Below are 71,922 nucleotides of genomic sequence, written 5' to 3' on the forward strand. Positions count from 1 at the left end.
GAAAAGTAGATGATACGTAAGAAAGATTTAAGGAATGGAAATGCATTTTATTAAAGGTAAAAGGTAAACTTGTCCTAAATAAGATGGTTGTTTGGAAGGAAATGACTTGGGACAAAACCTGAATGCAAAGGAAAGTTGTAGGTTTGTGAAGGGAAATCTTCAGAAAAGGAATTTTAGCTATGGTCAGGACAGACTAAGATTGAAATGAATGTGTTTTATTAAAGGTACATTGGTGTAAGACTGAAATTATCTCTGTTCAAAAGGATAAAGTTTTCTTAGATTAATTGATCTGCTGTTAAGAAAATGTAAATGGTTTTCTCTTTGCCTGCCCAGAAAACCCAGTTTCTATGTTTTGTCTTATCAGGTGTTTAACATCCCTAATTATATTTAGGCATGTGCTTTAAAACTTTATAAGATTTTAGCAAATGTTGACAAGATTTAAGTTGTAAATCTCTTTAACTCAGGCTTTTCCTTAGTATGCTAAGTTACTCATGAAGTACTGCTAAACCAATGATAAACCTTGGGTCACATTGGGAAAGTGCTATAACTATCCTAGAGATTCTATGCATTTCCTAAAGTTTTAATGTTTTGAGAGATCATCACTTGATATTGTAATTATGGAAATGTTATGTGTCACAGAAATAACCTGATTTCCTTGCCAGCTAAAGTGTAAACTCTCGTCTCATCAGCTCTAACCATATCCATTCTGAGTTTTTGTCATTTATAATTGTTTTATTTCTCTTGTAAAATGAGTTTTATCTTAAAGGAGTTTCATATAAAGGACTTTCAGGACAAATACAGATATTTGATATATTTGAAAATCCTAAAACTAAAATGGGTAAGGTTTTCCAAAACTAACTAAAGCTGCATTCACCAGATTTAGTAACATGGGACTAAATGAACTAAAAGATTATAGTGTTGTGTCTCTTAATGTTTTGTCTTGTTTTAGACATTGCTGGTTCTCTAATGTTTGCTCTTCCAGACTAAAGATTAAACTTTTTTTCTTAAGTTATCTGTAACTTACAGAGCTGTAAAAGTACTCATCTGTAAAGGAATCAAAGCATTCAGCTTTTCTCTCTATCTGAACCCTCTGAAACCAAAAAGTCTCAGTAAGTATTCTTTCTTCCACGGCAATCAGTCATTTGCATAAGTTCAATAAGAATCTGTTCTCCTTGTAACAGGACAGCATTGGAAACTGGTTATTTTACCAAGGCTTTGACTGGAATGTCATATTTGAAAAGACTCAGATATGACCAGACAGTTTAAAGGAACTAAGGTTGACTTTGTGAAACCTGGAGCCATAAAGCCCCTTGGAACTGTTGGCCTGATACCTTGCTTACAGAGTTCCCAGCAGCCTCACCAGGTGAGTAAAGAATGTCACTCCCTGGTAGGATACTTTGGGGAGCTCAGAAGAGGCATTTGCCCAAATCAACAGGTATTGCAGGCATGTCTGATGGCAAGTACGTGGCTTGGCTTCTGGCCCAGAGAAGCTACTCAAAGTTCAACCTAGAGATTCCTTATAAGAAGTTCCAGCAAAGCAGATTCTAAAAGATCTATATGATCACACTCACTGTTCTTGCTGAGCTTATGTAAATAATAGGCCAAGTTTGTTAAAACTGGACTTGTTTTTCAAATGACTGTCCTGATTTGGCTATCCCTGGAGATGAGGGTTATTTTAGAGAGAAAAATTATGTTTTAATAACACACCTTTATGGATGTCAAATTCTAGATGTAATTGTCCTTAAATGTTTGTTTACCTAAGTTAGACAATTAAAGGTAAACTTCAGAGAAGTTGCACAATAGCTCATTTAGACTATCTTCTTGTTTTTTTTATTCTGTGGGGATAATAACAAGACCCCATGGCACGTGATTAAACAACTAGAAAATGGGATTGATTCCCTAACAATTGTATAACTTAACTATCACCCTGTGTGTGGCTGGAATAATGAAATTGCCTAAAAGCCATCATACTGCACTCCATAGGATTAACTATGGACTTGTGGAGATAATGGATGAACCCACTTTCTTTATGATTAAATTGGAAGTTTTCTCCCACTTGCCAGTGACCCTTTGTAATTAGGATATTGTTAAGGCTGGACCACTCAAAGGGCTTCTTAATGGTTTCATCCCTTAGTCATATTTATCCTAGAAGCCACCTCTGTTGAGGTACAATTGCAAGCAAATGTTTTAGCCAAGCATAGAACAACCCTCCTCATAAAAGAGCCTCAAAGCTCACTATGGGACAGTCCCTGACTGTAATGACTTCACATCAGGTCCAGATTTGTCTTAGAAACCAAAGGCCACCAATGGATGATGGAGGACGACTTATTAAATACTGGGCTATACTTACAGATATGCCAAAAATAAAACGTGTCAAACTTTAAACCTAGTTACCTGTATGCCTGAACCTGACCATTGTACTTCTCTATAGAGCCCAGATTTAAGATGCTCCTGTTAAAAATACAAATGACAACAGTTGGTTTACTGATGACAATACTTTTCATAGAAAGAATAAGAAAAGCTAGGTATGTCATGGTGCTCACTAGCACTTTGCAATTGCCAAAGCCTAAAAATAAACAACACTGACTCCAAATATGCCTTCCTGGTACTACATACCCATGGAGCTATTTGGAAGGAAAGGGGATTGCTGTCAAGCCATAACTCCCCAATCAAATATGGGCCCAAGTTACAAAACCCTCCTTTTTGCTATACTAAGGATGGTATATATCAAATCTGGGATATGTATTTATGACTCACACCCACTATTGGACAGCTCAGTCAAAAGGCAGTTTAATGCTGGGAACAAAGAAATCATACATGATACTTGGGCAAATAACACAAGGCATCTAGGATGGCTATCATTAGAAATGTGTTCCCAAATAATAGTACTCCAGGCTACTGACTGGTTTGCTACTGATTGGGCAAGGCAACCTGGCATTAGATGGTCAGCTCCAAACGGAACCCACTGGACATGTGGAACTAACCTGTGGCCCTGGCTTCCTCCAGGGTGGATAGGTCGCTGTACTTTAGGATTTGCCTGGATTCATGGGCGCATTACTAAAACCATCACCACTCTAGCTAATCTCCTCAATTTAAAGCAAAGATCCACACGATCTGTTTTTAAATGGTATGATCACTTAGCATCCATTTTTGTTCCATCTGTGGAACTAGAGGATGTCATGTACCATGTAGACGCCCTTAATAAATATACTACAAAGGCACTCAACGATTCACTACATAGCATCTCCCTACTTAATACTGAAGTCTCACAGATACGCAAGGCAGTCCTACAAAATAGGATGGCCTTAGATGTCCTGACAGCAGCACAGGGTGGCACTTGTGCAATTATCAAAACAGAATGTTGCGTATACATCCCAGACTACCACAAAAATGTCTCAGGACTAATAAAAGATATGAATGCCCAGATTAAGGCTCTACAAGATCCCTCTCTCTCTCTTGGTGATTGGTTAGCTTCCTGGTTTGAGGGAGGGCTATGGCCAACATTTAAAAATCTCCTTTTTGGGCTTCTCATTCTTATCGCCTTATTAATCTTAATGTGTTGCTTTGTTCAGTGTTTCTCTACTTGGTGCCGAGACTCCATTACTGCAATAACTTCACCACGACAGATGATCCTTACCACGCATAAAGACACCTCTTCACTGTCAGCGCTGGATTCAGCTGCCTCCACCTTTTGTAACTCCCTTATACGTTCCTCCACAGATCAATGTTGACCCGAGTAGGTAGGGACAGCTCTACGCCCCTATTCAGCAGGAAGAAGTTACAGAAGATGAGACCTTCCACCTTCAACCACCTTAAAGATTTAAGGGTCAAAATTGTTCAGGGGGGAATGATGAGGGAGCAGGAGGCTGGCTGAGGACAAAGCAAAAGCTGGCACCTTGCACCCCCTCTCCACCCGCTCCCCTCTCCTCGGTACTATAGGTGACATTCCTCAGGCACCCCTGACTGCCATAAATGAGAAACAAATCGTTAACTTGCAGAGATCACAATCCTGCAAGGCAGGAGTCTCCCTTGGTTTACAAATGTCCTTGAGATTTACAACAAAGAAGTTACCTCATCAATAGCACAATTTCCAGAAGCAAATAACTCAGTTCCTCAAGCCCTAAATAAAGTTAAATTTCTTCTAAACCCAAATCTCACTAACAAGGACACTTGATAGGAGAAATGTGAAACCTTATCTCTAGATCTCAAGATAGTGTCGAATCATTCCCAAGCATATGGCCCACTGATATACATCTAAAGGGTCTCACAAGAAGATTTTTACTACTAGTAATAAATAACCTTTCTCCCAACAATAGCTAGCCCCTCAAGGTCCTGGAGACCTTGCTTCCAAAATTCCTTAGAGACTAACATCATCCCCTTTGTCCTCACCTACCTAACTCCTGTGTATATAACCAGCCACTCCTCACATCCCCGGGGCAGCAGCAGCAGCAGCATCTCTGCCTGCCCACGGGTCCTGTCCCCGTGCTTTAATAAACCACCATTTTGCACCAAAGATGTCTCAAGAATTCTTTCTTGGTCATCGGCTCCGGACCGCAGCCCACCGAACCTCACCCAGGTTCTAGAACTTCATCAGCTGGAGTTTCCGTTCTTCCCTTTGAGTGAACCATGGGGCCAGTTTGAGTATTGAAATTTGAGCAGCGTAGAGAACAGTGAAATTAGATTGCATGGTCGTGTGAAAACACATAACCAGAGCAGACACGAGGCATGGTCCGCTCCGCAGCCCGGTGGCCCTCCAGAGTCGGCCCTTGGGCTCACCTCTTCCTCCTTAAGCACCCACCTCTCTCTTCTCTGCTGAGGCGCCTCTCCTTGGGCAGATGTGCTCAGACGTACAGGGGGGCTGGTCACTGCCTCCCAGGACAACCCTTAGAGGGCCAGGGAGGAGAGTCTGTATAAAGGCCCAGCCTCCCAGCCTCTGGGGGAAAGATCCTGATGTTTCTAACTGTTTCTCAGAGGGTCCCCTGAGGGCCTCATCTCCAGGTGCTAACAGTAGGAGCCCACTCAGGCAATACCTTGTACTGGCCTTTCTCCCTTCATTCTCCCAGTTCTCCACTGTACTTCCTGTCACGTATAAATAAACCAGGAACCCAAGTTTTATTCTTTGAAGAACCGGAAGTGAGAGGGTAACTGGTGACTGTTAGTCTGTGTGTTTGTGTGCCCCCCCCAGATTCACATGCTGAAACCCTAACTCCCAAGGTGATGGTGGTAGGAGGGGAGGCCTTTTGGGATGCAGATCCTGTCCTGAGGGCTTAGCCCTCTTGATTGGGATAATCTCCCTTATAAAGGAGACTTCCGAAAGCCCCTGTGAGGATGACCACCAGTGCTGAAACATGCTCTCTCCAGACACCAAAGCTACGGGTACCTTGATCCTAGCCTCCAGAGCTATAAGAAATCAATTTCTGTTGTTTACAAGCCACGCAGTCTATAGTATCGTTAGAGCGGCCCCAACAGACTAAGTCAGTAACTGACATGTAAGTGTTGGCTGTGTGCCCGGTGCTGTGCCAAGCACTGTACAAGCACCACTTTGTGCAAAATAAATCCTCATCAAAATGTTAGGAGATGGGTATTATTATTATGCTCCTTATACAGATGAGAAAACCGAGGCTCAAAGAGGTAAGTGATTTCCCCAGGTTCACACAGTGGCTTAGGAATTTTCCAAGACACAGTACCTGGGCCAGAAGCCAAGTCAGCACTGGTTGATTTATAGGGGTGGAAAAATTTCCCCCTCTTCCCTTCTAGGTTCTTTAGCTGATCTAATAATTAAATTGACATAGACAGATTAACAGGAGAAAAACAAATTTAATTTGTACATACGGGAGCCCGCCTCATAGAAATAGGAGACCCAAAGGCAATCAGGCAACTGAGGCTTAGAGGCCACTTTTTTTTGTTGTTGTTGGTTTTTATGTTTTGTTTTGTTTTGTAACCAGGCATGACCAATTTACTCACAGCAGAGGGAGGACAAAGAGGTCGATAGAAGTGGGAACAGTGGTACCAAGGGCAGAAGAGAGGGCATTCCTGCAGCTCGGGTGTCCCTGCCCACCTTGGGGTGTTTCTGCTGCGGGTGTTTATCCTGGGCGGGCCACGGGCCCAAGGACAAACAGCAATGGGGCCCTTCAAAGCAGGCGCTGACGGGCTCCAGTCCATGCAGGCGGTAGTGGGGGTCGAGCTCGCTGCTCTGGGCACAGGTGTAGGAGCAGAGCTCGCAGGTGTAAGGCCGCTGGCCGGCCATCTGGTCGCTGCTGCTGGTGAAGTGCTTCCTACAGAACTCACAGATGCCCCCAGGCCCACGGCTCTTGCCCACAGGCTCTGGCATCTTCTTGGTAGACATCTGGCTCTTTGCAGGTTCATTTCTCTGTTGCTGGAGCCCTGCACTCTCTGTGGCAGCAGCTCCAGCACCCGCCCACGGCTGCATGGGAGGGAGGCTGCTGATGGGGGCAGCAACCTGGGCGGCTGGTTCCAGAGAGTCAGAGTCGGTGGCAGGGCCTTTGCTGGCTTTGGCCCTGCAGGGGCTCCAAGGGTGCAGCTGCTGGTGGGTCTTCCTGTGGCCCTCCTTGCTGCTCCGGGTCCAGGTTTAAGGACGCTGGTCGCTGGCAGAGGGCTGCCGTCCTGGATGCTGGCCCATGTGCACTTGGAGATTACTGAAGGAACCGAGGGTTTTCTACGGACTGGGCATGGGTGCTCTGCTTCCGGCCGATGCTCACCCAGGGGCCCTTGGCCTCAGCTTCCAACCCCACCACTGCTGACAGCAGCAGCCACCTCTGCCAGTGGGTCCGCCGGGGCCTCAGGTTCTGTCTGGGAGATGGGCAGTTCACGGTCCCACTGGGCACTGGCACATCGGTTTCCAGGCCCCTGCAGACCGTCTCCATCCAGGGAGGCAGCTCAAGGCCTTGGGGTTTTTGCATTCTGCTCCCAGGCAGGAGCTGGGACTTCTGGAAAGCTGGCAGTCCAACTTCTGGTGGTCCACGAAAGCAGTGGTGGCCTCCAATGGAAAGGCCAGCAGGCAGCAGCCATGGGTCCACAGATCTGGGTATTTGTCTGTCCAGGGCGGGCAGTCTTGAGGGTCAAGGGTCAGTGGCATCCACAGTACACGCTGGTTCTTCGGGCAGAGGGCATGGAGGGATGGAGGGGGACCCCAATGGGCACGGGGCAGGGAGTGGCTGGGATCTCACTCCGACGGCCCCCGTGCAGGCACTTCCTTCCGGAAGAAGGGTCCTAGCTCTGGGTGGGGCCTTAGAATCCACATCTTTGGCTGGGGCTTCACTTCCACAGCAAGGTCTGGCATCTACAGCTCCATATCCGTGTCGGCTGTGGGTGCGGGGTCTCGTGGCGGGACATAGGTCGAGGGCTGGGTGGGCTGGCAAGTGGAGGTGGCGCGGGCCGAGGGCACTCAGGTGAGTTAGGGGACTGGGGCTTCAGAGGGGAGAAGAGCAATTCACAGGCAGGTGAGAAGAGCGGGTGTGTGGGGTCAGATGTTCGCCCTCCACGCAGAGAAGTCTTTCAGCTAAATGTTCCTCTGGCACCTGCTTTCTTTTTGGTGTAGGATCCCTGTCTATATTCTTGCAGGCATTTAAGGGAGAAGTGAAGGTTTCTCCGAGTCTGCTGGGTCTTGATTGTCTTCAGCTCAAAAGTCATCCACATGTCCAAGTGGCACCTTGGAGGGATGGCACAGTCTGCTCCCTTTTAATCCTGTTCTGATACGTCTATTTCATTCATTTGATGTGGGAAATCTCTGGGGGATTTTGGAGACTGACTCCTTGGGCGTGGTAGTGGGTTGGCGGCTATCTAGATCAGAGAGATGGATGGGAAAGGAGTTACAGAGGAAATTAGGGTTCTGACACATAGAAGAGTCAGGAGGGGCCTCGGGGGGAGGGGGCCAATGTGCTGTGATGCTATTCCTGGAGACATAAAGGCTCCGTCTCTAACAGAGCCATTCTCATGGCAACAGGGGCCCTCCCCCAGGAGAGAGGGGCAGGTCACCCTGTGTCTCTGTGGTGAGGCAGGTACGATGGGGAAATGGTCATTCATGGGTCAGGGACACATTTCTAGGGCGAGGGGTCCCAAGCCCTCCTCTTCCTCACTGCTATAGCATCCACCAAACTCAGGTCTTTGGCCTCTGAGGACCTACTGAGCTTGGGGAAGTGGAGCCCTTCCCATGCTCCCCGTGCTCCCTGGGCCCGGAGTGCTTACTTTCTGATCAGACCCAAGTCTCCGCCGTGGCACTTCTGAGGCAAGGGGCCTGGGGAGAAGCTTTTAATTTTAGCTCTTGCTAACAAACGTGTGACTAGATTACCAGGAAACTTCATTCCAAAATTAGACAAATTCCAAGAAGAAAAGTGTAGGGTTTTTTTGTTTGTTTGTTTGTTTGTTTGTTTGTTTTTTTTAATATGGAAGGAATGAAAGTCTGGAAAACCTCCCGGTGAGAGGCCAGAGAAGGGAGCATGAAGATTCACTGCCTCATGAACCTGCCCTCCAGAGAGCCAGACCCAAAGTCCGAGTCCCAGTCGGGCTCCGCCTCTTGCTGGTGGATAGCGAGCATCCAAGCCAGCCATAGCTCTCTGCTCCTGCCTTGTGAATTGCAATGCACACAGATCACTTAGCACAGTGTCTGAGGCATGGGAAATGCTCCAATAATTGTAGCAGAGCCAAGGGCCCCTGGGGTATAGCACCCATGAAAAATGGAGAAAGGGGAGGAGTCAGGAAAGCCTCACCCTCTGGTATGGACCTGACATGTGGCCAGAGCAGTGGGGAGTTGTAGAGCCAAGATCGTTTTTAGAAGATTCCCGCTGGACAGAAACGGCCCGAGTGCCCTGCCATGTGCCGTGCCTGGCAGGGACTTCCCAGGAAGAGTGCGGCCTCAGATGGAGCTGGGTCCCTAGGGATGTTGCGGCAAGACACCAGCGGCAGGACGCACTCCTTGTGACTGAAAGGCAAGTTTTTGGAGGGAACGCCGGGAGCACACATGTCTGTAGCTGCCACTGGCGATCTCCTCCCAAGCACCCCCCGGGCCCTCACGGCGCTCTGGTCTGCAGCTTCTTGAGGGTGGTGGTTGGTCATTCTCCTGGTCTCTCTCCAGCTTCTGGAGCAGGCGTGGGTATCATCCAGATCCGCTCTGTTTGACATCCCCCAGCTATGTGAATTCTCTAACCTCACGGGTCCAGCAGCCAGGTGAGGATCTAGTTCTGTCCTGCTCCTGTCAAGGGACAGGTACTAAGCCTTCTCACAGCTGACCCTGGTCTTGGCCAGGTGACTTGCTTTGGCCAGTGGGACACCAAGCAGACACGGTGTAAAGAGAGGCTTCATGAGTGCTTGTGCCCTGGGGCTTTTCTCTCCGGGAACACCATTTGGAGGCCGTGCAAGGAAGCCAGTCTAGCCTGCTGGAAGATGAGAGGCCATACATAAGGTGTCCCGGTCAACGGCCAGCATGAACTACCAGGCAGGGACAGAGGCCATCTCACTCGGACCTTCCGGCAACCAACGCGGCTACGTGAGTGAGGCCAGGTGAACACGCAGAAAAATCACCTGCCGAGCCACAGAATCAGGCAAAGTCATGAATCCTCATTGTTTAAAGACACTGCTCAGAGTGGTTTACTATGCAGCAATAAAGAGCTGATACCCACGGACCCGTACAAACACCTCCCAAGGAGAAAAGCGAATTCTCTGGAACCTTAACATTCCTCCCAAGGAGAACCAGATAGGGTTGAGCTGCTGCGTAGTTTGTAAGTCTGCCCCTCACACCAGCGGTTCCATCAGGGGTCCCACCAGGGATCGGAGCAGTCAGAATTTCAGCCACAGCGCAGAGCGGAGTTGATGACTCTCTTCTGACTCTTTGCTCTCAAACTGTGCCTCCCACACTTGGGAGCGGGACATTGGCCCATTGCTGAGCCACATGTGTGACGTCTGCTCTCGCCACCAGCCGCGCCTCCAAGGAGCCCTGAAAGGATCACATGTCAGGGTTGGCTGCAGGTCAGGCGCACCCCTGCTCTCTGTGGGAGGGGAGATGAGGGAGGAGTTTTGGATGCCTGAGGAGCTGACACTTTCGAAGTCAGCCAAGGTGTATGTGCCTCACTTTGTTGCTTCATTAATGCACTGAGTAACCACTTCCTGGGGTTCAACTATATGATAGCCACGCTGGAAGTTTTCTCAGAGGAAAAGGACACCGACTTTGACCCACATATAACGAGAGTCAAGGCCAAAATTCCTCTCTTCATCTCAGGGAATAATTTAGAATGATTTGGGTCTGGGCCCCCAAACACTACTTTATTAAGCATAGACTAAGACATTTCAACTGTGAAATATTCAAAAATTAAAATTGTTTTTCTAATTATGAAAGTAGTAGTTACTCATTGCAAAGCATTTAGAAAACAGAGTATAAGACAGAAAGAAATATCACTTGCTGTCTCCACTGTCATTATTAACATTTTGGTATTTTTTTTCTTGGTTTCGTCTGGTTTTAAGAGAGGGTCATTTTTTTACTGGGCTTTGAAGGATGAATAGGAGTTTTCCAGGCATATCAAAGATGGAATAAGCCTTCCAGAAAGAGGGAATGGCTCATACACAGACCCAGAGATGTGGCAGTATGTGGACATGGGATAGGAACAGGAGGGCCAGAGAAGGAATATTGATGTGAACAGGCTGATGGGGTCTCAACTGTCAGATTGAGGAATCAGAACTTCATCAGGGGGCTCTGGGAGAAGGTATGCCTGTTTCAATAGGGTGAAGGATGAACTGGAAGGGGGAAGCTTGGCATCAGGAGCCAGTGAAGTGGAGGACACAATGGCCTGAAACAGGGTGGTACCAGTGAAGGCGTGAGAAGCAAGCCCAGGGAAGGATCTCTTGATCCATCGATCGTTAGTTCTTATAAAGACCATTATATCCTTTATTGGGGAAGAGTCAAGGAAATGGGCGCCGTTGCTACAGTGGAAACTGGCACTCCCTTTTTGGAGGACAGTCTGGTTACTAGCTGTATAATTTGGGGCAAGGGAGTCAATCTCTGTGGGCTGCAAAGTCATTGCATGAAAAATGAGGATAAGATAGAATTTATCTTATAGAATTGATGAAAGGCTTAAATGAAATAGTAAAATGTGTTTATAATGCCTTATAATCAATGTTAAATATAGTCAGCTTTCATTATCACATCATCACCATCGTTATCAAAATTTGAAAAGGTCACATCTGATGATCTAGCTAATCTCACTTCTAGGAACTTCTTTTAAAGAAACAGTGTTAAGAGGATAGAAAGCCACACACATGAATATTCCCAACAGCTTTTTTTTTTTCTTTTTGGTAATAGCAAAACCGTGGAAATAATGGAAATGTCCACTGATAGAGGAATGATAGGAATTAATGTTTTGAAATTCTGTACAGCTCTGAACAAGAATGAGGAAGAGCTATGTTGCCTTGAAAAATATCCACAGTAGAGGTATCTGCCTGGCTCAGTCGGGTGAGCCTGTGACTCTTGATCTCGGGGTTGTGAGTTAGAAACCCACATTGGCTGTGGAGATTAGTTAAATAAATACTAACTGAAACTAAAGGGAGATAAATATCCATAGTTGATTTTTTGAGGGGAAAAAATGAGGTTACAGACAAAACCAAGCCATATCCATTTACAGGAGAACATGGGTGTTCGCATAAACACTTAGAAGGTCTGGATAAATGCAGACCAAATTATTCCACAGTTGTCCCCGGGAGGTGCTGGTGTTGGGGCTGGGATTAGGAAACAAGAAGGGAGCTATCACTTTACTGGCTTCTCTGTTCTCTTGGTTTCTTCTTCTAAGCATGTAGAATTTTTGTAGTAGAAGTAAAGAGCTTGTTAAGCCAGAGAGGCTTGAAAGAAAGCAGGGTGAGGAGGGGAGAGCAAGTTGGAGGCAGGGTAGTGCCGGGAGGGAATGAACAGAGAAACAGGTCCATGCCCAGAACTGGGCACTGGGAGGTGCCCAACACCTCCCAGTTTATGCGAACCTCCATGTTCCCCGGTAAATGGATATGGCTGGGCTTTGTCTGTAACCTCATTCTTTCCCCTCAAAAAAATCGACCATGGGTATTTATCTCCCTTTAGTTTCAGTTAAGCTTCCATTTCTGCTGGAGTCTATGCAGAGCCTTGCTCTCTAGAACCGGTAAGCTGTGGTCTTGGGACCATCTACTGTTGGCATTCAGGTTCGGTGCTGTCCAGGTTCAGCGCTGTCCCAGGTTCCTGCGGCCAGGCTTCCCGCAGGGAGTCTTGGCAGTGGTGTTGGGGGTGGGGGTCCGGGGGGGGGGCAGAGGCTGAGGGGAGGGTGGGCCTGGGCAGGACATGAGGGGCAGCTGGTGTACCAGCCAGGAGGGGCTAGAGCCAGATGCCGGAACTCAGTCTGTCCCCGCCTTGCGTCTTGGCTGGCTGCTCCTTCCGGCCGGTGCCTGAAATGTCACAGTTTTATCCGGGAAGTGGTTACTCCATCGGGTGTTATGAGATTGAAGTGGTGAAAGGCAAAATACCTGCTCAATGAATGGTAGCCATCTCCGAAAATGGGAGCTGGCTTTCAGTTAAGAGGATGCCGATGACAACACATTCCATAGTGTGAGCTCAGTGCGGGGCATTCATACCCTGTAGTGCACTGAGAACCCCACCCAGCACCCCCAGAGTCACTGAGTTATATGAAAGTACTCATCGATCTTCAGAACAGTAGTTCTCAATCCTGGCTGCACCTCGCAATGACAGGGGGAGCTTAAAATGACAGTCCCCGGGCCACCCCAAGGTACTGATGTAATTGGTTTGGATGATGCCCGAGGGATAGGAATTGGGAAATGCTCCTCAGCTGATTCTGGAGTGAAACCCGGCGTGAGAAACCCAGATCAAGTGGGATGCCCTCTTAATACCCAGCGGACTTGTAAGGATGCATTTCCCCCTAGCGACCCCTCTCTGTGTCCTGTGTCCCAAACCTTCTCTCCCCTACTCTCCACTCTCGGACTTAGAGCTGCCGTCCATATTTTTCTGTCCTCTGCCTCCTCTTCCTCCCACCACTTTTTATTGTCAGGCTCTACCTAGCAGCTTGTGACACCTTTGTTTTTTTTTCCTCCACTGTCCAGATTTTGCCCTCGCAAAGCTGAAAATTCCCCGGGGGGGGAAGTGGGACTCGGTTCCAGCTTCTCTTTCTCCTTTTCGGGGCGTCATCACTGGACTTTCCGATGGGATTCCTTCTTCTGGTGAGGACCCCTGGCTAGAAGACGTGGTCCGCTGGGCTCCTGTGTTTCTTGCACCTGTCCAAGCCCGCATCTGCCCTGGAAAGTTCACCTGACAGCCTCTAGCTCTGCAGGGAGGGGGTGGGGGGTGGGCACCCCCATCCTGCCCCTGCATTATGAACCAGCATTATTATTCAGTCTGTGCCAGGAGGTGGCGGCCTTTAGCATTTCAATAGAGTGGATGGTTTTATCTCTATTTTTAGCTTTTTATTATGTTAAAAAAGAAAACTTCCCTGTGTTACCCTCTTTCCTGGAGATTGCAGATGATTAAAATACATTCTCATTATAAACAGGAATAAGAGGGCAGAACGGGTTCTTGATTGCAATCACACATGATGAAATGATTTCCTGCCCCTGGAAGCTAGCAGGGATGACTCCTCCGGACTACTAATGTTTGCGAAGCTGACACCCTGAGCAATCTAGAAACGGCCTGCTTGTCTGGCTTTTCCATTTGGACGCTACTGCAGAAATAGCAGTCAAATAAAAAGACAATGGAAGGAAAGTCGTGACTTAGGCTTCTCCACTTACCCCTTTTAAGCTTCACAAGACCCCAAAGTGAGCGTTACTGTCTCCATTTTACCGAGGAGAAAACTGAGGCTCAGAGAGGGGAACTGGCTTTTCCCAGATCCTGAAAATAATAAGTGGCAGAGCTAGGATTTGACTACCCTTCCTCCTTGCATAAAACTCTTGCTTCTTCTCTGAGCACTGAAATGCTCTTGCTACCTGCACCCCCCACCCCCTCCCGGAGTTGGCGACATCTTCCTGAAAGCTCCTTCCCTTGCACACTCAATACTTAGTCACACTTTCTCTGGTCTCCAGATCTTCCCATGGACTGTTTTTCTAACCAGAAGCCCTGACGATCTTCGGGGCCCCTCTCTCCGCCCTTTCAGTCATTCCTACTCATCTTGCTGATATACCACTCCCAAAGCCCTCCCTGATTCCCAGCTCCCCTTTCCGAGCCGGGTTCGGGGTTCATCTCCCTGGTGTCACTGCCCTGGATCACAGCACCCAGGAGCCTGAGGGTGCGGACTGCTTCGGTCTTCCCTTGTTCCGTGTCCGCTCCACCCCCGCCCGCCCGGATCAGGGGCTTCCCTGGCTAAATCCATTACTGCCTGTCGCATGCCAAACTCGGCCATCGCTTCGTCTTTCCCCTAGCTTCCTCTACCCTCTGCCTGGGGGTGGCCTCGGAAATTCAGAGATCCACTCCGGTTGTGGTCGGTTGCCTCGGGACACCTGCGGTCAGCCGGGGGTGGGATGGGTGGGGGGGGGGGGTGCAAGGGGCTCAGCCTCGCTACCTTGCAGGCAAGGCTGCACCCTAGTGGCGTCCCTTCAGCGCTGCAGCTCCCTCCCCAAAGCGAGCTGGGAAACCGGGGAGCCTGCTTGGAGCTGGAGAGGATCCCGGGAGGCATCAAGCCATGGCATTACTCTTCAGCCTGAACTTGACGTTTATCCGATGATAAAATGAATACAGATGCGTTCCAGAAAATCTGAAACACAGGAAACCGTAAAGAAAATACAGATTACCTGTAAACCCAGAGACAACGGTTAACCATTTTGGTCTATACCCTTCTGTCTTTTACACGTATCAGTGCATTTATTAGACAATTGGGATTGTCATACACAGAAGCTTTAAAAATACTTTTATTATGTCCTGAATTCTGAAGCAGAAGAAAGTCAGAAAAATCAGTAAAACCTAAAAGAATTAAAAAATCACTTATAATCCCACCACCCAGAAAATAGTAAGATAGCCTTTCTTCTCGACTTAGTTTGTTTATATTTGTGACAATCAGCTCTTACTAATCCATTTATCTATCTATCTTGGAAGAATCCAAATCAGAAACATTTTTAAAAGTTCCCAAGGGAAAATGTGTTCTTGTATTTTCGATTACCCCACAGTTGAGCATCCTTTTTTTTCTGCCTAGCAATTTCTCTGGAAACACCCTCCAACCTCCCCCTACCTCCAACTTCTGCCTGACACATTGCATCCATATGGCTCCCATGCGAGTAGCCAGGCCTTCCATGAACCCGACTGTGTTCATCTGTGGGATTAATTCTTAGCAGTGGAATTGCTTAAAAGAGGGCATGTGCTTTTGTAAGTTTTGATAGATACTGCCAAACTGTCTTGCAGAGAAATCCTAGCAACTCACACACCCACCCCGCAGTCATGAGAGTGCCTGTTTCCTAGCAAGATCACCACCAGAGTGTTGCCAAACTTTCAGCCCCAGGGATCACACATTTGAATTTTAGTTACAATGTGCTGGGCGAGTGTGCACTGTGCCAGGCACCAGCCTGGCTGCTGCCTATTTATTAATACTTCCTGAATCCTCGCAAGTACCCACTGAGGGAAGGAGGGTTATTTCCATTCTACAGATGGGGAAGTTGAGATTGCTGCCTCAGTGCATGGAGCTGAGCGAAATTCAGCTGCAGCGAGCATCCAAGCATCCACCTAGCGGCCCAACCTTGGATGGATCAGAATCACTCAGAGAGGGCTTGCTAAATGTTGGCCGGGCCCCTCCCCCCGCCACCAACTTCAGAGCTTCAGATTCAGTACTTATGGCAAGGGCCTGAGAACATGCATTTCTAGTTTCCATGCTGCTGCTGGTCCAGGGACCACATTTTGAGAACCACGGCTCCTCACTCTTACTTTAATTTGGGGCTCTACCTGGAAATGATCTTGCTGACCTATAGTTTCCACACACCTTGTGTATACGTGGGTGTGTATGTGGGAATGTGAGTCATCTTCCGTAGTCCTTTGAATGAACCAAGTTAGGTTTGTGGCAAGTGGTGCCACTTCTTCAAGTCTGTTTCCTGACTTTTGAATGGAGAGAAAACTCTTGGGGGAATTATAAGGAGTGACGTATGGAAGAAGAAGGAGGAGGAGGAAGGAAGGAGGAGGGAAGGAGGAAGAAGGAGGAAGGAGGAGAAGAAGGCCACTTTGGATCCATGAAACGCAGTTGGAAATAGTTGAGTCTGACAGGCCGGGACTGACATGGTGGTTGGGCCGCTGTGCAGCACGAGACACGTTAGTGCACTTCCCTGAGCTTCAAATTCCTTCTATCTTCAGAGATGGGGATACAACAGGGTTCTTGAGGATTAAACGTGTATCATCCCAAATGCCCTTTCTGCTCCAGAGGCTTTAGGGGCAGTGGCACCCCCAGGGATGGAGGGGTGTCCCCATAACGATGGTTGCAGCTTGCTTGCTGCCATTTCCCCTCTCACTTTCCAGGGACAATGTTTGTTTCGGGCTCTGTTCCCAGAAAAGCTCACCTTCCCTGTTCTTTCCACATCCTGGTGATGACCTCCTCTTCGTGACGCAAAATGAATTCTTTTCTGCAAGGAAACGAGAGGATGCTTTTTCAGACTCCTGGAAAGGGTCCAGTGTGAACCCCGTTATCATGTGGACCCATAGCTGGCACCAACTGCTCTAGGTGCTGGAGATAGGTCAGTGGACAAAACAGACGTCCCTGCCCTCGTAAGCTTATTGATACTGTGTCCCTAAGTGTGTCAACATTGAGCCTTGATACTTTCTTAGAATCTGGTGAGGGGCAAAATATGCAAATTCCTAGAAAATTGTAAGTGGATCTTGAAATGAGCTCAATGATGCTCACATCTCTGGGAACACCCGAGATGTGGCTACAGCCAGAACTTCTTACACTGTGACGGCAACAGGGCTCCCGGGGTTCCTGCGGGTTCTGGTTCAGTAGAGGTCTGGGGGTGGGGTCCCAGAACTTGCGTTCTAACACACTTGGCTGTTCCGGTCTACAGACCACACTTGGGAGTATCTATGTTTGAAGGGGCACTGTATAGTCATCACTACCAAACATAAGCTTATTCTCCAGCTTTCAGTGAAATCCTGCATACATGAAGGAAGAATTAATTCTATTTGAGTATTCCAGTCGCTTACATTTTTGGAGAGGGCTGAAGGTCTGGGGGTTAGATGTTGGCTCCCACTGTAGTTCTCAAGCGCCCGGGAGCGGTCTTGAGCTCGCACTTCACCACTGGAAGTCCCGGTTTGCTCATCTGCGAGCAGAGACTTTTCCTACCTTTGTTGCGTCTGGGCAAAACCCTAGTTGTTGGACTTTTTAACAGGATGGATTCAAGTGTCTCCATTTCGCCATTTTAACCTGGTATATTTCTATTGAGGTTGTGGGTTAACTCTGGGGAAGCTGCTGGGGTTCTGAAATCTTACCAAGAACACCGATAAGCTGGTATGCTGAATGGACAAGCAGTGTCTCTAGAAAAATAAATTCGCGCGGGGCAAGCATTCGTTGAGTTCACTATGTGCCAGGCAACATGCTAACTGCTGTACAGGGGCGCTCTCGTTCATTCACAACGACTCTCTCAGGTACATTCAGTGATTTTTCTCCAAAACCAGAGCAAATGAACAAAACTGAAGGTCACGGAGAATGTCAGTTGCCCAAACAATGTATTTGAAGAGCGGGTACAACCAAGATTACACCAACTCTGACCTCTAGACCCAAGCTCTTGCATATAGTAAACTCAATGAAGCGACGAACAGAGTTACGGTAGCAAAACAGATGCAGAGACAGGAACAAGGTTAAAACGCTCAATCCTTTATTAATCTGGTCATAAAGCACTCACTCCCCAGTTGGATTCATGGAGATTTTTCTCTGTGAACTATGTCCAAGGCTAGTTCCACGTGAGAATCTGACAAACAACCCGAGAGCGAATTTACTTCCCCACTGGGTGCAGTGGTGTTTGTTATCAGGACCTACACCAGAATCACACGTCCCCCCTGTGCTCATAATAGCAAACACTCCTGGAATTACACTGTGTGGGGCTGGGAGGGGGCGTGTGCTCGGCGCATACAGTGTTCCGGAAGGTGGAAGGCTGGGAGCCAAAGACAGGAAAGTATTTCCTGCTGAACACGTAATACAAAATCTTATTCGTCAGGAGTTACTGCTGGTACCCAGATGTTAAGTCTGAACGAAAGGGACCATCAGCTGCCCCATAAAACTGTATTACCCTTTACATACAAATAAAAGAGAGAATTTATTTTCGTTCTGAGTTTATTTAACGTTTCATCCAGTTGAACTGAAACAATACATTGATTCCGACACTGGCGAGACGCTGTGCTAATACTGAAATAAAAACTAGCAGTCAGTAAATACGCACGATCGTAATTCCTCATGACGTTGATAGAAATACGGGTATCTGTTTACCTTTATAAGCTCATTGCACTTCATGTGGACTTTTCTCCAGAAAAGGTATGTCTAAGAGATCAGCAAAATTGCCAATCTTGGTTCATTTGTTCCTTTTTATAAACCACGATTAAATGATACAGTTCATATTTCTATATAAAAGCATCAAGAGTTGGAAGCTTCGGTTAATAATGTTTAAAAAGACACGTCTCCGTGTTCATGATCCTTTCCTGGTGGGTATACAGTTTCAGTTAGTTCATCAACCTTCGAGCCAGCTGTTGATGAATTTCTCAGGGAAGATTAAGATACCGAGATGGAGCCAACAGTTAAGGGGGTTGGGGAGTAAGAATTCTGAGATTAACCGGGGCAGGTTGTTTGGGGAGGGGGGGCTTCGGTTTCTCCTTAAAAGCACCCTTTCAGCACCTCATGGAGATCTGCCTTGAATTTCAGGCTCTTTCTACTTTTTAAAGAGAAGCATCTACGGCAGCAAAACACATCCAAGGCTAGCATGGCATGGGGAAGCTAGTTTGCCTCAAATGGTTTCAGACAGAAAATCTAAAATGAGAAAATTCTGGTGGCATAAAGGAAGGCTCAGAATGGCCCCAAACTTCAGATCCTTTAATCCTTTCAGAGAAAAGAGAAACACAGACACAAGGCACACCGTTTTTTCTTTATGAGGAAATTCAGTCTGGTCACATTGTCTGAAAAAATCTGTCAAAACTAGTTTCTACATTTTTTTTCCCCCACTTACAAGTCTCTCAATTACAATCGAACTGAGTGGCCTCACTCCACACAGCCACCACCTGGCACAAGCCTTGAACATCTTTAGACTTGAAACATAATGTTACATTAAATATATATGAAGCTACTACAGATGATGTAAACAGTGGTCCATGGACTCCTTGTTGTCAAACAGGGTGGAATGTAACACACGATATTCAAGTACAAGTCATTCGTCACTGATTCACACACACATTATTTCTGTATCTTTCTGAGAGCCCAAGGGGTCTATGAGAAGAAAAGACATGTAGCTAGCTGGACCTGTGCTCTCACTGCTAAAAAGATCAAATAAACCAGATACAACCCAGTCATACAGCATTGGTATTTAACATACTTCCAAAATTAGACATTTGTACATTTCAGTTATTTGATTTGACGTAAATAATTGAATATAAAGTCAACAAGTGCAAAGTAAGATTAACTTCACAGGAATGTAAAACAGAATAAATTTCAGAGTCAACCAAAGAAATCCACCAGCAATATGAACGCATATAGCTGCTGACAGCCGGGATGGCTCATCACATTTGTCTGTTACTGTGACATTTGGGAAGTAGATGGAAGAGCTTTTACCCTATAAATCCAAAAGGCTCCACATCTACTTTGGGTTACGCACTGCCCAAAGCGGAAGCAAACGTCCTTAATATTTACGAGTCACTTTTTATAGCTTAGGCTCAGAGCTTTTGTGTTTTCTCCAATCACTGCTGAGTGATTTGAAACAAGAATGGGGTAAAAAATTCAGTATTTCAAACAGATTTCCTTTCCACTCACTGACAGTCAATACATATTTATTGAGCGTATGCTGAACATCTACTCTATGCCTAGCAGTGCTTTTTAAAACTCTGGGTGAGGGCTGGTATATCATCTTTGGAAAACAATTACTATAAAAGCTAGAGGGAGGGTATTTCTGTAAATTACATCGTGATTCAAATGTAAGGGAGCCAACAGGTTGTTGGGCGCCTGGCCCATACCAGGTACTGTGCTGAAAGTAGCAGCTTGACTCTAAAAGGCTAATGTGGGTCTTTAAAAGGTTTCTGTAACTGGGAGAACCCAGGTCGAACAGGCTTTTCCTCACCAGGTTTGCAGTAGGCGGGATAAGCTGTAGAGTTTCTTCCGCTACTTTACAACCCCTTATTAAAGTATACACGTCGTAATTCAGGATAGGTCTCTTGGATCTTGGCTTGCAACTCAGGCTCCAAGCTTGTCACAGACATGGAACTGGTAAGGGAGAAATGACAGGATTATTACAGGGGCAGATCAGGGAACGAGACTCTCGACACGGCGGAGAAGGGACACCCCCCCAAGCCGGTCCCCGAATCACGACTGGCATTGTAAGACAGTCCTGTTTGAAAAATGCTTCCCGTGCCTTGAACATGAATGCCTGATTCCTTCTGGAAAATTAATTGTTGCTAATAATCAAAGAAATGCAGCTTAAGAGCCCAGCAATTATTAAAAGCTTAAAAACTGTTCATGGCTGGGAGGAAGGCAAGCACGGAAGGATACTCTCAGCCCCTGCTGGCACTGGGAGGCAGTGCGTGATGATGCGGCTTCCCCAAAGAAAACAAAATAATGTTCACCATTGGTAGAAAAGTCAAATATACTTAGTGGAATTTTTAACACTAAAAATTCACTTGCATGAATATTCTTTTCTTTGTTGTATAATAATACATGCTTATTGCAAACCCTTTAGAAAATACTAAGCTGCACAAGAAAAAAACCATCATTCATTGTCACACACCACTGAGCGATGACCTCTGTCAGTCTTTGCTTTATGCATTTAAAAGTACTTGAATGCATTATATGTGTATATGTCTTAAAGCTTGCTTTTTTGGGTTATAAATGCATACTTATTATATAAAAGTATGAAGAAAAATTGTCCAGAATGCTTATTACCAGAAAACCTGGTAATATTTTGATATGTAATTTGTCTTTTTTTTTTGATACATAATTTGTCTTTTAAAAAGATTTGGTCTATAATATAGTTGAGATGTGGAAAAATATGAAATTAAAAAAAGACAGAATATAGATATATAAACAAATGTAAAAAAAATAAGAGAAATACTGTGAACATAGAGGGGAAAAGTACCATCATGGTTATGTTCCACACAGTGGATGTGGGATAGTCTTACAATGATGCTGCTGATGATCCGTCCATTTGTTGGACCAGATATTATGCATTTTCATCCTTATAAAACCCTGAAAGTCTGATATTATCCTAGTTTTACAGCTAAGGAAACTGGAGTGACACCTGAGATTCAAAGCCAGGTCTTTCTTGAACCCAAAGCCATGCTCCCAACCAACACGTTATACGGCCTCTTGGCTCTGTTTTTCCATCGATCTAGAATTCCTCATAATTACTATTACTATATTATAAAGGCAAACCTTGATTTTGGAATTAAAGTTATTCAAACCCTCCTGGATGGTGGGGAGACTCGTGCTTTAATAGTTGCAGTTTTCTTCATTCATATTATCTGTTCCTTTTGTCTGACTGACATCACAAGATGATTTTGCTACTATTTGTTACCATTTTGTTACTATTTTCAAAGAACCAACTTTTGACTTCCTGGACCCTCCTATTTCTTATCTCCTTCCTTTCTCTTTCCCCGCAGTTTATTCTTCTGTTCCTTTTTGACCTTAAGTTGGACATTTAGTGCTGGATTTTCAGCCATTCTTCCTTTCTAATAAATATATTTAAAGCTGTGATTTCCTCTCAAAGCAACACTTTCTCGCTGCTTCCCATAAATGCTGGTAAGGATTATTTCCACGTGTGCAGGAGAATGGAGGACTGCGGCATATTTATACAATGGACTATTTCACTGCAGTAAACCGTGAATGAACTTTGTTGACACGCAGGAATGTGGATCTTAGCTACATGATATTAAATAAAAAAGAACGAGCAGCAGAGGACTGTATGTGGCATGACACCCTTGCCTAAAAAGTTCCCAGAGAGGCAAAACAAAACATTAGGAAAATATATATAATGAAATTTTTTAAATGCAACTGTCTGATAAATATGAAATGCAGCACAATGGTTCAATCTGCAGGAGGGAGGAATATGGGCTGTGAAGAACCTACAAAAACACATAACTTCTTGGTCATATTTGTATTCATGAGTGGGCAGCGGACTCTTGGATATTCATGATGTCATTAAACAAAATAGGGTCATGTTTGGACCAATGAGGATAGTGCGTAACGAACCAAGGAATATGAGTAATCCCGTGCTATCCAACTGGGAAGTAAGAAACAAAAAGAAAAAGAAACAAACGTATAAGCAAAAACCAGGAATAAGCTTCATTTAAACCAAGGCCTATGTAGGAAACTCCTTAATGGATTTTCAAATCCTTCAATCTCTAAATTATAACAGCTACATATATTAAGGGCTTACCTTGTGTTGGGTGTTCTCAGCATTTCACATATACTATCTCTACGTCACTGAATACAAGTCCAACTGTCAGACGCTGGTATATATTAGAGAAACAAACTTTTCTTATGTTAAGTCCTGAGCATTTGGGGTTTGGAAAGTAAATAGGTGTAATTACCCCTCTTTGGATTTGAGGAAGTGCATCTGTAATGGGCTCAGAGGATAAATTCTGAAGGTCTGGCCCCCTCCCAGGGGGTATGGCTCTAGGCATCAAGGTGATTTTGAGGCTCCCTCTCCTTGACATTTAATGCCCTATTTAAGACCAGTAGGAGTTGAAGACAGAAGTGAGAGAGCAGATAAAAGGCAGAGTTCTTTATCAGGTGGAGCGGACCTGAGAAAGTTAGTTCCAGCACACCTCGTCGGCCTTGGAAAGCCTCGGGCATGAAAGGCTGTACCAGGTCTGGGGCCGCTGGGGGTATTACCAAGGCAGGAGCCTGGTAACCCTCAGACAAAAGCAAAACAACAAAATGCTGCTCTCTGTGCCTTCATGTCAGATCGGCAAGAGGCGGAAGACCTTGATGTATCCCGTGCTGATTTACCCATCCACCCAGTTCTTCCATCAAAAGCGGGATTTAAGGATAGCTTGTGATGAAAGAACACAGTAAGGATTTTAAGGCAAGAAACTAAGCAGGAAGAAGGGCAGCAAATAAACCAACCACGGAGGCTACGTGCATATAACCCCTGTCCCTGGGGTGGTCTTTAAGTTTGAACATGCCTGTGTTGTGGCTGCCCTGGCCAATGGACTGGATGATGAGAAGCCATATTTAAATTTTTTACAAACGCCAATTTGTACCAGAGTTAACCCGACTCTTACGAAAGAATAAAGCATTCCCAAATGTGATGGTGGAGCTGGATGAAGAGAGTTTGGAGATTCAACAGATGTGTCTGGACTTCTGCCTCTATCTCTTCCTTTTAGAGATCCGGCTTCATTCATCTTTTTGAATCTCAACTTCCCTTCAAGTGAAATAGGGTAACAGCATCTGCATCTTCAACTGGTTTCCAGGATTAAAACTCATGATGGTTCCAAGGAATAGCAAATACATGCCTTTCCTTTTTTTTTTTTTTTACATACCTTTTCTGAGGAAACAGAGCACAGCACAGAGGTGTAGCAAATACCAAACTTAAAAAAGAGACAAGAAAAAGACAAATGAGAGCATTTTCAAGTGGATGACTTCCAGATTCTTCCTCTCTTTTACTTTTATAACAATCCCCTTTCTTCTGAGCACCATATTTCCTTACAAAAAATACGTCTTGTTTGTCTCATTTTATTACCAAGGACTATCAAGATAATTTTAAAAAACATCAGAGACCTAGCAGAAGTTTAAAAGAGAATCATGCAAATAGTCCCAAACATTGTAGGTTTCTCTCTACTTCTAATTTTTGAGACCATAAGTTCCAGATGTTCTGGGATGGTCTCACTTTCAAAACTTGCATCCCATGTTATGAATCTGTCCCTTTACCTTTCACATGCTGTGTATCTACCTTTAAAAAAGAAATTAGTTCCACTTACCAAAAGCCAACTAATCCAACTTGAATAGGTGCGCTCATCCACGGGAACCTCTGTATTGAGAGAGAAATTACTTTGGACACTTTTCATACAGAGACAATTTCTTCTGCTGATTAACAGGGAGGAAATGCTCCACGTTCCAAGGCCTGGGTTAGTGAAATCTGGGGGTGACACTGCAACAAGCATGTTAGTCCTGACTTCCTGCAGCCTCCTTGATCGACATGCGAAGATCAAGTGGCCTCTCAGTTTTTTCTCTTGCACGTGTCATCTGAGAGATGCTCAGCCCTGAACAGGTAGAGGAATCGTCACCTCCTGCTGGGGAGGCGGTGCAGCCCGGTGCCCAGGCTGGCAGACAGACAGACCTATATGCAACCGTCTGCCCTGCTGCCTGGTTCCCGACTGTGGGGACAGGGCAGCCAGAGCCCGCCCTCTCCAAGCTTTGGTTTCCTTATCGGCAGAATGAGGATAGCAACAGTTGCCTCCAAGTGCGTGGGAGCTGCGCCAGGTTGACATTCATCAGGTAACCCGGGACGGAGCCCGGAGCATAGCAGGAACCCAGCAGACACTTCCCTCCTCCCCCACAGCTTCCCTGTCTTGCTTTTAGTTGCTGTCAATATGGTTAAAACTACTGCTGCCACAGAAAATTTTTGCCTGCAGCTTTTTTTTTTTTTTTTTAATGGAAATGAACGAATTGGTTGGTCTTTTGCAGAATAGGCACTGTTAGACTTTTAGTTTTCAAAAAGGAGTGGTACCAAAACATGCAAGATAGAGAACAATGGGATAGATGGTTCTAGAAACAAGGCCCCTGAAACAGTGGCAGCCGAGTCGTGCACTGGTTGTTATGAAATCAGCCAACTTAGCGCAGAGTCAACACAACTTGTTAAAAGATCATGATCCCCAAGAAGCTTGCATGAGAGGCGTACCCTGGTCCCCGAGAAGACTCCTCTGGCGCAAAAGTACGTCACGCAGGTTAACGTGAGGGGAGAGAGGCATGTACTAGAGAGGAAGGGAGAGATGTCATCAAGAGGGGACAGACCCACCCCTCAAAGGACAGCAAGAAAAGGACATATTGTATCTTGGGTAACTAGCTCTGTGCGACGATGACGGATCTTCATAAGGAGACGTACGTCCTCGCCCAGGCACTTGCCAGACGTGACATCCGTGCTGGGTGAGGGAAGGCAGACTAAGTGCTGAAGGAGATTGTGTGGAGGATGAACTTGAGCCCGAGAGTGGTCTTCTGATTTCAAGTGGGCTCCTGTCTGAAGCCAACGGGGCTAATGTGTTATCCCAGGGACCAGCTGTGAGCAGTCTCAAAGAAGGTGTATATGAGCAGAAGGCGGACTGTGGCTCATGCCGAAGGTTTCGATGGAAAGGCTCTGAGCAATGACAATGGTCCTGGACAATTCTGACTTAACCCAACCTGGATGTCATCCCCGAGTCTCCTGACTCCTCTCCAGCACCCTAACCACTTGACTCACCCCTACCTCTTAAACAGCACTTAGCTTGAGACTCCATGAGTGAACCGTGGAGGTCTGGTCTTCCCCTACATACTCATACACTTAGAATCGTGCAAACAGAGGATACTGTAAACGAAAGTTTCAGTGAATTAAAGAGTAATCATAAGTGTAAAAGACATATATTCAATGAGGAAAAAGCTCAAAAAGTTACTATGGCTCTAACAAAAAGTTACTACTAACTAACTAACTACTAGTTACTACTAACTAGCTAAAAAGTTACTACTAACAAAAAGTTACATACTAACAAAAAGTTAGTATGGCTCCCCGCCAGCGTCTTTTTTCTCATAGCTTTGCTGACATACAGTAAACCACACATATTTGCCGTGTACCACCTAAGTTTTTATACATGTACTCAGCTGTGAAGCCACTGCCACGATCAAAGTCGTGAATGTATCCGTCACCCCTAATGCTCTCCCTGTTCCTTGTGCCCTTGGCAGTTCCTTTCTCTTTCCTAAACCCTGCACCCCATTCCCTGACAACCTCTGATCTCCTTTTTGCCACTACATATGTTTATATTCTCTAGCATTTTAAGTATATCTATTCTTTTAGGAAATCATTTTGGGATTCATTTGGGAGGCTGCATGGATCACTAGTTCGTCACCCTTCCTCGCTGAGTGAGGAGTTCCACTGTATGGAAAAGGCACAATCTGATCATCTATTCTCCTGCTGACAAACATCTGGGTTGTTGCTGGTTTGGGGGCTATTGCAAATAAAGCTGTTGTGAAGCATTCATCTTTTATGGACACAGGCTTTCATTTCTCCTAGGTAAACAGCTAGGAGTGAAATGGCTGAAGCATCTATTTTGCTTTTTAAGAAACTACCAAACAGTTTTCCAAAGTGGCTGTACCATTCTTCATTCTCACCAGCAGGATATGGGAGTTCTAGTTCCTCCACGTCCTCACCAACACATGCTGTGGTCAGTCCTTTTGATTTTAGCCATTCCTGTAGGTGTTCGGTCACAGCTCATGTAGTTTGAATGTGGATTTCCCCAGTAAATAAAGATACTGAGTGTCTTTCATGTGCTTATTTGATATAGATACGTATTTGGTGAAACATCCATTCAAACCTGCTACCCATTTTTAAAACTGGGTTGTTTTCTTAAACAAGTACCGAGTGACTTATATCTTCTGGATAGAAATCCTTGACCAGATACAATCTTTGTATAGATTTTCTCCCAGTCTATTTCTCTTTTCATCTCTTACAGTTTTCACACAACAGAATGTTACCCTTCTGATGAAGCCCAATTTATCACTTTTTCTCTTATGAACTGCCTTTGCTGTTTTGTCTAAGAAAACTTGGCCAAACTCTCGATCTCAAAGGTGTGGCCTATTATATTTTTTGCTAGAAGTTTTACAGTTGTTGATTTTTACGTTTGGAGTATATGAACCATGGGGAATTAATTTTTATATATGGTACGGTCAACCCCCTATACAGGGCCCCAATGCCAGGCACCCCGGCGTCCACAAGTCTCCCAAGAAGCCATGCTGTGTCCTCTCTGTTAGCTGCGGCAAAGCATGGAGCCTTGAGCCATCCTCTTCTAGTCTCTGCCACCGCCTGTCGTTGAGGGAGTCACCTCCTCTATTCCCTGTGCTGTAACCAGCAAGGATCAGAACCCCTGCCGTGCGCCTCTTCCCGTCCCTGAGCTGTACGGTCCCCACGAGCAGAACTCTAGCCCTGTTTCTATGACTCAGCTCCTCGCATGTTGTGTGGCATGTAACGGGCACTCAGCAAAGCGTAACCGAGTAAATAAATGAGTGAGTGGATAAATAAATGCTACACCCACATTTAACTAACAGAAAGTCCTGAAAATCTCCGGAGTAGACAGAGCAGCCACCTTTTATTAAAGGAGATATGGAAGGAGTAGAACTTAAGGAATGAGGAACCACAATCTGACCCAAACCACATTAACTGGACTTACTCCCAGTGAAAGCGCCTCAAGGCAAAGGGATCACAGGAGTTATTCTTCAAGAACGCGGTTCTTCGAAGGGCCGGGGTGTTGGCAGTGAGCTTTCTGGTTTACCACAAAGATTTCTGTGAGTCTCCTGTCCGCTGCGGATGCTTTTTTCCAGCGCTCCACTTGGGAAAAGGTACAGTGTAGGGAGAGGGATGAGTCACACTGACTGCTCCCCAAGCTCACTGCTAAAAATGCCAAGAATGTGCCACTTGTTTCATGTTTGCAGGTAGGTTTCGCCATGGCGAGGTAGAAGCCCGGTTAAGCACCTCCCTGCAGAGGGGCACGCGCAGCCGCCGGGGCTCTGGGAACAGTCAGGGCACAAAGGGAGGCAGACACTGCCCACGTGGACGTAATGAGCCGTGGGACAAGTGGCCTCTGCACCCTCTGTAGAAGGGGCACGGTGAAGCCGGCCTCTCCCGAGGCACGGGCAAGTGCTCTGGAGGTGGAAATGCAGGGACAGTAAGACAAGCCACCCTGGCCTATATTTTAGCAAGAGCCAGACTCTCAGTTAAGTCCTCTGGGACTCCCTACATGGGCAAAATGCAGTATTTCAGGGTAAGGCCACGCTGCCCTTGGGGAGTGGTACGTGTGTATGAACAGCTCAACAACATTCCGCCATTCCCTTCCCAAAGCAATGTCCTCCTCGGAGGTCTGGGGCAGGACAGCCACAACCGGACCCCCTGTAGCCAGTGGGACGCTGGGACTGAGCGTCAGCTACTCTGACCACCGTTCCAGACCTTGCCACGGTGGTTCTGAGGCCGGTGGCCTCTCCCAGCTCCCGGTGGGGCCCTTCAGCACTGGAGAGTGGGGCAGAGAGAGGGCTGCTTTGTGAAGGACAGGCGAGGTGGCACAACTCCAAGTTATTAGGGGCGAATACGGTATCAAGCAAAGCTAAAAGGTGCACACTGAAGAGAGGGAGGAAAACAAAGTATACACTCATTTATTAATGTGAGAAAGCCCATAGCACAGTGGCAATGGGGAGCTAACTGCTTGTGCGTTTGCTGGCTCCTTCACACAGAAAATGCCATTAGGCTGTATCTGCATCAATTTCCAGACATCAGAGCAAGACAATGATGTGAGATGCCCAGCTGGGTCTCTGTCCGGTGTTTGTCACTCAGAGATCAGAGACACTCTGGCAACTTTTCCAATAATGCTGAGAACCCGGGAGCGCCAAGGCACGCCTGCACTTGGAGAAGAGTGTACCAACCTCGTGTCCTGTTTTCCCCAGTGCCCTAACTTCTCAGCATTGCTGGAGCTTCAAATGCAGACTTTCTCCCAGCATTTCTGGAATCCCCAGCCATGATCCGGACACAGGTTCCTGGCAGAGTGTGCCCAACGCCTGCAGGCGGGAGCCAAACTGCAGAAGAAAGCACCGCCGGCAGGTGCAGGGGCGAGGCTCGGAGACTCTACTCTGGAGGCAGGCTGCGCAGACCCTTCTGCTAGAGGCGGTGGGCGGCGTGAGAGAGGCAGGTCAGGCAGATCAGGTCGGCCTCAGCAGTGCGGGTGCTGCCACTGAGAGTAGCCTCCCACCTGCTTTCACGGCTGCCTGTAGATTCAGGACAATCTTAACCTCGCTGCGCTACTGGACAACGAGCCACACTTATTACTCCTCTCTTGCAAGAGCTGTCACTTTTACATCAAACTCACATCGGAGGACAATTTCCAAGACTTGTAACTGACCTAGACATCTGGTCTGGCTTTAAAACCCCGAGTCTTGCTTGCATTCGGTCGGGTGTGGGGGTTAGAGTTATTTCGATGCTCCACTGCTCCTCAAGGTGGCATGTCACTACCTCAGGCGCTAACAACCAGGTGAGTCTGAAAAGTTGCCTGGGTCCACACATGCCCTGGCTGAACGACTATAATCCTAATCCTAAAGCCTTCCCCGATCAAGAGCCAGGAGAGAAGAACGCCAGGGCATCAAGTCAATGTCTGCACAGTTATGGGTGTCCTGGAGGAGCCACTCACTACTAGTGTCCTGGAGGGATGCTGCAAACTCCACTTCAATTAATTTGATAGGTTTCTTCTTTCAAAGCCCAGATTACTTCCCATAAGTAAAGCAGGGATGGATAGAGAAAGGAGCACTAATTTTTTTCAGATTATTTGAAAATCACGGAGATGTCAAAGCTGATGAATTCCAAATGTGCATGTAATTTGGTAGTATCAGGATATAGTCGCTGTTCTAGTACATAAACTAATCCATTAGCAGCTTTTAAGGGTTCATCCTTTTCTGAGCTTTGCACCAGAAGGAGATATGGGCAAAACTTCATCATTAATTCTCAGAAGAAGAGCTCAGTGAAGTAGGTACAATGCCAGATGAGTCCACAAAGACATTTTGGTCTGTACCAACAGCTTCCCTGCTTCCATGTATGTAACTGTTTTGTTCTTTGGGACAGTCCCGTCGCTACAGAGCCATGACAACACACTGCACAATTCATACCGACGTGTAACATTGCTAGAGGAGGATACTCATGGAACAGAAACTTCTTCCATGTGCTCAAAGCACGCAAACAAGAATAGAAGGAAAGGTGCTGGAGAGAGGGTCCCCTGTCCCTAACGTGGGGTTGGGGCACTGACAGGTGACAACCTGGCCACGTGGGTCAAAGGAGGCACTCAACATTACTGTTTCCTCACAGCAGACTTTTGGGCTTACTTCTCTAAGAACGCCCCTATACTGAAAGCGTTTATGAAATGCTTACTTAGTGTTGACCGTAGCTTTCCTTCTGCGGCGCCCGGGAGGTATACGGGTCAGTGAACATACTCCTAATCAACGACGTCATTCAGGAAGTGTTTGGCTTGTGAACTATGTCCTCGTTTAAAGCTTTATATATCATCCCCCCGATGTTACGGTTCTGTTTCCCAGAGCCAAAACAATTCACCCCAGGAGAGCTGTGGTCTTCCCCCCCAACACACCTGCTCCTCCAGTGAGGAACCGGGCCCCTTTTTCTTGGCAGATCTACCAAGGCCACTTTCCAAACCGCATGAGCCAAGTGAGTCACCCTGTTCTACCGTATCCCACTTGTGAAAGAAAGGGAAAATGAGGGTGAAGCACGAACACTACTGCTTTAAACCGGGAAGATAAAAAAGCAGCGGGGAACCATTGAGAGTCCTTGCTCACAGTGTCATCCTGTAATATTTTCAGACCCCGAAGGGAGGTGGCTGACAGATTAATGAATTACTTACTAGATATGATCACCAAAGGAAAATACACTGGGCACTATATTCAGGGTCCTATAAAGCTACTGCTCCAAACTCTTTTTTCATTTCTGGTAGTATGTGTAGTGACTTACATACACGTCATCCCAAATTCACAGTGTCTCTTCATGATCACCTGGCTGGGCATCCGAGGGATGACCGAGATAAGCCGTAACTGAGTACTGCCTCTCAAGAGGAGTGGGTAGCCACCTTCAGTTATGAAAGCTTTTTCAAAGATCTGAGATCAGAAGTGAAATGTTCTTGGAAACATCTTTTTATTTACACAAGTGCCCAAGTGCCAGTGGCCTTCAAATTCTTTATGCACTGGGTAGGAAATATTCTGTATTGTTTGAAGTCTGAAAAGGAATCGGAAGGAATGAGACAGAGACTAGAACTGGGGCTTACCTTTAGGAAGGCTTTCTTCTCCAAAGTGTTCATGATAAATGGAGGGATGGCTGCAAGGAAAGACATCCATTTCAATCTTTCTTTAATATTTATTTTCAGCTCATGCCTTTTTCAACCATTTTACAAAAAGGTTTATGTCACTTTTAGGCTATTTTCATACTGGCAGAGCGAAATTATCTGCAGTAATTCTATAGAATGTTTTAGCATTTAAAAAAATTTAAAACAATGTAATAATGCTCTTTACCAGCCAGAAAATTTTATAATCTTGAAGAGAACTTTACATTTACCTTGAAACAGTACAAACCTCAGGAATTTTCCCCTTCTGTGCTAATTAAACAAATGCAACCTCCCCCAGGCATCCCTCCCACATGGAGTCCAGTATAAAGATTCTGCCTTAAGAAAAAGATTCCTGCCTTGAGGAAGAAAAGTCATCTAACTTCTCTGGGCCTCAGTGTTCTGTTTTCCTCATCAATAACATGGGGAGAATTCTATCAAACTGGATGTGATCGTTGGAGACAATAATGCATGTAACACCTTGGGTAGTGGTAGTACATTATTACTTATTATTGACATTTATTATTATAAATTATAGTACAATTTCTACCAGACTAAACTGTCACATCAACCACTTCCATATGGCAATTACCTCTATAGCTTCCACTGGGACAGAAAGGTTGTATTTCTTCTCTGGGGACTCATTAATGTTTAAAATAACCAAGCCACTAGAAATAGATCTGTTGGGCTGGCTGAGCTCCAAAGGGGAACCTCGTTTTTCAAAATGAGCAAGAACAAAATGCAAACCAAAAGCAAATGCAGGACAGAGAGGTTGGAGTTGCAAGCCTGATGGCGGGAGACAAGGAAATCTGGACACTGCTGGCGTGCTGGGACAGACGCAGCAGCCCCTCGCGGGTTAGTGACCGTGTGCTGGTCCCAGACTCTGGGGACCCTGGTCTGTTTCACGACTGCAGTTCCCACAGCGCACACACCCCCTGCAGCGAGCACCACTGTCTCCTGAGGATGCCAAGGGGTTCCTTCATTCAATCATTTAACAGTGGCTACATCAGATAACCCGAATGATCTGGGATTATAACTGATGCCATTATAATGTTCCCCAAAGTTTTCCTTCAGGCCCTTCAACTTTGGTTACCTATCCTACTCGTGGGCTGATGAGACTCACAATGACAAAAGGCACTTAGAGACAACAAAAGATACTAGCAGGACAAGCTGACAACAACTGATTAAGAGTGCTTCTTTTGACAGCTTGGTTAATAGCCAAGTGCTTTTTGCATTCAGATGAGATGATGAAATTAATCCCATTAATTTCTTTTTCTTTCTTTTTTTTTTTTTTTTCTGTAACGAGCACTAGACTTCCCAGGCCCTCTGTTTCCTGAGTGAGTCTGAGAATCTTCTCTTGGCCTTGGTCTGAGGGTGGCTCCAGGAAGTCCCAGGAGTGGGCGAAAGGGTCTCAGAGGAGCCACATACGATGCGGATTTTGGCTGTGGGTCATGTCAACTCCCAGCCCTAAGGACAAAACTGGGCAGAAGTTTGGCATACATCTTGTGATCTTGTAAACTTGGCATACACCAACCGACCCGACTTGGTTTGTATTCCAAGGGTTTCTCACTGATACAAGTAAATCTCCAGTAGAAATTATTCTGATTCAGGAACTTTTAGAAGTTTCTTTTCAAGGTACACGAAAATCAAAATCTTTGCCTTCAAGTTCTCATCGCCCGTACTGTCCCTGCCCTGGTCCAAACCAGCCCCGTCACTGGCCTGCCGTAGCGGGCCAGCCTCCTCGCCAGGCTCTGACCGTAACGGCTGGCCCCCTTCACGCTGCACACAGCATGGATGTCACACCCCTAAAGCCTCAGGATCACACCACTCCCGTGCCCATGCTGTGCCGTGGCTTCCCTCCCCGCAGGCTACAGCCAGGGCCCGTGGACAAAGAGCTACTAACCCATGCCCGGGGCTGCCATTAGAATCCTGGAGATGACGACTTGCGTGATGGCTTGTTTTGCAGCGTTGGCTGACTCACCCAAGCGGTTCCCATTCTCATCTGTGACGGGAATGCCAACTTTGAGCTCCCTGCCGAGCAAAACGCAGGCAAAGAAGTTCACAGAGGCCCTTGTGAGATAGCTGGAAACGGCGCTGTGCTACGGAACATCAAGTCCACACTGAATCCAAATGCCCACCTGAGTGTCATTTTTGGCACGAACAGGTCTATTTTTATTTTTTAAAGATTTTATTTCTATGAGAGAAAGAGAGAACGAGCAGTGGGGAGGGGCAGAGGGAGAGAAAGAAGCAGACTCCCTGCTGAGCATGGGGCTGAACGCAGGACTCGATCCCAGGACCCTCTCCCTTTGCCCCTCCCCCTGCTCACTGTCATTCTTGCTTTCTCTCATATAAATAAGTAAATAAAATCTTAAAAAAAGAAAAGTAAAACAACATTAGTAAACTCCATGGGAAAAAAGTGTTGCATTTTTAATAACAATGTAATTCAAAGGGTGAACATGCTAACTTAAAGGTAAGGCTAATTTCTATGCTCACATGCAAATCTCAGCAGCTTTCCAAATGAGAGACAATTATAAAGCACGGCATTAGTGAGTAGACTCACCACACTGACATGGGAATCACTAGTCTACGGCACCGCTGGATAGTTAACTTCGGCCACTAGCACTAAAATTTTAGCTCCTATTTTACCCTGTTCTTCATTATCCACTCCAAAATGCTTTTTCTTGTTCTTTCTTCCCTTTTAATTTCTGCCAGTTCTATAAAATACTTCCAAAAATACAGATTAATATTATTTTAAACCCATTAAGACAGTTCTGGGGTGGGGGGGCAGCCTATTTTAGAGAACAGACTTTCTGTGCATGCGCCTTCTTTGCCTAGCTCTAAAACAACCAAATGTTAGTTTGAAATATGTGTTTTAAACTTTTTATTACACAGAAGTAGAGAGAGTATTCTAACCCCCCACATACTCATTAGCCTACTTCAGTAATTAGCAACTCATGGCTAAGCTTGTTTCATTAACGGAGCCATCCTTGTGTCCACGACAGATTACTTGGAAACAAACCTGAGGTCCCATGTAATTCCATCCATAAATATTAAAACGAATTGTTAAAAGTTTCAACAAAACGAATTATTACCAGACTGTACTGTCAAGCACCAGTCCTTTCTAAGACTGCATATGAATCTTACCTTTGCCTCATTAATGGGATATTAATGCAATTAGCAGCAGCCACGGCAGCAAAGGGAACAAAACGTCCTATGAGTGGTGAGACATGCTGCGGAAAAAAAAAAATCCCAAACGCATTATCTTACTTTGCCCGTGTGACTGAATGCAAATACTTACTTCTCCTTGAAAGCTTGCTAAAAACACAGTCTTATTTGTGTGGCAACTCAGGCCAGGAGTACTTTCAAAACTCGTTTCCTGGGGGTGTTTGTGTATTCCCAGCACGGATGCACTGGGACAAGGCCTGCTTCCCAGACATTTGCCGGATCAGCCTGGTTGATGGACCGGGGGGCTTTGGAGTCACGGGGTCATGAGTTCAGGCGCTGGCATCTCCACCTTTCCAGAGGTGTGGGTGCGGGCACACTCCTCAGCACACAGCCTCTAGTGGGCAGTTAGGGTTGGGGGGCACTGGGCACGTAAGACGCAGTGCCAGGGATGGACCAGGGGCTTGGCAGAGGTGGCTGGTGACAGCCCTTCTGAGACCCCACTGAGATAGGCAGGCAAAGATAATGATGGTAACAAGAAAGTCCCAGGACTTGAACTATTTTGAGAAATAATGGAGAGACCTGGCGGCAGTCGCGTAAGAACAAAGGAAGAAGAAGCCTTACTGGGGTAATAAAAATCCGAGTACCTTGGTTAATGCATTAAGTCCTAGAGCTGTTGCCACAGCACCAGTTGTCGCGGAAACGTAAGCTGTTCCCAACTCACTGCAAAGAAAGGATAGGGCATGAAAAATGAGTGCACGTCAGGAAACTCGGGTTCAACACTTTCTGAGAAAACGAGGGGACAATGTGAAAGGGCACGATTTAGAAAGAAGAGCCCACAAACAATCCTCATTATCACTCTACAAACAGACAAACGCAGACCAGAAGCAAGCAGCCCCCGGAAGAGTGGCCTTTCATGTGGACAAGCCGACCAGCACCTTCAGCCCCGGATGTAGGGAGTTCGTACTGGGGGGCACTGAGGGGCTGCGAGTGTGCAGGGAACGGCATCTTGGCCGAAGTGCGGACAGCGTATCTGCCTAAATTAAAAGTACTTCTCAAAATATAAACACACATACTGGCATAAAACTGCCACACTGCTGTTCTTAAAACTGTAACTCACTGTATTGAAATCCTATAAGTCCCATCTGCAACAGGCAGTTAAGCACAGCTGTTTTCTCTTATTTTAAATACAGTTTTAGGGGAACCTGGGTGGCTCAGTCAGTTAAGCATCTGACTCTGGGTTTTAGCTCAGGTCGTGATCTCAGGGTCGTGAGATCGAGGCCCGCATTGGGTTCTGTGCTGGGCGTGGAGTCTGCTTAAGGTTCTGTATCCCTCTCCCTGTCTCTCCCCCCACCGCTGGTGTGCTCTCTCTCAAAAGATAAATAAATTATTACAAATAAATAAATAAGTGTTAATTCAAAAGGTTGGAAGAAATGAAGGTGTGCTAAACACTGTTGGTGACAGATTTCCACAGACTTTGTTCCATATGGTGACAAGAGAAGGCTATGGACTGTCAGAAGCCAACTAAAGTGACACAAAAGAAAACACTCTGAAGTGCTCTCCAAGTTGAGCTAAAAGTTTTGGCTCGCTAATCTCTTAAGCCTGCTTAAAACTTTTTTTTTTTTTTTTTTTTTTTTTACAGGAGGCAACATTTTAAACCTATTACCTTCTGTTTGGCTCTATAGATGGCTTATTTAAAGACAAATCCTAAATAAAAGTCCCCTTGGTTTCTGCAGAGATCACACTCTGGACGCCGCTACTTTCGATGGTGTTATCTGGCCACAGGCTCGGGGTAGACGGGGGTACAGCCTATCACCCGCCACAGGCTGGCCCTCGACTGCCCGCCCTGTGTCCTGCCTGAGGGTGTGCCCACCAGCATCCCTAACAGCACGAATGATGTCTGAGAAGGCAGGCTGGACAAGACGGTCATCCTGATGGGGAGGCAGGAGGAGAAAGCCTACTGGAAAATATGCCCCATGATATTCTGAACAATACCAACAGTCTACACACCACTGACCCCGATGCACACTGGGGTAGTACGGAGAACGATTAAGTCTCAGGGTCTTACTTTACAGTGAGGGGAGCGTCTCCACTTCTGTTGGTGTAATTGACCACGGCGTTGAAGGACTGGTTGATCCACTGCCAGAACAGCACCGCCGGCGTGGTCCTAAAACAGAGCGATCCATCACACACCGGCCATCGCCTGTGACCTAGCCGCTGGGCGGAACAGAAAATGTGAACACCAGTAACCACAGAGGAGATGGACTGCAGAAGGAGAATGCTAGGTCAGAGACCGTGCGTCCTGCGTCGAAGGCTTTGGACCTGAGTGGTGGGGCAGACGGGCGCCCTCTGATTCTCAGCCTCCTTCTTTGGCTCTGGGTAACCCCAAGCTCAATGGGCTACAGTAAGGATCAAGTCATCCTCCTTAAACCTGATCTTAAATCTGCAGACAGCCTGGCATACAGCAGACACTCAACGCCCCTTCTCTTGGGGAGAAAAGCCAGCTGTTTGTAGGTGAAGGAGCCCTGCTCCCTCCTCACAGCACGTGAGAGCCTGAATGTCTTCGTCTACGGCTACGGCTTTGACTATGTACGGCTACGGCTATGGCTACGGCTATCCATCTCATTTTCTCTCAGGTGTTAAGAGTTAGGGAAAAAAGGGGCGCCTGGGTGGCTCGGTGGATTAGGGCCTCTGCCTTCGGCTCGGGTCGTGATCCCGGGGTCCTGGGATCAGGCCCCGCGACGGGCTCTCTGCTCAGCTGGGGGCCTGCTCTCTCTGCCTGCCTCTCTCCTACTTGTGATCTCTGTCTGTCGAGTGAATAAATAAAATCTTAAAAAAAAAAAAAAAACAGTTAGGGAAAAAATTCAGTCTCCTTTTGAATGAGAGAGAGAATACTATTTATTTAGCACCGGGAAAAGTTAAGGCCACCCCCTCAAGCTATGACATTTACACAAAATGGAACTCAGCGTGGAATGACATTTATTTCAATAAAACTATTTACATACAAAAATGTACTTTAGCTTCTGAGTATAAAGTGAACGGTTGTTACATTTCCATAACTTACCTATAAAATGTCATCATACAACCTGTGATGGTCATGTTCATTGGAACCTGAGCTGACATTCTTCCTATCAAAATCATCTTTTCACCCGTGTCAGGATGAAAAGCTGAATCATAGATGTACTTGGCTCTCCATAATTCATTTTCTGTAAGACCTGGAGGAATAATTCCTTGCCTAGGGAAACAAGAAGTAACAAGAAGGACAGAAAATAATAAGAAGAATAAAAAAACTTGTTCATTTCCAATAGCTCACCAGTGCTCTAGAGACATGTCGCTAGAAAGTTTCTAAGTTTACCCTTACCTAAAACAACTGTGCCTGTGGTGAAATTTTAGTAACACAAAGGAAAGTAAACACAATGAACATTTCAAACCCATGTATCTCAAATGGTCTGTAATTTTTAAAAACAAAAACTTATTTTGTATCTTAAAGTATTCAACTCTGAAATATCCTTGTTTTAAATGACATATTTAAAAATGTATTTTGAACTTTGCAAATTCTATAATATTTTCAACCAATTAGAAAAAAGCTGTGGCAATCAAGAACATCAATTAATTTTTATACCTACAGTCTGAAACCCTAGATTAGAAGGGCTCATTGTTTTATCCTGTTATCAAAGAAACACACATTCATTGCTAAAAACTTAGAAAATACAGACATTCATTAGTGCAATTAAAACACTGAAGCCCTTGATTACTCATGTCCACTGATACTGTTTTGTGAAGACACAGCCACGGTCTTGCAGATCTGTCTATGCGCCCTCAGGATCTCTATGAACACCATACCTGTTGCTTTAGGACCACCTTTTTAAAATGAATAGTATTTTGTAAACGCTTTTCTGTATCTTTAGAGCTTCTTCTCTATCACCTGTACTGGGTTGAATAGTGTCCCCCCAAATTCATATTCACCCAGAACCTCAGAATGTGACCTTATTTGGAACCAGGGTCTTTGTGGATGTAATAGTTAAAATGAGGTCATGCTGATAAGGGAGGGCGGTAAATCCGATGACCAGTGCCCTTGAATGCCAGCCACATGCAGACAAAGAAGGTCCTGTGATTTCGGAGGCAGAGATTGGAATAATGTGGCTCCAAATCAAGGGACATCAAGGCATCCCTCGGGCCACCAGAAGCTGGAAGAGGGGAGGAGAGATTCTCCTGTAGAGCCTTCAGAGGGCAGTGACTCTCCCAACACCGTGGTTTCCGACTTTAGCCTCCAGAACTGCAACAGAATAAATTTCCGCTGTCTGAAGCCACTCTGTCGGTGGTAATTGGTTACAGCCGCATTAGAAAACTAACACATCGTCCTTTTAAATGCTCCAGTCTTCCGCCACAGGATTCTAATAGTGGATTATCCCAATCCCTACTGCGGGGCACTTTAATTGCTTCTAATCTTTTCCATTTGTAAAGGATGAGGAAGTCAATCTCCTTAATAAATCTCTCCTCTGCATCTAAGATTAATCAGAAACAAATGCTGAGCCCAAAGTTATGTAAAATTTTGAGGCGGTGAATACTTTTTTGTCCTTCTTCTTTACTTGAGTATGTCTGTTGATCCTGGGGGGCGGGGGCAGCACCCTCACTGCTAAAGAGGCTCTCGGCTCTCCTGTAAACTTGACCCAACTTGACCCGCTGTAGGCCAATCTTGTTAGCTGTGTTATCTGCTCCCCTGAACATTTTTATCTTGATGTAGTCAGGCAGGAACAAACGCAGTCTTTGCCTAGAAAGGGCTGACCTGCTTCAGGGTTATACAAATATTCACCTCTACGTCTTGTACTTTCGTAACAGGGTTTTTTGTTTCATTTTTTAAAAATTGTCACTGAGGTTTTTAATTTATTTGGAATTTATTTTAAGATATGAAAATGTTGAACTTGCTTAACTTGACTTTACCATTGGCTGCTCTGCCACCCTAACACCCAGATTGAAATGCTATAGTCATCATCAGTTGAGATCCTGTGAATGCTGGGCTTGGTGTTGGGGCTTTCTATAGAGTTCCCACTATCTTTACCCCATGGGGCCCATGCCTACCTTCCCACTGACAATATATTCTATGCCTAGTAGAACAGCAGTCTCTCCTTTCAAAAGTGCCTAAGTTATGCTCATTCTTGGGGCATCTGGGTGGCTCAGTTGGTTAAGCAACTGCCTTTGGCTCAGGTCATGATCTCAGGGTCCTGGGAATGAGCCCTTGTCAGGCTCCTTACTCAGCAGGGAGCCTGCTTCTCCCTCTCCCTCTGCCTGCTACTCTGCTTGCTTGTGCTCGCTCTCTCTCTGTCAAATAAATAAATAAAATTAAAAAAAAAAAAAGCTAACCTAAGTTATGCTCATTCTTTTTTCGGACAATGCTTGGAATTATTCTCTCAATTTTATAGGTGAGCACAATTGTATTTGGACTGAAACTGTACTGATTTGGAGAGAATTTGGAGAGAACTTTCCATCCAGACTTACTGCCTGTTTCTCCAGTTACCAAAAGCTTCTTTTAATGACCACCCCCAACTTGTTCTGGAACTGCTTCACACTTCTGGGCAAATGTATTCCCAGATATTTTATATATAGGTATATGTATATTTTTGGTCTTATGGATGGTATTAACATAATATTGTCTAATTGATTACTGCTGATATACAGGAAACTGTTGACTTTTTGTGTAGCCTACTTGTTGTATTCTCTTATTTGTTCCATTGGGTTTTTTTAGTTAATTGGTGAGAAAACCATCATTTGCCAAAAAAGAGACAAAGAAAGAATCGGCTCATGCTTTCAAGATTTGTACATCTTCTTTAGTCTGTCTTTGTTTTTTTTTTTTTAAGTTTATTTATTTAAGCAATGTCTACACTCAACATGCAGCTCAAATTCAGGATCCCATGCACCACTGATAAATCAGTCAGGCCCCCCTCTTACCTCTTTTTTAGGTCTTTCTGAATTGGTTAGAGCTCCCAGAACAATGTTATATAATAAAGATAAAGGTATCCCTGACTTGCTCCCGACTTTAAAGGGACTGCCTCGTAGAGCAAGATTTTTAGGGGAGTGTTATAAGGTGTTACGGGAAAGAAAAAAGGCCCATGTTCAAGTTTGGGAAAACAGACTAATGGCTTTATTTATTCTAATACTTCTTGGAATTTTTTGAAGTCATTGGGGTGTGACATCCTTAAGAATGAGATATAGGGGTGCCTGGCTGGTTCAGTCAGTGAGGCACGCAACTCTTGATCTCAGAGTTTTAAGTTTGAGCCCCATGTTGGCTGTGGAGATTATGTAAAAATAAAATCTTAAGAAAAAAAAGAGAATGGGCTGTAAACTTTTCCAAATTTGACTATGGAAGCCACTTTCTCTCCTTTCCTTCCTCCTTCCCCTCCTTTCCTCCCTCCCTCCCTTCCTTTCTATCTTTCTCTGTCTTTCTGCCTTTCTTTCTTTCTTTCTCTCCCTCTCTGGTGTTGGGGGGAAATATTCCACAGCACTGCTTTCCTGCAGAACTGTCTGGGACGTTCAGCTCTACTCTTCCATTATTTGGTGTGACGCTGGCTGCTAATGTGGGTGTGTATTCTTTACCATATTAAAGAAATACAGTACATTATTCCTAGCTGATCAATTATTTTCTGAGAAACACATGGATCATTTAACCTTCTTTCAGGCATCTATCAAGACGTGACTTTCTTGCTTCAAGGTGAGAAATTACACTGACAGATGTCCTAAAATGAATCAACTTTTTATTCCTGAAATAAATCCTACTTGTTCATACTTTCATGAAAGGCTGGATTTGATGTGCTCATATTTTATTTTGGATTTTTACATTATTAATTTGCAAGATGGGCCACTGTACTCTTTCAGTGTACTTCTGTCATTTATAGTATCAGTGTTTTGCAAATGAATTGGGAAGCATCTCCTTTTTCAAAAAATTAAATCGGCTTTACCGAGGTATAATTTAAATGCAGTAAAAGTCACCCATTTTAAGTGCATGACTTGGTAAGTTCTGGAAAAGGTAGAGTGGTGTAGCCACCTCCAGGGTCATGGTATGGAATATTTTCATCTCCCCAAAAGCAGGCTCCTCTGGAGGCTTTCCCCCCTTTCTTGGAAACCCCTAATCTCCTTCCACCTTCCCATCTATTATCGGGAACTGACAAACTATATAGCCCATGGCCTGTTTCTGAATGGCTTGTGTGCTAAGAATGGTTTTTACACTTTTAGGGGGTTGTAAAAACAAGCAAAAACAACAAGGATATGCACGAGAGAATATATGGCCTGCAAAACTGAGAACAGCGCCCCCTGGCCCTCTACGGGGAAAGCATGCCAACCTCTGCTCTCCCCCACTGGAGGAGTGTCTCGGGTTTACTCTCCACGTCTTTCTTGCTCCTTTTTCACGGAGCCAGCAGTGCCTCCCACTGCCCCTGTTTTGCTCTCACAGTGTTAGCTTCTTTGCAATGCTTTTACGTCTTCTTTTCAACTCCTCTGTCTTTTCTTCTGCACCTCTCTGCTTTATGGCTTTTGTTCCAGATTCACAGAACACCTCCTTTCCCGAATTCCTGACGTGTGCTTATGCTCTTCCTCTGTCCGTTGTTGGGTACTTTGGCATAAGGTTCCAAGATGTTCTGCCGCTCGGCTCTTTTCTCTTGATGCACTGGTACGGACTAAGATCTGGCCAGCCTCAGTGTCTGATGACGAACTCTGCAGACCGCCCTGCTTCCTTCCCTGACCACCCACGTGACCATCAAACACCCACTTGTGGGTGCCGCTCACAGCACGTCTGGGTGGCGTAGCGCCCGCTGCTCCAGATCTCAGCTTCTGGCTGACTCACCCTAGAGCAGGCGTCTGTAAATTGCTGTCTGTGGCCTGTCTGCCTCACCTGCTAAGAGTGGCTTTTAATTTTTTAAAAGATTGTATTTTTAAAAATATAAAATTTAAAAAAACGCCCAAAACAAAAATAAAAAACTGAGAAAACTATGGGGCAGAAACTCTCTGTGGCCCACAAAGCCTACCATATTTCTCATGTGGTCTTTTATGGAGACAGTTGTGACTGCTGCCTTGTTAGAGCACCGCTCTTCTCTGACGTCATGACTGGCTCTTTGAATCCATGAACCGCAGCTCAAACCTACAAACCCGCTACAGCATCTTTGCATCTGAGTCCCTCCCGGCAAGGTTCGTTCACTGAGGCTTAATTTCAGAAGCAACCAACCTACTCTAATTCTGACCACCTGCTTTCTGCATGGTGCTATCTCCATCTGGGGACAGAAGGATGCACGCGGAAGGGGTGGGCTATGGATACAGGGATGTACTAGAGAGTAGGAGGCAGAGTGCTGGGAAAGGGGACCTCACAGATCGGTACCTAGGAGTTGGAGGGATGGCTGTCTTATTTTCAGGTCACTGTGAACCCTGGATATCTGCACTAAGGCTCAGCCTCCGGGGACAAAACATGTCTTCCTATTTCCTCTTTTTTGGGGGGTGGTAAAGATGATTCCATTGCAAAAAAAAAAAAAAAGAAAAGTTGTAAAATCACTAAGTGAAGATTTAAAAGACAACAGGCTAACATGATGACCTATTACCGTATTAATCAAAAAAGCATAGTCATGAAGGTTACCTGTAATCATGCACTATTTTTCTTGCATTCTCTAGTTGTTCGTTGGTTAACAGAATATTCCTGGGATCTGTTACAGTGAAGAAATGATTGGCTCGTCCAACAAAGGTGCTTTGATCCCATCGAGGTTCCTTGATGTTAATGTTCGGTGGAAGTTCTCCAGACATCGTCCTGGACTCTAGAGGGTCAAAAAGACAAATCTACTTAAGACTTAACAGTGTTGCTACCCATTTTAGAAACTCTATAGTCACATTAATTTCCAGATAAAGACTTATGTACATTCCTCTTTATAAAAAATAACTTTGCTATAAGTGGCAGAAAGACAATCTAAATCCACAGCTTCCTTTGTCCATATATCCCAATGGATTGTAACCAAATTTCAATAATTTCCCACATACTTCTCCTGATAGATACATAGTATTTAATCATTCTTTAACTTTTGGGAGCCTAGAAATACTCTAGAAAAAGTAGAAATAGAAAAAGTTAAAAATAACATCAGTAGTAACAGGGTTTAAAGTTTGAAATCCCTTTTCTGGGCATAACAACCAATGCCAAGCTACTACTCCATTCTGCTCTACTAAATTTGTTACTTCTACTGGTAGAAGTGACTAATTATGCAAAAAGGGTTACATGCTAAAAATTCTACAATTAGAAAAAGACTCAGATTCAGTCGGCCTGTTCAGCATATAAACCACCAATCAAAAATGCAAAGTTATGTCCCTCAATCTAACAGGGAGAAGGTGGGAAAAACACATTCGGACAAGCCCATGAATACAAGTAACACTGTAGCCTATCATCTCCCTCATATAATGCCTATTTTACAGGTAGGAACCATCACTATTTTCCCAAAAGTAACTAATTTCTTTCTCTGAGTGATACACACTTATTTTTAGAACTGCACTGTATTATTGTAATGCATGTTTATTGTAATGCTCTGAATAATATGTTTATTGTAGAAAATATAGAATAAAGAAACAGAATCTTTGATAAGTTAGCCACACTGAGATAACCGTCCTTTATGTTTTGGTGATTCCTTGCAGACATTTTTTATACATAGCATCTAAATAAAAAAATAAAGTTGATATCATACTCTGTATTTTAATTTCCTGATTTTTTTTTTTTTTGGCGCTTACTTCATGTTCATGATCATTTCCCATGGCACTAAATATTCATTTTAGGTATATAACAACAACTTTAATGTATAAATTATTTTTAGTTTTTCACCATGATAAATAATGTATCCTTGTCTATGATCTTTTCCCTCAAAGCTGGTGATCTCCTCAGACCAGATCTCTCGGTGTGACATTAAGGAGACTGAAGGACCGAATCCCTATGAAGGCTTCACACCACTGCTTTTCTTTTGTTATTGCTGCTTCCCTTCCCTGCGTTTCTAACATCAGTTCAAATAGCAGCTGTCTTTTCCAGGTCATTTTCCACTAAGTTATTTTTTAGCGCTTCTCAAGTTCTTAGGCACCTTATGATGCCACGTGCAGATGCTAAGCACTTTGGTCATTTATACTTCATCAAAATCTCAAACTAATACGTCTCCTAGCCCACTGGGTCAAAATCGAGCATGTAAAGACAACAGGTGGGAGGAATCCAGTGCCCGTGAGACAGCTGGTGAGTGAGATTGAGAAAGTAAAAATCGGCCCTGCTACTTGCAAAGCCAGCTGGAACAATAAGCACAAAGTCAGGTGCAAGGTTACTGGGTAGTCGTACTTCTCCCAAGGTCACAGCTATGAAGTGTCCTAACACTGCCCTTCTTTGAATGACTACGGCTTTCTGATCTCACCGAGACATCGTTTCTTCTATAATCCCACACTGTTAGGAACTTTGCTACTTGAAATGGAAACAGAAAGAATGAAACATCCGACACTGGACAATGAAAAGGAGTCTGGATTTCCTGCGTAGGTGTGGAGTCTCAGATGAGGGAGTTTCTGGACGTGGCATTCCACATTTCTCTTAACTTTGTATTTTCCAAGGAAATAGGGCGGTGGGGCCACGTCAGCCTAGACCTTAACACCCAGCCCTGGTCTGAGCCAATCAGAATAGGACTTCACTAAACGTCGCTGAAAGTCCACCGCTCTCCAAGATGCTCCAAAAGCTCTAGCTCCTCCCTTGTTGGTGAGACACACTCCGTTCCTCTGGTGTCTGGTCTCTCTCGAAGTAGGAAGGCAGTGAGCGTGACTCTGTCGGCCTACAGGTTTGTTCCCGTTGGGCTCTGGCTGACTGAGCTGTGGTGACAGAAACATCTAAATCTCAAATTAGGACACATCCCCATCATGGGCAGGAAGCCCAGGGATGCAAGAAATATAATGGACTTCAGAGAGCTGTGCCATCGTATGAGAAATGTCTAAACTTTGTATTAATATATCACATGTGTTATTTATAAAACATGCAATAAAGCAAAACAAAAACTCCAGTTCACATCCAGGAGAGCAGCAGCAGTTTTCAGAGGTGTCTGCAGAGACCCGGCGCCTTGCTGAGATGCCTCAGTGCCCCCCAGGCATGGAGGGGATTCAGCGGGTGGGGTTACAGCAAAGGAGGCTGACAACGAGTGACCAGCGGGAGAAAAAGCAAGGAGAGCATGGTGTCCTGCAAGACTGTCTCCCCTAGTCCAACTGGCCCAAAGGAAGAACACCTTGGTAGGTGGCGACACCCTCTGGTGGGATGATGAGGAGAGGAGCATACAACCCTGAGGGGCCAGTCTACGGGCGGGGGACACTGCAGAGATGGTCGTCTTTGCAAGTTCTAAGAATTCTGAGCCATGAGGGCAGCAAGCAGGGAGAGACTGCACACACACATCAAACGTCCTCCCTGGGTAACTGTTCATCCCTGCAAAGATAGTTACTATCTCCCGCCTTGAGATTCGGATTCCGCAGGCCCAGCGTGAGGCCGGGCGTGGGACTGTGCTGGCGCTCTGGCCCGGCCCTCCAACAGTCTGGGCACCAGGCTGTGGCCATACATGCAGCTGGGGCGGCTTCCTTCCCGGCGTTTCTCGTTGCTGCCTATGCCGTCCCTCAGCCCTGAGCCATCGCCGCGTTCCCTGGAGGACATCTGATACAGACGGCTCTCATAAAACCGAAGGATAGGTACTCTTTCTCCCCTGCAAGTACAACCCTCCCCATTACTATTTGTCCTTTATGCCTAACATACATCATCTAACAAACCATAACAAACCATCTCCAATTTCTGAAATAGAAAGCAACATTTAGGTCAAGTTGCCACAAACGTCATCTGGGTTTAAAACCTGGTTACTTTATAAAATCAAAACATCCTAATTGCACAAGAGCTGGATAGGATCTTTAAAAAGACCCACGGTTTTTATCTGTACCATACAGATGAGAAAACGGAGGCCCGGGAGGAGGGGTGCAGGGAGGGGGAGATTACCTGCCCAGGTTGCGTGAGTGGTGCCAGTGGCATTAGAAGAACCGCGGGTCCAGAGCAGGACTGCACTACTGGGCACGGGTGTGCCCGCTCCCTCCTTCTCCTCTACCACTCTCTGTTAGCTATGTTCCCCTCCAAGTGTACCAATTAGTGCCTGCACAGAACCGGTCTCTTTGAGGCCCTCCTTTTTCCTCTAAAGGCAAGCATTCCTACTGATGCCGTGAAGTTCTGCACGACACGGAGCCTGGGGTGACTCGGGAGCACGTGAGCAAGAGGGCTGTGAAGGTCTCACGGGGTCTTTCTTTAACAGGCAAAAAAAAAGGGGGAGAGGTGGGGAAAGGGACTTCAGCATGTCTGGAGTTTGTGTTACAGGCGAGGAACTGGGCTAGATGTTTGTCTGAGAGTACAAGCCATTACTACGTGCCTGTGGCAGAACATTCCATCTCAGCTCTCAACGACAGTGGGCCCTATGAACACTATCCACATTTCATGGCAGAGGAAGGTCAGAATCCGAGATCTTGTTCCCAAGGAACCCTTACCTACCCAGCAAGAGAGGAAGGAGGCTGAACTTTGGACTCCAGGCCACGCCCACCCAAACCCCAACATTAAAAGCATGTAGCAATGGGCCTTGTATGCCCCTTCCCCAAGATGTGCGCATCCTAGCCCCACACACTGTGACTATGTTACCTTCTGTGGTAAAGGGACTTTGCTGGTGTTATTAAGTTACAGATCTTGAGACTGGGGAACTAGCTTGGCTTATTCAGGTGGGCCTGATGTGATCACAAGAGCCCTAGCCAGAGAAAGAGGAGGGCAAGAGAGGCAGAGTCGGAGGAACAGCAGTGAGACGAGCAGAGATTGGGGTGATGTAGGGCGGTAAGCCAAGGAATGTGGGCAGACTCTCGAAGCTGGAAAAGGCAAAGAGCCTCCAGAAGTCACGCAGACTCATTTTTGACTTCCGGCCTCCAGAACTGTAAGATGATGTGCTATTTTACAACCACTAACTTTGTGGTTATTTGTTATAGCAGCAATAGGAAACTAATACAGCACTATTTTCCCTACTTAGAAAGGATTTCACATAGCACTATATACTGGCATAAGAATACCAGCTAGCCTCGATAAACTGTCTCTGCCCCTACGAATTGCAAAAAACATAAAAAAGCCTAATTAGGGGATTCCATATTAACATTCTTACAAGGACAGCTGATCTCAACTCACATAAAATTTTAATTATTAACTGCAACTCCCATGTTTCAATTAGACAAACCTTTTCATGCATGAACCTTCAAGCACAATTCACTTTCTCAACTCTAAATAAATCAACCAGTTTCTGTAATCAAGAGTCGTCTTTTCATTTTTTTTTCCTTTTAAAGATCTGTGTCCTGGGGCGCCTGGGTGGCTCAGTGAGTTAAGGCCTTTGCTCTCAGCTCAGGTCATGATCCCCGGGTCCTGGGATCGAGCCCCGCATCAGGCTCTCTGCTTGGCAAGGAGCCTGCTTTCCTTCCTCTCTCTCTGCCTCTCTGCCTACTTGTGATCTCTGTCAAATAAATTAATAAAGTTAAAAAAAAAATCTGTGTCCTATTCCACATTAAACTGTGGGGCCAGGAGTGGTCCCCCCATGGCTCTGGGGCAGTCGTTTACCCCCTGGCTCCCCTGCCCCAGGCCTGGGCACTCTGAGGGCCAAGCAATAGCTCTTGGTGCATTGAGTCAGGGTGCTGGGGGAGGGGGCACTGAGGTGCTGCTGGGGACCCCTCTCATCAGCACCCCAGAAGTGCTGCATTTTGTACCTGGGCCTCTGATGCTGCAACCACCTCCAGGGGAAATGTGTCTGCATTGGGACTTTGCCACCACATGGCAGGGGGTCCCTTGAACATGCCCCCTTTCCATCCACTGGCTGGGCCAAGGGTGTCACTGCTTGGTCAAACCACCGTTTCCTGGGCGCCCACTGGCTGGTGGGCAGCACTGGTCCCCGCACACTGAGGGCAGCTGTTTGGGTCAGAGGGTGGGGGATGCCAAAGCCACCTCGGGCACCTCTGTGGGGAGGAAGCCAAGTCCCCTGGAGTGGGATAGAAAGGAACCAGTGTGGTTTCCTGGCAGTCTGGTTCAGCCGGGCACAGCCATTTGGAGGTTCAAGGTTCCTGGGCTTTGCTCCTTCGCCCTCCCTACCCAGGGTGAACCTGGTCAAAGATCAGACACCTTCGTGGGGAGTTGTTCTCAAACACAGCTGAGCACATGGTTCTGGCAGCTTTATAACAGGTACTCAGCAACTAGGAATTTCTGCAGAGAACACTGGATGAAGTCATTATGTTGTACAACTTTATGATGATATCGGGGACAGCAGGAATGAGCAAGAACCAGTATGGCTCAAAAGAAGGTTTCAGAGAGGGGTGCCTGGGTGGCTCAGTCGGTTAATTTCGGCTCATGTCATGATCTCAGGGTGGTGAGATGGAGCCCCTGTGTTGGGCTCTGTGCTGGGTGTGGAGTCTGCTTAAGATTCTCTCCCTCCCACTCCCTCTGCCCCTCCCGTCGCTCATGGTCTCTTCTCCCCCCTCCCCAAACAAACAAACAAAAAGTCTCAGAGAAGAACATATATACCTTTGGATTGCAGCAGTAGCCTGGGTAAGGAAAAACGCCATACCTTAAAGGGACAGACTGCACAGGACACCAAGGAACGTGCTCAAGAATGTGTGAGTTGACTGGCTTTATCACAGCAGAAGCAAGTGAAAGATGCCACATCGAGAATCAGAAGACACCAGTGGGGAGGCTGCTCCCTTTGTGTGTCTACCTGAGGCTTCGACCTTTGTGTGCAACTGCGGAATGGTCTTCAGGAATTCGGAGAGGCCACAAAGAGAGAGACAGGGGGGGCGGAATGTCACAGCCACCGGGAGGGGGGGCGGGGCACTCAGTGAAGAACTTGCCCAGCAGGAACTTACGAGCCAGTTACCAGCGGGTTTGATAACTGCAGACGGTCAACAGCCAAATGTGATGGTTTACACCACATCATCTTGGCACATGTCTGACGTTCAACAGATTCAGCTTTCACGACCCGAACGGGTGGAATAGGGGAGCTGAGGGAGACAGAGCCTGTTAAGAGTCCAGAACAGAGACCTGACGGGGAGATGGCTGCTAAAGGGGACCTCCTTGTATGGCTTACACGGCTGTAAGGAGCCTCCTGAAGTTTCACCAGCTGAGCTGTTAATTCGGACGTAAGAATCTTTTCCATGAGTAATTTTAAAGAAAAAATTGTATTTTAAAGGTATTAAAATATTCTTTGTAGGAGAAAAAAAAACAGGGAGCTTTTAAAAAGTTTTCTGTGGTTGACTGACATCACTTAGCTATCAGAAGACAGTCAAGACTTTATCACTTAAAGACAAAATCACTTACAATGAACTCAGGATGTGGTTATCTGGGACCATTAACCATTAGAGGATTAGACTGCATTTAAATGAGTCATTTCTAAAGAGATTATTTTACATATTATATATGTTGATTCACTAATTGACCCCAGAAAGGGGACAGAAATAATCTCTTAGGAGGAAAATAACTTAAAATTCAATCTCCTGGCTAAGGTTTTACAGAAATATAGTCTCAGGGAGCCTCATTAAAATAAATTTCTCCAGGTCTTTATATTCATTCATTCATTCACTGAGGGCATCTCTTGTACCCAGCACTGACTTGATCCTGGGTTTGTCAAGACCCCACACACAGTAAACCATAAGTTGAAAAAAAAAAAAACATTTTAATGAATGCAACCTAAATTTCCCCAGAAAAACTTGGAGACATGCTTCACACATAGAGCTTACTGGGTATGGCCATCACTTAACTCTGCTGATGAAGGCTTCAACTGAGTTACCAGATCACTAATCTTGCTGAATGACTCCTGTATCCAAATCTATACACTTTTCAAAATAACCATTATTTCAACGGAGTAAGCCTGCTCTGAAATCCGTTAATAGCCAAGTCACAGAGTTTATAAGCTATTTTCTTTTTTTTAAGGTTTTATTTTTAGGGGCATTTGGATGGTTCAGTTGGTTGAGCAACTGCTCTCAGCTCTGGTCATGATCCCGGGGTCCTGGGATTGAGCCCTGTGTCAGGCTCCCTGCTGAGCAGCATCTCCCTCTCCCCGCTGCTCCCCTCTGCTTGTTCGCTCTCTCTCTCTTTCAAATAAGTAAATAAAATCTTTTTTTTTTTTTTTAAAGATTTATTTTTAGAGAGAGAGAGAGAGACATAGCAGGCGTGTGGGGGGAGGGGCAAAGGGAGAGATACTCCCAAGCGACTCCACGCTGAGTGCAGAGCTGAACTTGGGGCAAATCTCGTGAGCCGGAGATCATGACCTGAGTTGAAACCATGAGTTGGCCTCTCAACCAACTGCACCACCATGTACTCCAAGTTTATAAACTTTTAAAGCCCAAATGAGTGCCATGACAAATACCTTCCACTTATAAGGCATGACCTATTATAGGCCAGCTGGCAATGTTAATGAACTCCATCATTCCCCAAGGCATTATTTAAACTACATCACAATCTTCATGAACAGTTCTGGGAGGGCATTTCTGCCTCCCTGGTAGGTTAGATGTCACACCGTCAGCACACAGCTCTGCAAGGGTGAAGACCACCTGCTCGTTCCTAGGCCCAGGCCCACCTCCCACTGCACATACGCCTCATGGCTGGTCAAGTCTGCACCAGCAAGGCAATGGTGATCCGTTTCGTTTCCAGATAAGTTCACTGAACGAGCTGGTGAGCTGAGCTTGTGTTCCTGGCTCCAAGCTGGACTATAACTGGGGATCCCTGGGCGGAGGGAAGGCGGGAAGCAGTGTGTACTGGTCAGGCGACTGTGTCTGTGGAGACAGCAGACCCGAGCTCACATCCCAGCTCCAGCGATGATGCCGTGGCCTCGCACACATGAGCCCACTGCTCCAAGTTTCTGGATCTTTATCATCAAAATCAGGATACTACTTCATAATAACCACTAATTTAATAACCATACGAGAGCTTTCCTTGTATTATCATCTCATCCAACCCTCACAACAGTTCAGTTTCCAGGGGTGGGTAGTGAACTTGCTCGAGTGAGGAAAGGCGCTAGTGTGTGAACCCAAGTTGTCTGGCTCCAGAACCCGGCTCGCTGGGGAAGCAGTTGTGGCCAGGGAAGTATTTCCCTGGAGAGTCTGATTCAGTAGAGCTGTGGTGAGGCTTAGGAGTTAGATTTTTAAGAAGTACACCGGCGGTATCCTCTGATTAGGTAAATTTGGGAAAATTATGCTGGAAAGAACATAAAAATAATACACAAAAAATGACCCAATGCCCGACCGGTTGAGGGAAGACCCTGAGCCTCTTGCAGGACTAGCGTGGACGTTTAGATGACTTCCTGGCTGGTGGCTTGGCCTGTTCTTTCTGGCAGATTCCTGCTGAGGCTCACTCCCTGCCCTGTGGCCTGGTCCTCTGAGCACCTTACCCCGACAACCTTTGGAATCAGAACTGGACTGGACCAAGCACAGTGTGGACTGGAGTCCTGATCTGTCACTTCCTTTTGAGCCATGTCACCGGGTGAGTCACTTCCCATCTCTGAGCCTCAGTATTTTTATCTACAAGATGGAGGAAAGAGTCGGCTCACAGAGTTGGTAGGATTAGTAAGCTGAGGTGTACCAGACGGCTTTTAAACCTTTATTAACTGTCAAATGCTAAACAAAGGCAGGGCACATGTCTAACAAGCCAGTCTCCCAGGAGTAGGAGCTCTGTCCTCACTGGCTGAAGTCCTGCCCATACATGCAGTCTCTGCTGGTGGGGGTGGTGGTGATGGGGTTGTGGGAGCAAAGGACTGGAGCTTGGCTACCTGAAGAAGATGATGAGAAATGTCTAACAAAAATCACTTTTCTCCAAGATAAACTATTTTCCGACCTTCAGCAACATGCCACGAAAATGCTTAAATTGGCAAAAAATTTTTCTTCCAAAATTCTGCAGGTAACAAGTTAGCAGAGAATGTGTTTTTCATCAGGGACTTACTAACAAAGACCTTTAAACCTGGCTAAAAATTAATAATGGAAATTACATTATTAAACTGGAAACTTGCTGGTGACTAACACAACTCTAAAAGAGGCTTGAAAGAGGTAAGAAAGCCGGGTCGCCCTGGTCTGCTTACTTAGGGCTGGGCAGGTGCAAAACAGCCCGCCAAAGTCACTGTCTGGGGGACAGGACTGAGCACCCATTATGTGCCAAACACTAGACTTTTCAGGCATTATGAGATGTGAAATCCTTATTTCAGTCCTCTAAGAAAATGCCCCTTATTTGTTGAGCTGCTCAGAAAAATCAAGCATCACCCCCAAGATAGCAGAGCCCAGAAGTGCTGCTTGTTTGTCTTTCTGTCACACTTCTGACCCGTGGGAGGCCAGGGGTGATGTGGCTGGCAAGGGTAATCACCCTAACCAGAGGAGCCTAAAAAGCCCATTTACTAATTTATTTGGCTTTGGGCTGGTTGTCCACACACCCCATTCCTTTCTCATGGGTGTGGCCACACAGGAGATCAAATTATAGACCAGAAGGCTGAATCCTGGGTAAAGAACAAGACTCCTTCAAAGTGAATTTCCACTCATCAGTGGCTTTCTGTTGCGCACTCTCCTCTATTCCAGGGGGCTTTTCTAGAATCAAGAAAACATGGAGAATTATTGCCTTCTACCTGTCTCCCTGCCAGCTTCCTCCTCACCCTGTCTCCCACCCCACAATGCAGATCCACTCTTGGATTAACTTGAGAGCATCCCGGGGACAGTGCAATCATCAGCCATATTCCAGGCCTTAAGATCAACTTTGGGCGTGGGTTTCTTAATCACTTACTTAGGATGGGTGAAGTTCTCATCCATTTTTAAAAAAATTCTACTGGGTTTTACTTGAGATGGTGGCATCAGCCTCTAAAAATGTTAAAATACTACCAAACTATAATATTTTGGATGCATTCAGTTGAGTATTTATTTTACTACCCACCTGAAAGAGTCAAATCAGGTTACATATAATGTCTCTGAAAGCATGGGACAAAGTAATAGCTAACTAAAAACTTGGTAACTTTGAACTTTGTATGTTTACGCATAGGTCTGAATCTTATTCTAACTTAACAACTTTTCACATGGTAGCTAAGTCAGCTTTTTTATGACTTATTGCTACTGATTTCTTACCTTTAACCTCATGACTATACTCCAATTAAATACATCTGACTATACTCCACCTATGACTATACTCCAATTAAATACATCTGACCACTGCTTGCACAGTAGGACAGATGTAGATGCCATATTTTATTCTAAGGTATTCTGGACAGCAAAAAGTTTGGATGATGGACAGCCTCTAAGCTTTCTCCCCAGGAAGTAAAGAAGGGGTGGGGGATGGATGCTTCCTCCCAGGTGGCACCCCTCTCTACCCATCCACATGAGATTTCATAAGACTTCTACAGAGTATTAAGAGCATTCTACATCTGACTGACCCTGAAGTTCAGCCAGCCTTTGCTATACGGGTTCCTCTCTGACAACTACAACCACAGATATGGCCCCTGTCCTGAAGGCCCATGGGCTTAAAACACCTTAAATGCATACTGGAGCAATGATAAATGATAAGGCCTAGGCTAGAGAGGAACAGATAGATCTTTCCTTCCAAATTCTTGTTTTGCAAGTTAGATACCTGCAGTCCTAAAGGGAGAAAGGACATACTTAGGTCACAGAACTTCTTTGTAGCCCCTCCATTCATCCTCCCCTTCTCTTCTTACACATCTTGTATGTCAAGTCTGGGTCCAGCACCGTAAGAGCCGCAAAGCCTCCTTATTTACTTACATACCCGGTTCCCACCTATTATATGCCTGGAAACTGAGGATGGACAATGGAAGAGAAAACCAAGAGGCACCCAAGTCAAACTCTAGAGGGCAAGGCAGAAGAAGGGATTATGAGTTTGAGAAAAGTACGAACAAAATGCAGTGGGGGTTCAGAAGGCAGTTGTCTATGAAGTGGTTAAGCGCCAGAGCTCTGAAGTCACTCAGAAGTAGGCATTTTCATTCAGGCACTCAACAAATATTCATTGAGGGTCTACCGGGTACAGGCAATTGCTGGATGCAGGGAGGGATAGGTGAGCAAGACAAAAATAGGCTCTGGTCACAAGATGAGAAAAAAAACAGCAAGGAAACACAGTTAATTTCAACTGATGACAGATGCTATTTAAGAAAAAAAACACAGGGGTAGCCTAACAAAAAACGCCTGCCTGAGGGCTCAGTTTTAGACAACACAGTCAAGGAAAAGCATCTTTGAGCAAGTAACTTTTAAGCTGAGACTTGGCCTTGCGTTACAGGCAGCCAACTGTGTGACCTTGTGCATGTTACTCAACCTCTCTGAGTACCACCAGCTTTTGTATTGAGATCATAAAAGCAAAACCCACAACCTCACAGGACTGGAAGAATGTAAAAGTCATGACCTAAGTCACCTGCATACACTTAGAGGAAGCCATGGTTGTCATTCTGGGAAGGTTAGAGACCTGTGACACGTGGGAAAGATCAAGAGAGCATGGAGAGATGCAAGGCCGGTCCAGGACCACTCTCACCTCTTTCCCGAAAGATTGCGGGTTCCAGGGCAGAGGCCAGGTGGTCTCCTCTCTGACCCCGGGGCCCAGCTGTGCGCCAGGAGGAGAAGCCAAGGGCTAGGAGTGTGGGGGCACGGGGGTCGGTAACACCCGGTCACCAGGCAACCCCTCGAGCCCGTAGCGCGGTGGCCTGTCCCCGCGGCAGCCATTTTGGGTGGCCTCACCGCGGGGTTTCGTCACGAGGCCGCCGGGCACAGCGTGGCAGGGCGCGTGCCGGCGTGGATGGGTGAGCCCCTTCCCATCCCGGGCGAGACGCACTCCATCACGTCGCTCAGGGGGACCTCAGGGGCAGGTCAGGCTGCTGCAGGCGGGGAAAGTACCAGGCAGCGGGAGGGCAGGGGTCCCTAAGGTGCAGGGACCACCCCCAACCCCCGGCCCCGGAATCGCCGGCACGGCGCAGGACCTCCCGCCTGGGGAAGTGGGGGGGGGGGTGTCTCCGCGCTGCAGGCCCGCGATCGCGCGCCCCCTCCCCGGCCCTCGCCCCTCCGCGGGGCTCCCTGCGCACTCGCCACCCAGCCCTGCCCGAGCCGCCGCCAGCCACTCACCGCTCCCCGCCGCCCGCGCTGCTTGCAGCACCCGAAAAGCGCCGCCTGCGCCGCCACCGGAAGCGCTTCTCCAGCCAGTGCGGCTCTGCGCGCCGCCGCCTCCCGGTGCGCGCCCTCAGAGCGCGTCCCCGTGCGCAGGGAGCGCGGCCGCGTGGAGCCCCGGACCCGCCCCGCGCCCAGCCGCGCTCTCCCCCGTGCCCGCGCTTTCGCTGCTGGCTCCTCCCCGCTTTCAGTCTACGCGGTCAGCTCCCAACTTCATCCTCGCAGCCTTGTCAGGCCCTCTCTGCTCAAGCCAGCGCCATTGCTTTCCGTTTGGGTTTCCCCGAGGGCACTGCGCCCTACTCGATCATTTCTTTATTGCCAGGATCTTGCAGAAAGTCCGCAGCCACCCATTCACTCACTCATTTGTTCATTTAAACCCGTGTTTCCCAGATTGTGGAGTGTGGCACCGCTGGTGCCACAAGGCAATTTTAGGCGCTTTAGCGTCACGAACTGACTTACATCTTTGAAAGAATGGCTCTGGGCGTCTCCTTCAGCTCCGGTCATGATCGCGGGATAATGGTTCTGGGATCAAGCCCCGCATTGGGCTCCCTGCTCAGTGGGAACTCCCCCTGCTTGTGTTCCCTCTCTCACTGTCTCTCTCTCTGTCAAATAAATAAAATCACAAAATAAATAAGAAAGAAAGAAAGAGAGGAAGGAAGAAAGAAAGAAAAAAAGAAAAGGAAAGAATGGCTCTGGGTACAGTATGGAAAGGTCATGAGGCAGAAAGAGGCCAGGAGGGAGGGTACCAGGTTGGCTTGGACCCGGCTGATACAGCTGAGGTGGTGAGAATTATTGGGTTCTTGGGTATATCTTGGGAGCAGATGAAATCTAATATATGGTGAATCACATCATGTTCATGGAGAAGATTCTATTTTTAAAGTCATAAATTCTTCTCAAATAAATTAGAAATACAGTGCAATTCCAAACAAAATTCTGATAAATCCAGTGTGTAAGAGTGTGTCCCTACAACTTGATAACTATAAAGCATATATGGAAAAATAGTGAGAAATAACCAAAACAATTTTGAAGAAAAAGTAAGGTGGAGGGGCGCCTGGGTGGCTCAGTGAGTTAAACCTCTGCCTTCGGCTCAGGTGATGGTCTCAGGGTCCTGGGATCGAGCCCCACATCGGGCTCTCTGCTCAGCAGGGAGCCTGCTTCCCCGCTCTCTCTGCCTACCTCTCTGTCTACCTGTGATCTCTCTTTCTGTGTCAAATAAATAAATAAAAATCTTATTTATTTATTTATTTATAAGATTTTATTTATTTACTTGACAGAGATCACAAGTAGGCAGAAAGGCAGGCAGAGAGAGAGAGAGGGAAGCAGACTCCCTGTGGAGCAGAGAGCCCGATGCGGGACTCGATCCCAGGAACCTGGGATCATGACCTGAGCCGAAGGCAGAGACTTTAACCCACTGAGCCACCCAGGCGCCCCAATAAAAGAAATCTTAAAAAAAAAAAAAAAAGTAAGGTGGAGTGACTCATCCTAAAAATATGGGGAGGTAGTGTGTTGGTGAGAGATCAACAAATAGCTTAGGACAGCCAGAGAGAGGTACCTGACACAGACCCTGCTCGTGCAGAAATGTGCTCTGAGCTGGCATCCCAAGTGAGGGGGCAAGGATAAATACTCAATAATACTGGGGCAATTGAATCTCTACCTTATACCATTCATGAAACTCAGCTCCTGATGCATTAAAGACTAGAGCATGAGAAACAAAACTCCCAAATTTTTAGCAGACAATATAGGATGCTATGTTTATGACCCTGGGATAAGGAGACATTCCTTTTTTTTTTTTTTTTTTAAGATTTTATTTATTTATTTGACAGACAGAGATCACAAGTAGGCAGAGAGGCAGGCAGAGAGAGAGAGGGGGAAGCAGACCCCCTGCTGAGCAGAGAGCCTGATGCGGGGCTCGATCCTAGAACCCTGGGATCATGACCTGAGCTGAAGGCAGAGGCTTAACCCACTGAGCCACCCAGGCGCCCCAAAGAGACGTTCTTAAATAAACACAAAAAGTACAAAATATAAAGGAAAGGTTGAAAAGTTAAACCTCAGGAAAATTCAGAAATTGAGTTTGATAGCTTGCCAATGAAAGCATAAGAGAAGTGAAAAGTTCACGGACCGGGAGGAGGTATTTTCAATGCGCGGATACGGTAAAGAATACCTACCCAGAAAATATTACCAAAAACCGTTTGTAAACTAGTAAGAAGAAATAACCCAATAGAAAGACAAAATCATGAATTTACAGTTTACAGAGAAGGAAAAACAAATGGCCACCACACATAAGTAAAGATACTCCAACTGGCTAGTGATTTGGGCACTCAGCAGAGGTTTCACAAATAGTTTTTTGGTGGCATTCCTTATCCTCAGAATTCCTATGAACCAGTTTCTGTTCTTCACCATAACCTGTGCCAAATGTTTGGTTCAAAAAGATTAAAAAAAAAAAAAAAAGGTCCTTCCTTCACAGGGTTTGTTGGCAAAGAGATAGACATGGAAACAAATAATTACAAGAAATGATTATAATTCAGTATAAAAATTGCAACAGTATAATTTGGGCTGTTTAAGGGTTGTGAGGGCTCAGAAGGGGGACTGCCTAGCTCGCCTGCAGAATGCTGTGCAAGAGACAGAGAACAGAGACAGAGTGTATCAGTTATCTTGTTGCTACAGTAATGTTACAGCAGAACCACAAAATCTCAGGAGTATACACAACAAGGAACATTTATTTTTGTTCCTGGGGCTATGTTGACTAGCAGTTGTATTGATGGGAGCTGGGCTCAGCAAGGCTTACTCATGTGTCTGGACAGCTGTGGGCTGTCAGTGGCTTTGTGGGTCTTAGCAGGGCTGTCTCACGTGTCTGGGCCCTCAGCTGGGACAAGTGGACCGACAACAACAGTGCAGCAGAGGGGGAGAGAGGGGGAGAGGGAGGGAGAGAGAGATAGAGGAAGGAAACTCAAGACTTCTTAGGGCCCAACCTTGGGACTGAAACGCCTTCACTTTCACTTCATCCCACACTTCAAACCAAATTACAAGCCCAGCCCAGATTCAGGGGAAAATAGATTTTATCTCCGGATGGGAGGAGCTGTAAAGTGACATCACAAATATGTGTAGATATACAGGCAGGGGGAGAATTGGGGATATCCTGTAATGCAAATTCTGTCATCATGTGCATTTCTTGGTCTTCCCAGCACCCCCACTTATTTTGGTGGAGCTCCCTCATCTCACTACATTTGATCCTGGTCAGATTGTCATTTATCTTTTCATGCCCACCATGGTCCTGGGTACAAGACCCAAGCTGGACCAAACAGAACCCTGTCCTGAATTTATAGGCGGTCTCATGCCCCTCCCCTGCTCCTATGGGGGTTACTGAGCTGGGAGAATGTAGATCAGGGGCTGTCTGTCGGGGCAGACCTTATGCCACTCTGCAGAAGAGAAACTAAGTTGAAAGATGAAAGAGGCAAAGTTCAGATGACATCATTTCAGGTCCTGCCTCAGCCAACCTGGGCTCCTGGGCCTCCAGTTATGGGAGCCAACAAAGCCACCCACATACATTTTTTTTTTTTTTTTAAAATCACAAAGCTCTTTCCAGTTAGATTTCTACTCCTGATTGACTTAGGGTGGGGTTCATAGAATGGGTGACATCTGATCCGCGTGCCACTCAATTTGAAAAAGTAGGAAAAGGAGACAGAGGGAAGAAGTGGAAATGAACTGAGGATGTGAGAATGAAAAGTAAGTGTCCACATGTGTTCCTACCATTGTTTCAAATAAACCGCCTTTGGAAACTCAGATAGTATGGAAGCTAAGATGGTGTTTTCCAGCTTTGTTGATGAGGGGACGGAGTGCTGGGGAATTCATGCTAGGCTTGCAACAGCAAAGGTTGCAAAACGCTTGTGTTTTAATGTGGACTTTGAACCGTTTGAGGCATGGCGAAAGGAAAACAATGCTTAAGTCAGCAAAGAAGGGGATACATTTCTGAGCATACTAAAAGTTCAGTGAGCTGAAGAAAGATCTTGCTGAGTATATCACAAGATGAATTTTTCCGCACAATAGAACGGGGAATTTGGCGAGAATCTTTTTTTTTTTTTTTTTAATATTAGCCTTCTAGTGAAAACTTTAAGTTCCAGATTATGTTAGACAGGCATTTATGATGATAGAATAAACACACAGTCACATGAATTTGAAAAGGTTGGAAAAGTTCATGCACACACTCCATGCTCTATTTTTAAGCTACGTTTTCTTCTAGCATTTTCTTTTCTTTTCTGACCCATCAAACTTCTGTTCATCCTGTGCTTGAGTTCCCACTTCCCATCCATATGATGGAAGCACACGGCCCAGGGCTAAGAACACAGGATCTGGAAGCAGACCAGCTTGGCTTCGGAGTGCATCTCTGCCCGGATTGGCTTTGAGACCCTAAACTGACGAGCTCCTTAACTCCTCTGTGCCTTAGCTTCTCTGTCTCTGAAGTTTCTACGGTGCTGTTGTGAAGATGACCAGAGAAGACGTATATGCAGACCTTATCAGGGTGCCTGGCCACAGAAGCTCAATGTTAGAGGCTCAATGTTTGAGAGCTGTTGTCGCCCGAGTCCCAGCTTCATGGCTCCGTGAGCACTTCATAAATTTCGTGTGGGGACTTACCTCATACTCTTCCGCTATGGTCTTAGAGACCTGTCTTCTCTCTAGATGAAAAACCCCTTTAAAATTAAAACAAAACAAAACAAAACAAAAGACAGCAACAACCCATGATCTCACTCCAAGTTCCATCTCAAGTGTCTAGCACAGTCCAGGGCACGTGGTGGATTTAGTACGTGTTGGCTGAACATGAGGTTAGATTGTGATGTGCCTATTTTATGATCTACGGTCTTCATTTAAAGTCAGAGTTCAGGGCAATCCGGTCCTCTCCCTCTTTGGGAGCTTTGTACCATTGCTCCATAAACTTTGCTTTACTATCATTCAATAAAAATAAAATAAAATAAAATTAGAGTTCATAAATATTTTTCTCAGATTGCATTATAATCTTTGTTGTTTGTTCATTCCTGCTTTTATTCAATCGATGCTTATTGAACACCAATTATTTATTTAGTAATTGTTCCAGGGGTTCAGGAGTCTACATTGAAAAGAATAAATTTAACCCCTGCCCTCAGGCCATTGACATTCTAGAAGGAGGAGACAGACAATAAACACAGTGAATGGGTACCAGTATAGAGTGGTAGGACGTGCTAGGGCTACATGAAGCAGGGAGAGGTGGCAGGGAGTGTCCTCAAGACAGACCTCTGGGGAAAGGGTCCTTAGTTATTGGAATGACTGTAGAACATTCCACGGCGCGGATGTGTATCATCATCCACTCAAGCCGGTGAGGAGACTCTCTTACACACTATCCACTCAGGTGCATTTGCTTTTGTGGGGTTTTGGCAGTAACAGCATTCGTGTGCCCACTTTGAGCGGAGTGCAGAGAAGTCCTTTTCACAATCCTCTTCTCTGGTCGGTACCGGAACCCTGAGGGGTGAACTGCTTGTGTCAGTCAGTTCCTGAGAGAATTAGAACCAATAGGATATATCTCTAGTTCTTCCTACCCACTTACGGAGATTTTTTTTTTTTTTTTTTTTTTAATTTGACAGAGACACAGCGAGAAAGGGAACACCAGCCAGGGCAGAGGGAGAGGGAGAAGCAGGCTTGCTGCTGAGCCGGAAGCCCAATGCAGGGCTCGATCCCAGAACCCCGGGATCATGACCTGAGCCAAAGGCAAACACTTAACAACTGAGCCACCCGGGCACCCTGTATGGAGAAATTTCTGATAAGAAATTAGCTCACGTGATGTGGGTTGGGTGGGACTGGCAGGTGTGACATTTGTGGAACAGGACAGCAGGCTAGAAGCCCAGACAGGAATTGATGCTGCGGTCTTGAGAGGTTGAACTTCTCTGGGAAAATTAGGTTTTGCTCGCAAGCCCTTCCAGTTGACTGGACGTGGCAGACCCTCACTTAGGAAGGCTACTTTTCTCTCTGTAAAGTCAGCGGATCGTAGGTGTGAGCCACATCTACAAAGTATCCTCGCCGCGGCACCCAGGTTGGTGTTTCATCGAGCAGCTGGGTCTGTAGCTTGGCCTGGTTGACACAGAAAACTAAACATCACACTCCTTTTTGCCCCATTTTCCATCTCCACTTCTACTCTTGCCTCTAATAATCCATTTCCTGATCTTTTGAAAAAGTGACTCAGATCGTGTTGTCTCTTGTTTTTAAATCCTCACTGCCTCCCGATTTTGCTGACAAGAAAATCTGTTTTGTGTGTTTTACTGACAATAAAACTCGTCACCGTGGCCTATGGCCCCTCCTTCTCTGTTTTGTCCTATTTCCCTAAACCTACCTTAATCCTACACTCCCACTCCAGATGTAACACTATCCTGATACTATTACCCACTCTCTTCTGATTTCTATCACTTGTTTCTAATTAGGGTTGTCTGTTCTGAAACTTCATCTAAATGGAACTGTACAGTATATGCTTGTGTGTGTGTGTCTGGCTTCTTTTACTCACTATTTTTTTTTTTTCTTTAAAGATTTGATTTATTTATTTGACAGAGAGGGAGAGAGCACAAGCAGGGGGAGCAGCAGGCCGAGGGAGAAGCTGGGATTTTTTTTTCCCTTGCGGGACTTGATCGTAGGACGCTGGGATGGTGACCTGAGCTGAAGGCAGATGCTTAATGGACTGAGCCACCCAGGCATCCCTTACTGGGTGTGTTTTTGAGATTTATCTGTGTTGTTGGATTTAGTTGTGGTTTGTTTTTTCTCATTGTGTAGAGCTCTGTTTTGTAAGAATTTATAAGGTTTCTAGTTTAGGGTTATGAATAAAGCTGCCCAAACATTCATATACAAACGTCTTGCAGATATGAGGGCAGATTTTGATATTTTTTTTTTCTGCATCTCGTTCTCAAAGTTTGGTGGATGTGCTTTGACCCATGAGCTCTGCCTCCAGAGTGATTTTTCCAAGATATGAAGCTCATGTTACTCTGCAACTGGAAGCCTGGTTTTGCCCTCCAGATAAAGTCCAACCTCCTTGGCATGGCATTCAAGGCTTTTCCATAGTGACTTCAAACTCGAATAAGTTTCACCTCCTGCCTTACACCTGCAGCAGGTACATCTACCGGTTCACTGTTTCCAGTATACGCCAGGCTGTTTTCTTCCTCCTGTTTCCACGCACACTTTGCCTGAAATGCCTTCCTCCCAGAGAGTCTTGATTCTTGGACAAACCGATACCCATCCTTCAGAGGCCAGCTCGAAAGACACCTCCTCCAGAAAGCTGCCTTCAATTTGCCAGGTGTTTTATTGTATTCTCCATTGGTGTGCATGGAAATAAATCATGCTTTGGTGTTAATATTGTTAAAGTGCTTATTTCATCACGTATCTTTTTGTGATCATCGTCTGTCTCCTCTTCTCATCGGTGAGCTGTTGGAAGGCAGAGAAGGGGCTCGGAGCTGTGAACTCATCTACCTAGGCTGCACGGCTTCTGTGACTCTGGGTTAGGTGCTGTTAACTTCACGGCGCACGGTGGAGGGCATGCCGATAACCATACACCAGGCTGATGGAGACCAGGGACTCAGGCTCCAAGGCCCTCCAGGGTTAGCTGGGTCACGGTCAGGAGAGCAGCCCAGTGCACAGAGCTGAGCCAAGCAAGCAGGGCACACCCACCAGATGGGGCAGAGTCTGCCCCTCCCAGCAGATTGTTGCCCTGGGAATAGGGGCTCTGCGGGGCCTGCTTTTCTGAGGAGACTACAATCTCTAAAATCTGTAGAATTTCCTAATTTCTGAATGTTGACGACTAAGCTATGATTTTAAACACCAGGTAAGATAATCAAAAGACATCTGTGGGCTGCATCAAGGCCCCTATTCACTAATTTGCTCCTTGCACACAAAGCTGTATTGCACTAGGTCTGCATCCTGATAATTCTAACCTTTAGAAGGTTAAAAATTAAACTGATAGATTACTGCTTGTGGTTCCAACACAGACTCACCTGTAAGCCAATCCAGACCTCCCCGTGCTCCCCCATGCCCCTTTTACTTAGTGGCTCACTCCCAGGCTCTCCGATGCTACCGTGTAGGGTTAGAGCTCAGGAGGGCACTCTGGGCACCGAGGTGAGTCAGACATGGTCTTGCCGGTGAGGCAAGGCTCAGGGTCCATTGAGGCAGCAAGCATGACACAGGCTGGGGCCGGGTGGTCTAAGCAGCAGACACGGAGTCCAGAGGGAGAAACAACCAGTCTGTTCTACGTGCGTGTCAGGAAATGGCTCCTGGCAAAGGTGATAGATGAACCAGGGCTCAAAGGACAAGTAAGAGAAAGGGAGCTGAAGAGGATTGAAAGGACGTTTTTTGCAGAAGACATAGTATGTGTCATAGGATAAAGGCCCATCCAGTTGGGTGTGGATGGGAGAGCTGTGGCTCATGCGGGGAATGTGGTGCATGGGGTCGGCCTGCTGGTAGATCGCGAAGGGCAGGGGTGAGTGAAGAAGGGGCAGGGGTAACTCTCTCCCACCCACATGGGGGCTGTGTAGCTGGATGACAGGCAGGAATTCTGCCTGGGACCCAGGGCTGATGTCAAAGCTGGAGGGAGCATCCTCATGAGATCCTTCACTGAAGAGGTTAGGGAGAAAATGGGGTCAGGTTCAGAGGTCAGGGACCAGGAAGGGCCGGCAAAGCAGAAAGACCCAAGTAGCAGAGTGAATGAAGGGGAAACGAAGGGTACTTATCCAGGAAGAGGACAGGCGGCAGCGAGATTTCAAGTCCTATGATCTTTTAAAACAATGACTCAACACTGGTACCGGCTTAGGAGCACCTGGGAGCTTTTGAAAATTCCCATTTTATTTTTCCTGTATTCCCCAGAAAAGTTAAATCAGAATCCTCAAAGGTGGGACATGAAATCTGGATTTTTAAAGCTTCAGTGTGTGGCCAGGGATGGAAACTGCCGCTGTAACAGGATGGAACAAACACCAAAGAAGCTACAAAATCATCTTCCAGTTGATTCCAAGGTGCCCGTCCGTGCTTGAGACACAGGGGGTTTGCCTCGGGATCGAAGCCCTAACTGCAGGGTTGACCAGCTGTCCGCCCTGTGTGGGGCTGGACTGCGGTCAGCAGGTGGACAGGCCTTAGACTTCTGTTCCTCAAATATGCAGACATAATCCTAAAAGCGTTCCTATTTGGGAGTGAAAGCCCAGTGTGTCTCACACACACTGCATCTGAAAAATACATCATGAATTGGCTCTTTGTTTAAAAATAAAACAACACTAAATATCACTTGGAAGCCAATTATGTCTTTAAATAGGTCCTGGAAGCTAAACACAATGTTGATTATTCTGAGAAAGCTGACTCACCCCATTATGAGTTTTAAGGAACTGGTTCATTAGTCAAATTAATCTTAACATAATAGGGCAGAAATGAGGGAGAAATAATACTTCACATTTCTTTTTGCTCTGGTTAAGTACTCGCTGTTCCGTCTTCTGAGAAGAATTCCATCTCCTGCTTGCTCTTTAGATCCAGTCCTTTCATTCACCCCCCACACATTTACTGAGCACCTACACTGTGCCCGCACTAGACAGGCACCGACGAGGTAGAGTCCCTCCCTTTGTGGAGCTTACGTTCCCATGGGGGAGATGATGTTGAACCAAAACATATGGGGTTTCAGGGAGTGAAAAGTGGAGTGAAGAAAGCTGGTTAAGAGGACGGAGCACGGACGGAGCAAGGAGAGGATGGGGGTGATAACTCAGAGCGGGTGTTCAAGGAAGGTCTGTCTTTGGCGGTGATGTTGGAGCAGAGATACCCAAATGAAGGGAGGGAAGGAGCCATGCAGCGATCAGGGGAAGAGCATGCCAGGCAGAGCGAAAGGACGAGTGGAATAGCTTCAGGACTAAACCGAAAGCAGAGGCTGCAAAGAAACCTTTGAGTCATCTGGGGATTTCTGAGAAGAATATTGATGAGACAGGGTTGGGACTCCAGCCGGCACACACATACGGTGTCTTTCTGGTCACCCTCTCTGGCAAGTGAGTTACAAAAAGCCACTCCTACCTGTGACTAAAGCCACCCCAGGTCATCTGGCTCCTAAGCAGACCCCGTGCTGGAGTCTAGCTCGTTCCCTTGGCTGGGGGAGTACTTGTGGTAACGTCAGTGTAATCAAACCCAACAACTTGTTGCCTGATGTTTTCAGCTTTTGAGGTCTTGATCTAGAAAGTCTCCCCAGATACTAAGTCATAAAGATATTCTTCACACTTAGTTCTTTAGTGTGTAGTTTTATGCTTCACCTTCAGGTCCTGAATCCATCCAGAATCTACTTTTGTATATGGCATGAGGTAAGGATTCAACTTTATTTTTCTCCAAAGAGTGAGCCAGTTTTTACTATACTATGTACTAAACTGTGGGTCAGAATATTTATGGAGTGTAGGGATTTACTTCTCCCCAAGACTGGGAATGATTTCCTCAGGCTGAAAGTGGAGGAAAGAAGAGGGAAAGCATTGAAAAATCCAGATATTAATATGTTCCAGGGAGAGGGAACCTTGTCTTCTGCTTCCCTGGTTGACTCTATAATGAATATAGCAAGACAGAATCTTAGCTTTGTAGAGGTTGTCAGGTTCTTAAGGCTGAGTGGTAGGAAGAGCTCTTGCAGACCTGAAGAGTCCTGGAAGATAGGAATAAGGGATATGTAAATGTTGACATTTGCTTTGGGGCATGTGAATATGTAAATAATGACTTTGAAATAATGAAATAACGTTATTTCTTTGAAATAACGAAGGCTCAACAGGTGCTTCCCCTCAATGGGCCCTGGAACTTAGAGGCAACCCCAAGAAAATGGGAAGGTAGGTAAAACTGTGATGAAGATAAACATTCAGCCACCTCACTGCAATGGGAGCTTGAAATAGAGATTTAATTCAATTATGGAAGTTGCTCACGTTCTTGGCTGAGTGAAGTTCAAACATATATCTTAATTACTTCTCTTTTATTTTATCATATCAACTTCTATTTCAGAACTAAACTTGTTCAATTATAATCATAATTTGGCTAAGAATACAAGAGTTTGGCAAAAATCAATGAAGCAATGAATCAATGAAAAATCATGAAATCAATGTAAAACTCAGTTGCCTCTACAAAACTTATAAAAATATTATGTAATTTATTATCATTTATAAATTTTGTTCTATACATCTTTTGTATCAGTATATTTACAATAAGCCTATCCATATAGGGATGCCTGGGTGGCTCAGTGGGTTAAGCCGCTGCCTTCTGCTCAGGTCATGATCCCAGGGTCCTGGGATTGAGTCCCACATCACGCTCCTTGCTCAGCAGGGAGCCTGCTTCTCTCTCTGCTTCTGCTTGCCACTCTGCCTACTTATGCACAAACTCTCTCTCTCTGACAAATAAATAAATAAAATCTTTAAAAGTAAAAAACCTATCCATATATATTATATTCCATTTATATTTATATTTATATTTATGTATAAATCTATATAAATCTATCTATATATAAATATTTATTATGTGTAAATATATAAAAATCTCTATATATATTTACTATATATATAAATATATATAAATCTATGAATGCTTGAATCTGATTATTTCATCCCCCCGCTTGGAATCCTTCAGTGGCTTCCTATCCTACATAGAATGAAATCCAGCCTTCAACTTAGCTCTCGAGTTCCCCATGCTCAAGCCCAGACAGCTCTCCAGCTTCATCTCTCACTACTCTTGTCTGCTCCAGACATCCAGATCTTGTTTCCTCAAATGTGCCAAGTTCTTTCTCATCTTAAGGTGTGTGCCCTGGCTGCTTCGTCCTTTCTGGGAAGTTCTCTCCTGCTCTTTACCTAGCAGGACCCTTCATTCAGGTCTCAGCTCCTATGTTACTTCCACAAACGATTCTTCACTGACCAGCCCTCAGTTAAGAAGATGCATAAGTCAGGATAGGTTGTGTTATGCTGCGTTAACAAATGACCACCAGATCTCGGTGGCTTACAGCAACAACTTGTCCATCAAAGGTCAGCCTGATTCAAAATTGCTTCACTCTAGGACAGGCTGATGGGCAGCCTCTACCTGGGACATTGTGGACTTACGGCAGAGAGAAGAGAGATGGTAAACTGTGAGCTGGTTTTAAGGTATCTGTCTGACAAAAATGCATATCACTTCCAGCTACATTCTGTTGGCCAAAATAAGTCACATGGACACTCCTGCAACAGAGTGTGGATGCTTAATGCATCCATTGGAGGGCACCATGAGTCCTATGGCCAAACCTGAAGTCAATGAGCTGGGGAAGTATAATATTTTCCCAAGGAAGGACAGCAAATATTTTGAATGATGATATAATCTACCAAAAATATCATCCCTAGGCTACATTATTTCCTCTTTTCTCTTTCTTTCATAACAAGTTATAGTTGTAAATTAAAAAAAAAGATTTTATTTATTTATTCGGCAGAGAGAGAAAGAGAGAGAGAGAGAGCAAGCACAAGCAGAGGGAGCAGCAGGCAAAGGGAGAGGGAGAAGCAGGCTCCCCATTGAGCAAGGGGAGCTCGATGTGGGACTCAAGGGTCCCAGGACCCTGGGATCATGACCTGAAACAAAGGCAGACGCTTAACCAACTGAGCCAACCATACACCATATGGTTGTAAATTAAAAATAAATCCACACTTATTTAAAAACTCTGTGTGTGTGTGTGTGTACACGTATGTGATGGAGGCCTGACCCAGGGTAGGTTTTTGATAAATCATTACAGAATGAATGAACACATAAATGTGAAGAAACTGCAAAGAGCCCAGTCTTTTCAATCAGATAGAATTAGGCATGAAGCTCAGACCTCTCTCTTATTAGTATGCGATGTCAGACAAATTGACAAATATTACTGAGCTTGTTTCTTCCTACTTAAAATAAGGACAGGGGCGCCTGGTTGGCTCAGTGGGTTAAGCCTCTGCCTTTGGCTCAGGTCATGATATCAGGGTCCTGGGATCAAACCCCATTATCGGGCTCTCTCCTCAGCGGGGAGCCTGCTTCCCCCTCTCTCTCTGCCTGCCTGTTTACTTGTGATCTCTCTCTCTCTCTCTCTCTCTCTCTGTCAAAATAAATAAATAAAATCTTTTAAAATAAAATAAAATAAGGACAATAAAACTTCCACCAGAGATGGCCCATAGATGGCGCTAAAGACATCAGTTTCCTTCCTACTTTGTTGCTTTAGTAGCTGTCATTCTTCTGATGTGTTTCATTTCAGCACACAGGAGCATCAACATAGCCCTTACTGTACCGCAGCAAATACAAGATAACATGTTTCCACTGCTTTGATTCAGAAACCTCACTGATTTGGCATTGGCTGTGCTTTGCAAAAATTTGAACCAAGTGGATCTTAGAGATCTAAGCTCTACCCCTGGGTCTCCTATTCTCTAGTTAACCTGCTAACTCTGCTTTAAAAAAAAATGACATCTGGCAAAGAAAAATGCAGTTTATAAACCTTCCAGGAATGATAGATGCCAATTTGAATAGTGTCCCCTTGGATGGCCAATCATTACGAAAGGCCTCGTATAACTAAAGACACATTACACTGGGAAGACCCAGAGCCCAGGCATCTCCAAAGAGCTTTTACAGATACTTGGGGTCCCTTGCATGGTTATTAAACAGAAAGCTGAGTTAGAATCTTGTAAATATTTCCCGCCTCTACCTATATTTAAACTTGTTTCCCCAAAGGCTGTCTTGTTTAGGGTTTTTTCCCCCTGAGTACAGCTGTGCCAGACTTTCAGTTGTTGTTCCTTTACCTTTAATTAGGAGGGATTCCTTTGCAAGGCTGCAGATAAAATTTCTTTTCTTAGAATTAAATCCAACAGGGTGATGTCTAAAGAAATAGAAGGCCTAATAAAAGAATTTGTAAGGAAGTAACAGATTTTTTTTCACAAAGGGACAAGTGGTGAAAAGTATTTGCTACAATATCTGGTAGCCTCAGGTAGCAGCGTGGAGGTGGGGGCAGGAATCAGTGAACGGATTTGCTCATCTCTGCTAATCCCACTACACGAGGTGTCTCTGATAATCAAGGCTACAGAACCCATGACTTAACATCTGTTAGGATGATGACTGAGAGGCTGGCTGGGATAACCGAGTAAGATAAGTTGAGATCAGATTAGAAGAGTAGTTGTAGAAGTAGAGGTAGGCTGGGAGAAGGGCCTCAGCTCATGAATTTGTTCTGAAGGATTCTCTGAGGCTCTCTACTCATATATGGTCTCATGGGCCCAATGGACAAATCAGCATCTTTTATTTTTGTACAGAGCATTAGTTTAAAGCCTCAAGAGCCTGCTGAGGCATTTTCTATACAAAGTATCTCCCCTGGGCTTTGGGTTTTCTGTAAATGGCCTAAAGAAGACTCTTTAAGGTGACTTAAATAGACTCTATATTTACTCAGTATAAACAATTTTCTTGAATTAGCCTGTCTTTCATCTTGGCTTAGTTTATGATTTTGCTAGTAGGAGCATTAATTTTTTTCTCAACAAAATTGAAACTCATAGCAAGTTGATATTGTGTTGTGTGAAATAGATCTATCATTTACCATAGAAATAACAAAGTCTGTGAGGCCAGGGATGTTTGTTTTGTTTGCTGCTGTCTTCCCAGAGTCTAGGAAAGTACTTGGCCAGTAATAGGCACTCAATAAATATTTACGGGATGCGTGATGGCGTTTGAAAGCGCTCTAACTTTTCTCAGAGTTGACTCTGTCCATAGCCCCAGAAGGCCATGCTGGGCCAGACTGATTCCATATACCTCTCAAGACTGAGGGGTTCAGGAGAAAGGAAGGGAAAATTCTGGAACCATACTAACAAGTGGGCCAGGGCTACATTTAGTGCTTATGGCAGCCCAGAACCGTGGGTCAGTAACAGTTTTGGGGTGCAGAAAACAAACAAAGAAACAAAGAAAAAAACAGAAGAAAATCAGTATTGTTTAACAAATCTCCTCCTCCAATCCCAATTTCCCTTGCCTGCTTACATTCTTTTGCTTTCTTAGATTTGAAATCTAAACTGTCAATACGTCTATTTCCACACAAGATGGAGTCACAGGGCCTGGAAGGATCCTCCCATCTGGAACAACCAGTAAAAGGGGCAGAAAACACAAAACAATGGTTTTCAAGATACCAGACATCAGGCAACGAAGGACAGTGATCCTGGAGAGATGGGACACAAATGAGGCGAGCCTTACGACCACCTTAGCTTGCTGACTCAAGAGGCTTTCCAGGCCATGGTGCAGGGAAGGGGAACACAGGTGGAATCCAGTGGACTCCTTGAGTTGAAGAGACAGAACTGTAAGTGTAAGGACACCACGGGTTGCCCAACAGACTACTGGAGAGGAGAGACTTACGGAGAGAGAGAGGGAGGGAACTCCAGATACCTTCAGAGTCCTTCTTCAGCCGAGAGCCAACTGGTGCATGATCTGAGGCAATGGGAGTGGGCGCATTATAGGGAACAGTATCCAGAACTCATGTGGGCCAGAAACAGTGCCTGTTGCCACCAGCCTGACTGGAAAATCTCAAAATTCACAAGATGTTTGGTAGAGGACGCAAAGGAATCTTGCCTCAGTCATAGAGATAATTAGCCATGGACTAAACTCTGCTTTGGTTCTACCTAACAAGCCTTGAAAGAAATACCTGAAAAGACCAAACTGGTTTTAAGTATAAATGTGTTTTAGAGCAAAGCTCAAGCATCTGGGTAGGAATATTTAAAGATCTAACTAGCACCCAACAAGATAAAATTCACAGTATGTGGTATCCAATCAAGAATTACCAAGCATGGGGCACCTGGGTGGCTCAGTCCTTAAGTGTCTGCCTTCAGCTCAGGTCATGATCCCAGGGTCCTGGGATCGAGCCCCACATCGGGCTCTCTGCTTGGCGGGAAGCCTGCTTCTCCCTCTCCCACTACCCCTGCTTGTGCTCTCTCTCCATATCTCTCTCTCTGTCAAATAAATAAATGAAATCTTAAAAAAAAATTACCAAGCATGAGAAGAATTAGAAAAATATGACCTATAATGAGGAAAAATAGCAATCAGTTGAACGGACATAGAAGTTAGAATTAGCAAAGAAGGATATGAAATAGTTGTAAGTACATTTCATAGAGTCTGATAGTGAAGCAGGAGAATAAGAGATGTAAAAAAAAAAGATGCAAAAGGAACTAATAGAAATGAAAACCACAAAACATGAGATGAAAAATACACTGGATGAGATTAATAACAGACCACACAGTGAAGAAAAAAAATAGTGAACTTAAAGATACAGCAATTGAAACTACCGAGATGAAAAAATGAGGAAAAAGAGTAAATAAAACAGAAGAGCATCGGTGAGGGATACGCCACCCTCTTAGCAGTCTAATATATATATG

General features: G+C 45.6%; 1 protein-coding gene across 2 annotated transcripts; it reads right to left on the reverse strand.

Annotated features, from left to right (window-relative positions):
• Positions 1-19,053: 19,053 nt before the first annotated feature.
• Positions 19,054-55,633, reverse strand: SFXN1 (sideroflexin 1). 2 transcript variants are annotated; one of them, XM_080803708.1, is made up of 11 exons: positions 55,529-55,633; positions 42,999-43,173; positions 37,449-37,619; positions 36,453-36,551; positions 35,032-35,107; positions 34,367-34,452; positions 33,126-33,253; positions 31,169-31,218; positions 24,104-24,153; positions 23,666-23,713; positions 19,054-20,390 (listed from the first exon to the last, which is right to left on the reverse strand). In XM_080803708.1, exons 2-11 carry the CDS (start codon positions 43,160-43,162, stop codon positions 20,294-20,296), a joined length of 969 nt encoding a protein of 322 aa, XP_080659834.1. In that variant the 5' UTR covers positions 43,163-43,173; positions 55,529-55,633; the 3' UTR covers positions 19,054-20,293. The 2 variants fall into 2 exon arrangements, with proteins under 2 accessions (XP_080659834.1, XP_080659835.1); XM_080803709.1 differs by lacking the exon at positions 55,529-55,633 and adding an exon at positions 54,945-55,038.
• Between the last annotated feature and the right edge of the window lie 16,289 nt (positions 55,634-71,922).

The sequence above is a fragment of the Martes martes genome, assembly GCF_963455335.1.
Source record: "Martes martes genome assembly, chromosome: 5".
NCBI classification, from domain to species: domain Eukaryota; kingdom Metazoa; phylum Chordata; class Mammalia; order Carnivora; family Mustelidae; genus Martes; species Martes martes.

Excerpts from the sequence above, each read along its gene's own strand:
- SFXN1 (XM_080803708.1), bottom strand. The coding sequence starts at position 43,162 with ATGTCTGGAGAACTTCCACCGAACATTAACATCAAGGAACCTCGATGG. Across the intron at positions 37,620-42,998 it reads AAAATAGTGCATGATTACAG|GCAAGGAATTATTCCTCCAG; the intron begins GTAACCTTCATG and ends TTGTTTCCCTAG. Across the intron at positions 24,154-31,168 it reads AGAAGAAAGCCTTCCTAAAG|AGGTTCCCGTGGATGAGCGC; the intron begins GTAAGCCCCAGT and ends CTCTCAATACAG.